At 48.9% G+C, this 68950-nt stretch overlaps 4 protein-coding genes and 2 non-coding genes across 10 annotated transcripts; 5 read left to right on the top strand and 1 right to left on the bottom strand.

Moving 5' to 3' along the window:
• Nucleotides 1-7224: 7224 nt before the first annotated feature.
• LOC136768342 (phospholipid scramblase 2) lies at nucleotides 7225-16672 on the top strand. Its single transcript, XM_066722513.1, has 8 exons — nucleotides 7225-7554; nucleotides 12553-12639; nucleotides 13841-14208; nucleotides 14304-14346; nucleotides 14758-14978; nucleotides 15109-15270; nucleotides 15362-15523; nucleotides 15640-16672. The coding sequence occupies exons 2-8, from the start codon at nucleotides 12627-12629 to the stop codon at nucleotides 15697-15699; spliced, it is 1029 nt and encodes a 342-aa protein (XP_066578610.1). The 5' UTR covers nucleotides 7225-7554; nucleotides 12553-12626; the 3' UTR covers nucleotides 15700-16672.
• An 851-nt stretch (nucleotides 16673-17523) lies between these two features.
• Nucleotides 17524-30979, bottom strand: tnk1 (tyrosine kinase, non-receptor, 1). Of its 3 annotated transcripts, none has more exons than XM_066722512.1 (14): nucleotides 30237-30979; nucleotides 26311-26492; nucleotides 25957-26027; nucleotides 25438-25620; nucleotides 25144-25296; nucleotides 24768-25045; nucleotides 24159-24285; nucleotides 23752-23898; nucleotides 23516-23610; nucleotides 23096-23311; nucleotides 20960-21030; nucleotides 20361-20761; nucleotides 20089-20184; nucleotides 17524-18160 (listed from the first exon to the last, which is right to left on the bottom strand). In XM_066722512.1, the coding sequence occupies exons 2-14, from the start codon at nucleotides 26471-26473 to the stop codon at nucleotides 18038-18040; spliced, it is 2124 nt and encodes a 707-aa protein (XP_066578609.1). In that variant the 5' UTR covers nucleotides 26474-26492; nucleotides 30237-30979; the 3' UTR covers nucleotides 17524-18037. The 3 variants fall into 3 exon arrangements, with proteins under 3 accessions (XP_066578609.1, XP_066578608.1, XP_066578607.1); XM_066722511.1 differs by having other exon boundaries at nucleotides 25438-25623; nucleotides 26311-26495; nucleotides 30237-30978; XM_066722510.1 differs by having other exon boundaries at nucleotides 25438-25623; nucleotides 30237-30977.
• A 1720-nt stretch (nucleotides 30980-32699) lies between these two features.
• LOC136768339 (sentrin-specific protease 3) lies at nucleotides 32700-41507 on the top strand. 2 transcript variants are annotated; one of them, XM_066722505.1, is made up of 11 exons: nucleotides 32700-32857; nucleotides 33575-34276; nucleotides 35636-35860; nucleotides 35949-36060; nucleotides 36352-36499; nucleotides 36858-36905; nucleotides 37076-37153; nucleotides 37926-38063; nucleotides 38741-38824; nucleotides 38945-38995; nucleotides 40651-41507. In XM_066722505.1, the coding sequence occupies exons 2-11, from the start codon at nucleotides 33613-33615 to the stop codon at nucleotides 40759-40761; spliced, it is 1659 nt and encodes a 552-aa protein (XP_066578602.1). In that variant the 5' UTR covers nucleotides 32700-32857; nucleotides 33575-33612; the 3' UTR covers nucleotides 40762-41507. The 2 variants fall into 2 exon arrangements, with proteins under 2 accessions (XP_066578602.1, XP_066578603.1); XM_066722506.1 differs by lacking the exon at nucleotides 32700-32857 and adding an exon at nucleotides 32938-33102.
• A 1790-nt stretch (nucleotides 41508-43297) lies between these two features.
• Nucleotides 43298-50960, top strand: eif4a1a (eukaryotic translation initiation factor 4A1A). 2 transcript variants are annotated; one of them, XM_066722507.1, is made up of 12 exons: nucleotides 43298-43374; nucleotides 44924-45043; nucleotides 45349-45397; nucleotides 45875-46007; nucleotides 46193-46332; nucleotides 46590-46758; nucleotides 47480-47589; nucleotides 48087-48230; nucleotides 48731-48868; nucleotides 49319-49408; nucleotides 49678-49757; nucleotides 50006-50960. In XM_066722507.1, the coding sequence occupies exons 1-12, from the start codon at nucleotides 43352-43354 to the stop codon at nucleotides 50148-50150; spliced, it is 1341 nt and encodes a 446-aa protein (XP_066578604.1). In that variant the 5' UTR covers nucleotides 43298-43351; the 3' UTR covers nucleotides 50151-50960. The 2 variants fall into 2 exon arrangements, with proteins under 2 accessions (XP_066578604.1, XP_066578606.1); XM_066722509.1 differs by lacking the exon at nucleotides 44924-45043 and having other exon boundaries at nucleotides 43318-43374.
• LOC136769209 (small nucleolar RNA SNORD10) lies at nucleotides 47093-47235 on the top strand. Its single transcript, XR_010822167.1, has one exon. It is a non-coding gene; the product is annotated as a small nucleolar RNA SNORD10 (small nucleolar RNA).
• Nucleotides 48314-48460, top strand: LOC136769208 (small nucleolar RNA SNORD10). Its single transcript, XR_010822166.1, has one exon. It is a non-coding gene; the product is annotated as a small nucleolar RNA SNORD10 (small nucleolar RNA).
• Nucleotides 50961-68950: the final 17990 nt, after the last annotated feature.

The raw sequence follows: 68950 nt of genomic DNA, 5'->3' as shown, positions 1-68950 counted from the left end.
CTCTAGCTGCGGGACTCCAGCGAGGAGACGCCACACAGCAACACCAGGCAGCCATGACGATCTCTCCGATCCCTGTCCTGCTCTCTCCTTCCTCTGGGAGACTTCAACATCCACCTCTCCAACCCCTCCCACTCTGCTGGATTTCTTCCCCTCCTTCACTCCTTTAACTTCGCTCTCTCCCTGTCTCCCCCCACTCACAGGGCAGGCCACCAGCTAGGCCTCATCTTCTCTAAAGGCTGCTCCCTTTCGACACTCTCTGTGACACCCCCTGGACATTTTTGACCACCACTTAATCTCTTTCTCCCTTTCTCTCCCCTCCCTCCCAACGCCACCCACTCCCTGTGTCACCTTCCGCCATAATCTCCACTCTGTCTCCCCCTCCACCCTTGCCTCCACTGCCCTCACTCTCTTACCTTCCTTTGTTTTTTGATGCCCATCTATCTGTCAACTGTGCTACCTCCTCTTTGTTCTCCCTCACCTCCTCCCTTGATTCTCTCGGTCCTCTCACGTCTCGTCCTGTCTGTCCCTCCCCTCCTCAGCCTTGGATCTCTTCCGTTCTCCGCTCAACCCGATCCAGTCTGTGTGCCGCTGAACAGAAGTGGAAGAGGTCCAAACTCCCAGCTGCCCTCGAACTCTACCGCTCTCTACTGTCCACATTCTCCTCCTCACTCACCAACACTCTGTCAACAACCCCCGCAAACTCTACTCCACCTTCTCCTCCCTCTTCGCCCCCCCTCCCCCTCCTCCTCCCTCATCTCTCACTGCAGATGATTTCGCTTCCTTCTTCTCCTTCAAGATCACAGACATCCGCAAGCTCTTCAACAGCCCCCCCTCCTTTCCCATCACACCCAAACCTCCCACCGATCAAGCTTCCTTTTCTTCATTCTCACCTCTCTCAGTCTCTGAACTTTCCACTCTCCTCCTACGTCACAGACCTACAACGTGTGCCCTGGACCCTCTCCACACTCGCCTCCTCCAAGCGACTGCTCCTGATCTACTCCTCTTCATCTCCTCCCTCCTCAACTCCTCACTCCTCATAAGCTGCTGTCATCCCACTCCTCAAGAAACCTACCCTTGACCCCACCTCTCCTCAGAACTACTGCCCTGTCTCCCTACTCCCCTTCCTCTCAAAGACCCTCAAGCGGGCGGTCCACCGTCAGCTCTCTGCCTTTCTATCCCATAACTCACTCCCGGATCCTCTGCAATCTGGCTTCCGCACAGCTCACTCCACTGAGACGGCTCTCCTGGCTGTCACTGACTCCCTCAACTCTGGTCGGGCGGCCTCCCTCTCCTGAATCCTCCTCCTCCTTGATCTCTCCGCAGCATTTGACATCATTGATCACTCCATCCTCCTCTCCTGCCTCGCTGACCTTGGAATCTCTGGGACTGCTCTCACCTGGTTCTCCTACTACCTACAGCGACCTGTTCTATCTCTACACTCGCTCCCTGGGCCCCCTCCTCGCATCCCATGGTTTCTCTTATAATTTTTAAACAGATGATGCCCAGATCTTCCTGTCTTTTCCCTCATCCGACACCCTCATCCCCTATCGAATCTCTTCCTGCTTATCTGCTATCTCTGCCTGGATGCACTCGCACCACCTCAAACTCAACCTCTCCAAATCGGATCTCCTCTTTCCACCCCTCTTCCTCACCTTCTGATGACCTCTCCATCTCAATCTCCTTGGGATCTACGACACTCTTTCTCTTCTTACGCTAAGAACCTAGGAGTCACCCTCGATCCTGCGCTCTCCTACACCCAGCACATCACCACGCTGACACGTACCTGTAGATTCTTCCTGAGCAACATACATCCATCCCTTCCTCACCGACTCAGCTGCTCGTCCAGTCCCTGGTCCTCTCCCGCCTGCACTACTGCAACTCCCTCCCGGCCAGCCTGCCTGCATCCACTACCCGCCGCTCCAGCTCATCCAGAACTCTGCGGCTCGTCTGGTGTCTCTCTGCCCGATTCACACGCTACTCCACTGCTCCACTCCCTCCACTGGCTCCCGATAGCGGCACGCATTCAGTTCAAGACACTGACCCTCACCTACCGCTGTCTCAACCACACCGCACCAAGATACCTTCAGACCCTCGTCTCTCCATACATCCCCTCCAGACCACTGCGCTCCTCCAGTGCCAGAAGACTAACTCTGCCTCCTCTCCACTCCCCTTCCTCCAGAGCCGCTCCTTCTCATCCCTGAACCCTAAGTGGTGGAACGACCTGCCCACCGAAGTCAAAACAGCAGAGTCCCTGACCTCATTCCGGTGCAAGACACATCTTTTCAGACAGTACTTGTAATTTAGTCTCTCATTCTCCTGTAAGATAGCACTTCTACAGCGTTTTGTCATACTCTTGCCTTTGCATTACTTTATTACTTTATTTTGATTTCCCCGTTGCTCCTTCTCCCTTAGCTCTTAACTGTGACTCAACATCTTGTCTGCACTTATCAGCTTTTACAATCTAGGATGTAAGACCTTATATATTGTTTTCTGTATATCTCATATACACTTGTGTAAATTGTGAATTTGTAAAATGTATTATGCCTTGAATTGCACTTTGTATTGTTCTTATATTTTGTAAGTCGCCCTGGACAAGGGTGTCTGCTAAGAAATAAATAATAATAATAATAATAATAATAATAATAATAATAATAATAATTGTGTTAAAACACAGTGTGTTCAATTTAACACATTTAAAAGTGTGTGTGCATTGGCACGTGCCGCATTTCCATTGTTCACATTTTTTTGTCAAAACTGTGGAGAAACATTGCAGTAAATATGATTTCTCTTACCTGAGCCCTCGCCACTTCAGATGCACTATGCAATTTAGCGACCCTTAATCGGCGCATGCGCGTAATCGAGTCTGTAGCTGGAGCCCACAGTGTTTAGCTGCGCGTTTTGCGCACATCACACTGAGCAGATCGTATTATTACAGCAGGCTCTTCACAATTCACTTAAGGAATATACCTGGTGAAATGGTAAAGCTATTGCATGTCATTGTGTAACTGGGGTGTAAATTGTTGTCAATCATTTTACTTTTGGTACTCTATTATTATTTAAGTGTTCAGGTGCTTTCCTACATTTCAATCACCTTTATAGCAGTGAATAGTAATACTACTAATTACATGCCTCCAGAATTATTCCCACCCTTCATAGACTACAGCGTTTTTTGTTCGACATAAATGCAAGTTTACATTCAGTATGTGTTGCACAAATGAATGACAGCAGTGCCATTTTCAGACATTCAATATTGGATAACACATTTGCATATTTGTTCAAAAACGTATTTCAAATTATTCATACCCTAAACATTCAAATCCAATAAACTTTGGACCGAAATGTTTTTTGCGATATCTAGCAAACGTGTATTAAATGTATGTATAAACAACTAAACATTAAAAATACTACACTTTGCTAAAACCAACGTTTTGTCACATTGCATCGGCTATCAATACATCTGGAGGCACTGGACATTTACAGTCAGTACAATGTGATCTGCTACTGTGTGGAGATGCAGAAATACATGTAGCTGTGACTGAACTTTATTAGTATTGATTGCTTTAGATCCTTTCCTAATAAAAAGAAAATGTGTATATTGAGCAAGGAGCATATTCAATTTAATTTAAAAGTGAGGGTCAGACAGGCAGGAGGTGCTGTTAAGAGTGATTACTGTTTAGGGTGAAATGGTTAAAACAGAAATAGTTCAACAAGATCAAATAAATGCAATCATATTAGTGATGCGCTAAGATCGCTGCAATATTTATTTCCCCGATTGTTCTAATAGTCTGTGAAATACAGTACGTTTTAATGACTTATTTTATTTGTGTATGATATCGGCGACTGTCAGTAGATGAATATATAAGAATGGGTCCCACTCCACCAGTGTTAGATGCCAACCCTCCCACTTTGATTGGAACCAAGAGAAGATGTTTTAACAGGAGGCTAACGTGCATCAGGACAGCAACACAAACAGCGGAGCAATACTATTGACACGAACAAGACAAATGGAGTAGCTGCGGGTGACCTGGTGCTCAGTCCTGGTCCGGACTCAATTAGTCGCAGTGTCCAGCTGTGGACTGAAATGCGCGCACAGCTGCCCCCTAGCGGTGCCTGAGAGAGCGGACAACATTAACCCAGCAAATCAACGGGTTTATATACAGAGGGTGACAAATTAAAAGAGAAACCTGAATAAATGAGTTGAGGAACATAAGGAATGCAGATGCGCCCAGACAGGTGTACTGCATGATACAATTAAGCAATTAACATCCTATCCTGCTCTGTGGCATGTATACAAAAGCTGAGCAGGCCCAGCTGACCTCGATTTTGGATCAAGATGGCAAGAGGAAAGGATCTAAGGGACTTTAAAAGAGGGGTCATTATTGGGGCACAAATATCAGGAGCTTCAGTCACACAGACGCTCAACTGGCTAGTGTTTCAATAGGAACAGTGACTAAAGTTACATCTGCATTTAGATCTATGGGAAAGACATCAGTCAATAGGCCTGGACATTGTGGTGGAAAGCGCACATTTGATGACCGCGATGCTCGTGCATTACTGCGATATGTAAGGAAAAACAGAAGAGAGACTCTTTCCCAGGTGACTGAGAGTGTCAATGCAGGACGTGATCAGACTGTGTCAGCAAGAACAGTCTGTCCAGAACTACACATAGGATATTATAGTAGGGCTGCAGTGCATAAAGCCCTCATTACAAAGACAAATGCACATACGGTTCAGTGGTGCACAAACCATAGACAATGGTCTACAGAGATGTGGGAAAAAGTGATCTGGTCAGATGAGTCATCCTTCATCATATTCTGGACAAGTGGGTGAGTGCATGTGTGGGACACCAAGAGAACGGGACAGGCCTGACTGCTGGACCCCTACAGTGAGGAGGTCCGGAGGCTCTGTTATGCTGTGGGGGGCATTTTCCTGGGTCCACTTGTCCCGTTAGAGGGAAGGGTCGCTGCAAATAATTACAGTTATTCTGAGTGATCACCTTTATTGTATGGTGAAACTTTTCTATCCTGATGGGAGTGGTCTGTTCTAGATCCTGATCTAGTTTGTGGCCAGGGGGGTCTTCTGCATACTTTCATACTTGAAACTACCCTCAGAGGACCCCTCAATGCAATTTAAGACACTAAATTGTGGCATAGGGGACAACAATTTGGGTGTGAAATCAAATAGTTCCCCAGCATAACACTATCTTACTTTAGAAGGGGAGCCTTTCCACTATCAATTGGACCTAAAATGGTTCTGGGGACTTTCTTTTCAGTATTAGAAAGCAACCCTTGGAAAGCTAACAACCCAAGCTAAAACAAACTTGTGGCATGGGGGACACCAGTTTTGGGGTCTATTCCCAGTTCCACAAAAACTGCCCCAGCGTGAAACTACTGTAGCACTATACCTTATTGCCACTGTTACTACAAATTCTGTTCAGTTTAACAAATTGTAGAAAATGTGTATAGATTATTATTATTATTATGGTTGTTGTTGTTGTTAGTAGTATTATTAAAGTTCATTATTAATATTATTTACACTATGTGATACAATATTTTAAATTAAAACACGTTTCTGAAATCCCAGAATAAGTATTTTTCTGTTTTGGACGTCTTTGTAAATCTTTCCCCTGTTCCGGGTGTTACCCAGTCCCTGTGAGGTGACTGTGTGACGTGGTTGTGTGACGTGTTTACTGGCGGTGGTCACTGTTCGCTAGCAGACGGCTCTCTATTACATTTCTTTACCAAAAACTCTTCCTGCCTAAAAGAAAACAATGATTAGAGTTTGTATTGTAACAATTGCCTTGATGTTGCACACATTTCTAGAATAAAGTTCGGGTGAATGGATTTGTTACACCATTTTAAATTTCAAAGCGCAGGACTGTGACGTCACACCACAGGACACTATACTTAAAGGTGATGATATAATAACGATTTGTGATGCAACAACGCACAACGTTTTTATAGGTTTAGGTTTTAAAATAAACTTTATTGACACATACAAAAAAATCAACATATTATAAACTTATAACTCAACAAGATATGTTAACAATTAAACATTTCAGATAGATAGATAGTCTGGTTGATACGCTAAAGATCGTCAGTCTGAGTTAATTCCATATTCAGTAAATCTTGGGCGCTATGAGCAGTGGTAGTTTACTCTTATCAGGGTACAGATTATTATGTTTTTATAAATAAATGTATTTTTTTTTATAAAAACATCATAATCTATACACTGATAGGAGTAAACTAAAACTAGGACAATATATATTTATACAATATTTATACTGATATTTACACTGATACTGTACCCCTGATTGTGTGCAAAGAGAAAGATAACCCCAGAACCGGATTCATGCCAAAGCCCTGGATGGAGACCGGAGACAAACACACGCCTGGGCTGGAAAAGCCTCGCCAACTGCGCCCCCTTGCGGAAGCACTGCGTTACTGGCACTACCATGACTGTGGCGTCACTTTTAATTCCACGCAGCTCGGCTGTTTCCGTTCAGACCCTTAATATCAAACGTATTATTAATCAAACGAATCCTTTTAATCCACTGTATCCTTGCGGAGCGGGGCTCACCACGGACCCGCAGCTGGCTGAGCTGAGTGGGAGCTGGTGGGAGGTGTGTGCGTTTAAACCTTGCACTGCCACTCCCACGCATGTGCGGTCTTTTTACACGCAGCCTGTGCGGTGGACGTGTGGTTTGCGCTGTGGGGTCCGTGCGGTGACAGCTCTCCACGCAGACCCCTCGGCGCAGAAAGTGGAAGTGAACTCAAAATGCACCCGTGGGCGGAAACCACGGCAGAGAAATAGCAGAAGCGTCTTAAACACACTAAGAAGTGTGTAGTGTTGTTGTATGTAGTGTTGCACATGCGTGTGCGCCCACCCGCTGCTTATTTCAATTAAAGCACCTCCAATATCAATGCACACGTGTGTGTCGTGATATCGTGCTTGCAGAGGACACGTCGCACATAGTTTTAGGTGTGAGAAGTTCGGTTGCGATGCGTGGGGTGGGACGTCAAAGTCCTCAGAACCGCAGCCGCAAACTGAGTGGAAGGCCATTTTGTGCAGCAGCAGTTCTTTTTCGTTTTGCATCACATCTGCAGTTTGTCATCTGTCGCAAATGCAAATTAAAATACAGATCCGGTGGAGATGCTGAGCAGCGCACTCCCATTGTGAACGTGAAGGCGCAGCAACACGACGCAAGTGCGGCATCCGCGCAACAATGTGCTAATAGCGGGATCTGTGCACACAACACCAGGGCAGCGCGCCTGTTGCTGCAATCGGAAAATTAAAACCGTGTGACAGGCATCACGTCAAACTGGAGGGGGCGGAGGAGGACGCCCAAGAGGCGGTCACACTAAAGAGGAAAAGAAAGCAGAGAAAGAAATAAGAAAAGAAAAAAGGAAAGCAGCGCAGCTCGGAGTCAGAGGGAGAAGGGGCGAGTTTCCTCTCGGAGGCTGAAACCCACCCGTCCGTCCTCGTTGTTCGTGAAGAGAGATCGAGAGCCGAACCGAGCCGAGCCGAGCCGAGCCGAGCCGAGCGCGCCTGCAGGTAAGAGCGCGAGCTGTGCGGGGCAGCGCGCGGGTCCGGGTTGTGTTTGTGCGGGAAAGGAAGGAGGGAAGGAAGGAGGGAAGGAGGGAGGCAGGGAGGATGGGGTGAGCTGAGCTGAGCTGAGCGGTTGCGGGAAGCGAAACCCCTGTGCGCCTCTTTCGAGAAGTGCAGCCCCGCAACATCCGTGCAGAAGTTGGAGCCGCGGGACTGCGCTGCAGAAAACACGCATGAAGTCGCATCGAGGGAGGGGGCTGCTGGAGAGACAGTGTGTGTGTGTGTGTGTGTGTGTATATATATATATATATATATATATATATTATAATGTGTGCGTGTGTGTGTTTGTGTTTGTGGACAAACAAAAGCTGGGTCTGTACTCGAATCTAATTACACCGAAGAAGGAGTGGCTCCGAATCATCACAAAAGATTATATATATATATATATATATATATATATATATATATATATATATATAATGTGTGTGTGTTTTTTCCACCACCCACTGGATACAGACAGTGATTTCTAAAACACTGTATCCCGTGTGTATTTCGCGTACCTATACATGTTTACATGTGTGTGCAAGTGCGTACACATAATACAACCCTGTAACTTCAATAACGGAGACATTTGGCACTTTTCCCTTTGCCGACCATGTATTTGATATAGCATTTTACATACCTTTTAAAACTTAAAACCTGTGCCTTACCCTTACCTAACTTTACTTAAGCCCTGTTTATGTACGTAATAGACAAATGACAGGACCTGTGGACTGGCTTTCTGTTGCATTATTATTGCTCCGATTAAAGTCAGAAACCAACCCATCACTAGAAATGGATGCACTTTATTAGTATCAGTATTATTAATAATAACAACAACAGTACACTAGCAGCCCTCTGCACATCCTTGGCCAGTACCGTGGCTGGTTTAGACCACAGTGTAAAACTTGGTGCTGCGGAAATGGTGTTTAGAGAGGAGCTTGTTGTCTTGTATCGACATGGCCGCCCCTCCATCCCATCCCATCCCATCAAGGCAATGAGCCCTCCCTCCTCCTCGGTGGTCACTGTAATGGATCAAACCACAGCCAGCTGTAATTTCTCTAGAAAAGATAGAAAGATGGATGTGTCCTTCAAAGATTACATATCTGATATGAAGCTCATCCCAGTTGGACAATTAGTCTCGTATAATAATAATATTATTATTATTATTATTATTTATTAGCAGACGCACTTGTCCAGTGCGAATAGAATATACAGGCCTGTATGTATTTTATTTTAATGTACATTTAATCACTCTAGTTTTAGTCCTGTATTATTATTGTAGTGGTTTTCGCCACACAATTCGGTACACTACAGTGTCTCAGTTATGACTAATTAGTTTAACGAGCAATATTGGGTTCTATGTATGGCTGCTTTTATATTACAGTTACAGCCAATAATAACCGGTTAAAGCAGCCTGTCTTTTATCCCAGACTACCTGTCCAAAGAGCGAGTTTGTTGCCGTGCCCTTAGCGTGTGTTTGTCTGACCCCTGTTCAGGCCCAATCCAGCCAGCCAGCCTGGGAGTGACCGAGTGACCCGTTAGAACGAGGGGGAATATTCACAAAATAAGAGATGAAAATCGTGTAATCGCATCAGACACACGATGTACTCATGTCCAAATTGAGGCCGTCCAGTTTTGTTTCAGTATACAAGGTACGGCAGCCCAATAACCGTCTGTTTCTATGATTTTGACGCAAGTGTTTTGAAGCGGTTGGACAGGGCCGTTAGTTTCGCGCCTTTCTTCTCCGCGACGGAATCCACAACAAGGTAAACGTGCCGTTATTTTTTCCCACCACTGTCCCCTCACTAACGATTAGAATAGCGGTGCCGTCTGTTAACTGTGAACCCTTAACTGTCTTCAATTCACAGTTTACATTTCATTGCTCGTGTATTTAAATCTCCAGCCCCCTTCCTCTGTCGGAGTTTACGGTTCTGTGCGTGACCCCAGCGCAGCGCCGCGGTCGGTTTGTCCAGCACCGGTCACAAGCCTCCATTTCCTCTTTTATCGATCAAAAACGCAGCACAGTTTTCTTTACTGTGCACAGTGTCTGTTAATTATTAGACATGCCAATAATTCTGTGGCCGCTGCGAGATAAAGCTATCGTGCTTTAACTGGTGTAATTAAAGACGGTTATTTGGGTTATTTATGATCGTTTCTTGAAATAAATGTAAGTCCTCCATGAAACTACAGTAATGAGGACAGAAGGGACTTTGTTGGTTGCCCGGGTTTGAAATGTAATTCCAAGCGTGCCGTTGCTTTTTTTGTTCCTTTTTAATTGCTGCCACCCAGTAGGAAGCCAGAGTCTGACCTCCGGTGATCGGTGCAGCGGCAGGAATGCGTCTCAATTGTCTCTTGCTGGAGCGGCAGGTAGGATGACTAACCCGGGGCCGGGCCCTCTGAGCTGGCCGGAACCACACCCTCGAATTCCAAACACTCCCTTCTCTTACCAAAAAAAACCAAGACAAAAAAACCCCCACAGACAACGCAAAAAACACTTTTCAACAAAAGCCTGAACTTTGGTCGCATTGTTGTGTATTTTGTTATTATTCTTGTGCATATCTGAGGCTTATCGCTGTGTGTTCAGCCCGTGTCCCTGCGCCGAGTGCAATCCCTCCACCATAAAACATGCAACTGCCTCATAAAGTCACCTGAATCATTTTGTCATGTATCCTTTTTCGTAACATCCTTTTTTTTGGTAATATAGGCCTATATACTTTTTGTAACCCATCCAAACAATATGGGGAAGCAATAAAAAAGGCAAACAGGATGTTAGGGTATATTGTCAAAAGTGTAGAATTGAGCACAAGGGCAGTGATGTTCAGACTGTACAATGCACTAGTTAGAGCTCATCTGGATACTGTGGACAGTTCTGGGCTCCACACTTCAAGAAAGATATCGCTGCTCTAGAGGCAGTTCAGAGGAGAGCAACCAGACTTATTCCAGGTCTGAAGGGAATGTCCTACTGAGAGACTGAGGACCTGAACCTCTTCACCCTGGAACAGAGGAGACTACGTGGGGACTTGATCCAAGTCTTCAAAATCATGAAAGGCATCGACCAAATCAACCAGAGGAGCTTTTCCAGATCAGCAGGGACACTCGCACCCGGGACACAAATGGAAATTGGGCTTCAAGGCATTCAAGGCAGAAAACAGGAGACACTTCTTCACACAGAGAGGCGTCACAATCTGAACAAACTCCCCAGCGATGTGGTTGAAGCTGAAAATTTGGGAACATTTAAAAACAGACTGGATAGGATCCTTGATCACTTAGTTATTAATGGACACCAAACGAGCACGATGGGGCGAATGGCCTCCTCTCGTTTTAAACTTTATTATGTTTTACTTCCATTTCCCTACTCGGTCCCCGCTGTCCTTGGTGTTTCCACACACCCTACAGAGACACTCCTGTACAGAGTTTGTTGTAGAGATTCTGCACAATTATTTTGATTGTGTTCTTTGTTCTGGGACTTGGTTTGGTTCGCCCAGTAAAACTCCCCCCGGTCTGGGAGGAGTGTGCGGTTGTGTGCCGGTTTTGACTATGCAAATGTGCAACAATTACACGGCGAGAGATTTCATTCTTGACCTGACCTCCACCAGTGTGTATGCTCTCTCTCTCTCTCTCTCACACCCTCTCTCACTCTTCCCCTATTTCTCCCCCATCTTTTCTCACTATTCATTTCCTTTTTTTGACAGTTCAGTGGTGTCAAACCCCAGCGCACAAACTGTCCCTTGTTTTTCGAATCAAACCCTCAAAGTTGAGTGAGGGGAAGTGACAGGGGGACGCATTTAACCGCCGCACAGCACAGGAAGCCTGGCAGTTTCCTTCCCCTTGCCCTGGACTCTGCAGCAGGTCTGCGGAGCTCACCCTGTGCAACAACCCTAGCGTCTCATTCTCCATGGCTTAAGCGCCCTCTTCCCTGTGTCCTCAGCGTTGTAAAAGTAATTTCTCAGCAGCGGCTGACTTTGACCCCATGTGCCGAAGCTCAGGGTCCCCGGTTGCGATTAGAGATTGCCGTTAACGAGCGGAAAGTATGTTGATAAATGTAATTATCCCAGGAGAACAATTGAGACTCCCTGAGTGAGCTGTGGAATCAACAACGTATGATGAATATTGGTTTATTGGCAGATGCCCTTACCCAGGGTGGCTCACAGCATTACAGATGTGCGGTAATATCAATCAATACAGGATTCAATTTAAGCATTACAGTTGTGCGGTAGTACAATTTAATATCAAATACAAAGCGTGCCTCCGAGTCCAGGGGGGATGGAGTGCGGACACGATGCTGGTGAAGTCCTAGTTATGGAGAATATTGCGTCCTGTGGCACAGATGGCACAACCAGCACCAGCCAGCGTCCTGTGGCGCCCCCATCACTTCCCGTTGTTCTCGTGTTGCCTCCTGCTGTCGTGCCACAGAGTCACGCTTCCTGCCTCGCGATCCTCCGTGATACGGTTCCTGCCGCTCCGTGGCATCCAGATGCCCGCAGTCTCCACCACACGTGGCGAAGAGGCTCCCTCGCGTGCTCGTATGGTCACATTCAACCAGACGTGGTAACTTGTTTCCCAGGCCGAAGTCTCGTTGTCCAAAGTCAGTCCGGAGTTCGTCGCACACCGTTGGTTCCTCGGCCAGACGATAAACAAAATGCCAGCAGTCGGGGTCAGGGCCGAGGTCACGGTGGAAATAAAGGACCCAGATGCTTCCTGGGAAATGTAGTTTTCTAGCAATGGTCATTTTGAGAATGTGTGGCCCGGTTGTGGTCTGCCGACGTACAGTTTTCCACAGTGTGAGTGTGAGTGTCTGTGTCCGTGCTGTCTCTCTCTCCCTGTTGACAAAGCATTGAAGCAACACAAATGTTACATATTTATGCACTTCGATATTAATAATAAACACACAATGACACACACCCTAATATAATCTCTCCCTCTCTCTCCTCCTTCCCTCCCTTACCCCCTCCCATCTCATAGCAACCCCTCCTGAGCGACAGAGCGAGAGAGAGAGAGAGAGAGAGAGGAGGGACGCCGATTTTCTCTCTTGCAACATGTCCGCACCAGGTGAGGGGGGGCCTCGAGACCACTGCCGCGAAAGGCGCTATATCTGCTATCCAAGTGTGTGGACCTCTGTGTCTGCTGTGTTTTGTTTGTTTCACCTGGGTCCCTCTATGTGTGACTGTGCCCTGGCCCCCCCCCTTTGGATCAGCCCGTTTGTTCCAGTGTGTGTGCATTGTGTGCGCCTGGGTCTTTGTGTGTGTTGATGCATTTTCTTGTATTATTGATGTATGACTACTCCCATGGGTGTGTATATGTGTATCTCTCTTTCTTTCTTTCTATTTTTTCCCATGATGCCAGTGGGCGTCAGGGTGGGGGCAGCTTGCCTGTCTCCTCTGTGGCTGTCGGTAACTCCCAGGAAACAATTGGTCTGGCCCAGTCTTCTGCTGTGTCTGCGTGTGTGTGTGTGTGTGTCTCTCTCTCTCTCTGTTTGTCTCTGTGCGTGTCTCTCTGTCTTGTTATTGCCTGCATTTTGACACCAGCAATTTTCCACCTCGGGTCCCAGTCTAAATGCCAGTAATTTTTTGGCAACGGGTCTTTGTGAAAGGAGCAGGAAAACAAATGCTGGAAAATGAAAATGAAGCGTCACGTCTTTGCATTGTCGACGCAGTACGCTACTAACTGACATAACCAGCAGAGCAGAGGCGCATTTGTGCGTTTTGACCACAACACAACAAGGTTAAGCCTCCTTTGAACGAGAACTTGTGACCGTAACGAAAAACAGACCAGGTCGTTAGAAATGGCGGAGGTTTGAGTGTTACTGATGAACCAACAGGTTGGTGATGTATGTAATGGTAACTATTGTCACGCATATGTCAGGAGTTGTATATCAATAAACCATGCAAAATATAATATTTCTATACAGACTGCATTACAGTGACACTGACGGTAGTGTGTGTGTGTGTGTGTGTGTGTGTGTGTGTGTGTGTGTGTGTGTGTGTGTGTGTGTGTGTGTGTGTGTGTGTGCGTGCGCGCGCGCGCGTTTGTAACCAGGTGGAATATACCTGTTGCTGAAAATCTGGCCGGACCGGTTAGACCAGCTCATGTGAATGAGGAGCGGGAGCCGAGGAGGGGGTGGACAAAGGAAAAGAGGGAAAAAAGAAGTGTTAACATGCACGTGAATCAAGCCTGTCACTGATTTACATCTCTGTGTGTGTATTAGGTGTTTTAATCTCTCTGCCTGGTCTCTCTCTCTCCGGCTCTCCAGGCTACCCGTCTCCACACCAGCCCCCTTACCCCATGCCCCAGCAGGGGGGCTACGCCATGCCCCCCTACCCCGTCCCGCAGGGGGGCTACGGAGACCCCAGCCAGGCCGCCCCCCCCCCCGGCTTCGCCATGGGGTACCAACCTGCCCCCGGCGGACCCCCTATGCCGCAGGGCCCCCCCATGCACCCGGGCCCCCCGATGCCGCAGGGTCCCCCCATGCAGCAGGGCCCCGTGATCTACCAGCCTGGTGCGGTCAGCCCCGGCCCGCCTGCCGCCTCCGTGCCTGAGTACGAGGGAGGGCGCTCGGGGGCGGGGTACACCCCCGTGTCGCCCGTTGGGGTCCCTCCAGGCCTGGAGTATCTCGCCCAGGTAAGGTCTCCTTGTGTCGTGTCTCATGTCTCGTGTCTCCGATGAAGTGGCCGGTGGGCCGTTTTGCTGACTGGGCGTCTGTGCTTCCTCCTCAGATCGATCAGATTCTCATCCACCAGAAAGTGGAGCTTCTGGAAGGTAAGTGCCTGGGTCAGGGTCCTGTCATGTCATATTTGTATTAGTTGTGTGTCTTTCTCAGACAGTTGACTGACTCTCTCTCTCTTCAAATTCAAAATGAGCTTTATTGACATGACAAGTTTACGCAATTGTTGCCAAAGTCTTTACAGACACAGTCAAGAGAACAGAATCAATAACAGTAAGACGTTAAGCAGCTCTACAGACTGTGTTGTGGTGAGGAGACGTGTTTGTGTTGTTGTTGTCGTTGGGGGTGAGGAGATGTGTTTGGGTTGTCCTCCGGCCCGGTGGCAGGCTGAGCCGAACTCTGCTGCGATCACAGCGCGCTCTTTGTGCTTCGGGGGCTGAGCTGCACATCTGGGGAAGGAGGCGTCTCTGACCTCTCTCTCTCTCTTTCTCCCCTTCTCCCTCCAGTCTTCATTGGCTTTGAGACCAACAACCAGTACGAGATCAAGAACAGCCTGGGCCAGAAGATCTACAAGGCCAAGGAGAAGAACGACTGCTGCACCCGCAACTGCTGCGGCTCGCTGCGCAGCTTTGACATGAAGATCAAGGACATAACCGACCGTGAGGTCATCCGCCTGGTGCGCCCCTTCCGCTGCGCCACCTGCTGGTGCCCCTGCTGCCTGCAAGAGGTACGGCATGAGCGGGTGGGAGAGAGGGAGCAGGAAGGAGCGGGAGGGAGAGGGAGAGGGAGAGGGAAGTGTGGCAAGTCTGACTCAAAATGACTCTTTCTCTGTATGTGTCTCTCTCTCTGTGTCCCAGATGGAGGTGCAGGCCCCCCCCGGCACCACGATTGGCTACGTGCAGCAGGACTGGCACCCCTTCCTGCCCAAGTTCTCCATCCAGAACGCCAACAAGGAGACGCTGCTGCGGCTGCAGGGGCCCTGCTTCGCCTGCAACTGCTGCGGGGACGTCAACTTCGAGGTGGGAGGGGGAGGAGTGCGGAGAGGGGGCGGATCACCCAGAAATGATTCTTTCACTCTTCCCTCACTTTCTCCCTCCCTCTCTCTCTCAGCTGAAGGGCCGTGACGGGGACGCGTCCATCGGCCGCATCAGTAAGCAGTGGAGCGGGCTGCTCAAGGAGGTCTTCACGGACACCGACAACTTCGGCATTCAGTTCCCCATGGACTTGGACGTCAAGATGAAGGCCGTGCTCATGGGGGCCTGCTTCCTCATCGTGAGTGCGGCGCGGGGGCCTGGGGACACGCACACTGCAACACTGTTTTTGTTTATTGTGGGCCTTGGACTGATCTTCCTGTATCCTACCCTCCCTCCTTCTCTCTCTCTCTCCAGGACTTCATGTTCTTTGAGAAAGTCGGGGACACGAACCAGCGCAGCACTGTCTTCTCCTGAGCTGGAGAGCGAGAGAATCAAGGAGAGAGAGAGAGGGGGAGAGAGAGAGGAAGGAATGCGGGGAGAGAGAGCTGCAGGAGAACCCCAGTCCTGTCCCCCCAATCCCCAAGCAGACAAGAACACGTCTCCTGCCCTCCCTCTCCCCCCTCTCTTTCTCTCTCTATCTTCCTCCCCACTCTGCTATCACTCCACTCCTCCAGCAGCCATCGTATTGCCTTAAAGGCCTCCTCCACCCTCCCCTACACTGCCCTGATCAAAACCTCAGACTAGTCAGGATCTGCCAGATGATGGAGAGAACAAAGCGCCCCCTGTCTTTTCTGTAGCTCTTCCCACGGCCTCCCCCTGCTCCCTCCATCTCTCTCTCCTGACCGCTGCCAAATCCAGGGCGAACCACCGAGATACCCCCCACCTCCCCGAGATGCCTCTTCTTTTCACACGTGACTTTGTTCAATAGATTCTCTCTTACGTTAACCCCCCCACACGTTATTCAGTTGGTGTGCTCTGTCATCCCCCCGGTGGCAGAGCTCCCAGTTTCGCTCTGTTCTTCCGAGTGAGGACCAAACAAAACAACCGCCAGGGAGGGAGAGTCGCAGCGAATGCCAAAAAAAAAAAAGAAGCCAAGACCACTATGCAGGAATCCACTTGGCAGAAGCGGGTAGGACCACCGGACAGCATCGAACACACCGGCATGGACGCCATATAGGAGAGAGAAATTATAATCCTAAAACATGTATGCAGACGTAGGTATAGAAAGAAACGTTTTAATGTAGAATTAATGTACACTACAAGTTGTTGTTCTCGCTTGTGCCTCTACAGCTACAGGTGTGTCGTCGATACGTCCTGTTTGAGCTGCTGTTAGTCTGTGTTCAATTCTCTTGTCTGTTTTTTGCTTTCGTTAGCTGTTGTTCGTTTGTTTCGGTCAGTCTGCATTTTGTTAATTATCTGTTCACAACAATAAACAATCTTTTACGCATCTCTGGGTTGGTTTGTTTCGCTCTGTTCCCAGAGGGAGAGTTCGTACAGGTGTCCGTCTGAGCACGGGTCCCCAACCCCGGTCCTGGAGCAGCCCTTACCTTGCTGTTTTTTGGTTCCCACTGAGCTCTCAATTACTTAATTGAAGTAACGATCTGCTCAGATTTGACTTTTTAAATTGTGTACTAAAAGAGTCTTATAAAGAACTAAAGAACAGAACCAATTCTAAACTCAACTCTCTACTCTTTAAAAGGCTGATTTAGGAAAGTATTAGTTCAATTAAAGGTTCAATTAAGTGAGGGCTTGGCTGGTGTCCGTCTCTCCGAGTCCCTCCACCGCTGCTCTGACCCTGTGTGAGCACGGCCCTCCCAAGATGCAATTCAGAGCATATTAGGATGTGAGAGAGCGAGCAGGAGGGAGAAGGGAGTGTATGGTTGTGGGAGGGAGGGAGAGGGGAATGTTTGTGTGTGTGAGAGAGATCGAGAGAGAGAGAGGGGAATATGTGTTGGAGAGAATTGCAGAAGTCAACGCAGAACAGTTGGAATCTATTGGAAAATCTGACTGTTGCCACAGCCCTGCCTTCCCTCGGAGGAACCGCAGCATTGATTCCACGATGTCTTTATTTCTGTTTTTGTTGTTTTCTTTGTGGGGGGGGGGTCATGAATATTACACATAGGCTCCCCCTGGTGGTGACTTGCTGACTTGCTTCCACTGTAGAGGAGACGGTGAATAAAAGCAGAGCCGGCCCCACCCATCTCTCTCACTCTCTCGCTCTCTGTGCTTCCCTCTCCCTGGAGGGTCCCCACCTAGTCAGGCAGTGTATCTGTATACAGTAAACCCACTACAGACAAATATACTTCATTTCTTTATTTAGAAGTGAATCACATGACCCCTCCCTGCAGACCACCAGTTTAATAACACATTTTACTGGGAAGACACAGATTCTGTATAGATTCTGACACACATTCTGTATTTACAGTCAACTTAGACTTAAAAAAATTAATTCAGTGAAAAGGATATGCAATGAATAATACTAATAAAAGTTATTAATAAAACAGCTTTTATAAAATAAATACCTAAAACAGAGTATATAATACTCCGACACCCTCCCTGCCCCTTCTCCTGCGGGGACGTCCTATCCTATGTGCTCTGCTCTCATTGGCTGGCTGCACCTCTGTGGCCGTAGGAACGGACCAATTGTACGAGCCAGGCCAGGAACTGATGCCCACCTCCCCCCCAGCCCTGTTCTCCAGGACTCCATTAGGACTGTAATTGAACTAATCACTTTAAACCCTAACAAATGTCCTCTCTCTCCTTCGCTTGCCTGCCTACTCTCCAACCCCCCACCCCCCTCTTTCTCTCTCTCTCACAGGCCCTGTCTGTCTCGCAGCATGTAGCGGCTGGCGGCCTGCAGGTCCCAGTGGTATTTGTTCAGGATGCGCTGGCAGTCTTCTCTGGAGCGCCGGCTCATGAAGTACAGGTGCTCTGTCTGAGAGAGTGGGAGAGAGAGAGAGAGAGAGTGAGAGGGCAGGGAGGGGGTGGAGAGGGAGGAAGGGGAAAGAAAGAGAGAGAGATCTTGTGAGATTGTGATGATGAAAGTTGTGTGTGCGTGTGCGTGTCAGTAAGCAAGACAAACTGTCATTAGAGAGATCTCGAAATGACCATTTGGCGTGCTATAGGACAGACGCACACAGATACACACACAGATAGACAGAGACAGACAGACGCACACAGACAGACAGACCCACACAGACAGACAGACAGACAGACAGACGCACACAGATACAGTGAGGGAAAAAAGTATTTGATCCCCTGCTGATTTTGTACGTTTGCCCACTGACAAAGAAATGATCAGTCTATAATTTTAATGGTAGGTGTATTAACAGTGAGAGACAGAATAACAACAAAAAAATCCAGAAAAACGCATTTCAAAAAAGTTATAAATTGATTTGCATGTTAATGAGGGAAATAAGTATTTGATCCCCTATCAATCAGCAAGATTTCTGGCTCCCAGGTGTCTTTTATACAGGTAACGAGCTGAGATTAGGAGCACTCTCTTAAAGGGACTCTCCTAATCTCAGCTCGTTACCTGTATAAAAGACACCTGTCCACAGAAGCAATCAATCAATCAGATTCCAAACTCTCCACCATGGCCAAGACCAAAGAGCTGTCCAAGGATGTCAGGGACAAGATTGTAGACCTACACAAGGCTGGAATGGGCTACAAGACCATCGCCAAGCAGCTTGGTGAGAAGGTGACAACAGTTGGTGCGATTATTCGCAAATGGAAGAAACACAAATAACTGTCAGTCTCCCTCGGTCTGGGGCTCCATGCAAGATCTCACCTTGTGGAGTTTCAATGATCATGAGAACGGTGAGGAATCAGCCCAGAACTACACGGGAGGATCTTGTTAATGATCTCAAGGCAGCTGGGACCATAGTCACCAAGAAAACAATTGGTAACACACTACGCCGTGAAGGACTGAAATCCTGCAGCGCCCACAAGGTCCCCCTGGTCAAGAAAGCACATGTACAGGCCCGTCTGAAGTTTGCCAATGAACATCTGAATGATTCAGAGGAGAACTGGGTGAAAGTGTTGTGGTCAGATGAGACCAAAATCGAGCTCTTTGGCATCAACTCAACTCGCCGTTTGGAGGAGGAGGAATGACCCCAAGAACACCATCCCCACCGTCAAACATGGAGGTGGAAACATTATGCTTTGGTGGTGTTTTTCTGCTAAGGGGACAGGACAACTGCACCGCATCAAAGGGACGATGGACGGGGCCATGTACCGTCAAATCTTGGGTGAGAACCTCCTTCCCTCAGCCAGGGCATTGAAAATGGGTCGTGGATGGGTATTCCAGCATGACAATGACCCAAAACACACAGCCAAGGCAACAAAGGAGTGGCTCAAGAAGAAGCACATTCAGGTCCTGGAGTGGCCTAGCCAGTCTCCAGACCTTAATCCCATAGAAAATCTGTGGAGGGATCTGAAGGTTCGAGTTGCCAAACGTCAGCCTCGAAACCTTAATGACTTGGAGAGGATCTGCAAAGAGGAGTGGGACAAAATCCCTCCTGAGATGTGTGCAAACCTGGTGGCCAACTACAAGAAACGTCTGACCTCTGTGATTGCCAACAAGGGTTTTGCCACCAAGTACTAAGTCGAAGGGGTCAAATACTTATTTCCCTCATTAACATGCAAATCAATTTATAACTTTTTTGAAATGCGTTTTTCTGGATTATTTTGCTGTTATTATGTCTCTCACTGTTAAAATACACCTACCATTAAAATTATAGACTGATCATTTCTTTGTCAGTGGGCAAACGTACAAAATCAGCAGGGGATCAAATACTTTTTTTCCCCCAATGTACACACAGATAGACAGACGCAGACGGACAGACGGACAGACACGGGCACCTTGAGGTACTGCACGGCTCGGACGGGATTCCAGTCATGCATGCACAGGGCATCCCGGCACTCCTCAATGGTCACCCCGTGCACCGCTTCCTGGACCTGGCCAATCACAGAGCAGTGGGCGTGCTGATTACAGACCAATCACAGAGCATGATTCGCCCTCCATTCCTCAACAACTCCGCCCCCCAGCGCTATAAATAACAATTCAGTGCAATGTAGACGCATACACATACACACCCACACCCACCCACACCCACCCACACCCACACACTCACCTGGGCGATGACGGATCCGCGATTGTTCATTGCGGCCGGGTATCTCTTTGCCGGCTCGTCCAGCTGGGGGTTGGACCGTGCCAGGTTGGCCATCTTGGTCAGATTAATCCCGGACCCCCCCCCCTCGGCAGAACCCGCCCACAAGCCTGGGACCTGGTTGAGTGCGGGCCGCCGGTCTCGACTCTGGGCCGGGGATGGTTTGACCCGCCGGACGTTGTTGGGGGGAGGCGGGCGGGGTGGGGCGGCGTCACTCAGCCGGCGCATGTCCGTGGAAGGAGGCGGGGGGCAGGGGTTGGCAGCGGCGGCGGTGGCGGTGGGGCGGCGGGGCTCGGTGGGACGTGCTCTCCCCTGGGGCCTCCCCCGAGACGTGTTCAGGACTGACTCCAGACTCAGGGACAAGCCTGGAGGAGAGAAAGAAAGAGACACATGTACCATACTATATATTAGTGTCTGTGAGGTCATGCGTCACCCTGGATAGAGGAATCTAATTCAGAGAGAGGGGGAGACAGAAAGAGAGAGGCTACAGTGGAAGGAATTTCAAGTCAACGAGAGGAATGTTCTAGAATGTCTGTGCCCTTAGAACTCAGCGGCTCCCTCACCTGCCATTCGCTGCAGGTTAGATGGTTCCCTCTCCCGGTCCTTTTTGGTCCCCGCCTGCCTGCCGTAGTTCCTGTACAGCAAAACAACAGGCCTGTGAATTGTGGTGGCCAGTTGGGAGGCGGTATCCCGCCCCCTGCGCCCTGCCCGAGACTGACACTGCCCACCCCACACTGCTCTACGAGACACACACAAGCACATGTACACACACACGTACGTACATATAGACACATAGACAAACACGGATACACAGACAGACACGCTCACATGCTTAGGAATGCATCACAGCAATAGAGCAGGGAGAGTGTACCACAGAGACAGTGTAACTCAGTGGCAGTGTAGCTCAGTGCTGGGACAGTGTAGCTCAGTTTCAGTGTAGCTCAGTGCTGGGACAGTGTAGCACAGTGCTGGGATAGTGTAACACAGTGACAGTATAGCACAGTGCTGGGACAGTGTAGCACAGTGACAGTATAGCACAGTGCTGGGATAGTGTAACACAGTGACAGTATAGCACAGTGCTGGGAGAGTGTAGCACAGTGACAGTGTAGCACAGTGACAGTGTAGCTCATTTCTGGGACAGTGTAGCACAGTGACAGTGTAGCACAATGCTGGGATAGTGTAACACAGTGACAGTATAGCACAGTGCTGGGATAGTGTAACACAGTGACAGTATAGCACAGTGCTGGGAGAGTGTAGCACAGTGACAGTGTAGCTCAGTGACAGTGTAGCTCATTTCTGGGACAGTGTAGCACAGTGACAGTGTAGCACAGTGCTGGGATAGTGTAACACAGTGACAGTATAGCACAGTGCTGGGACAGTGTAGCACAGTGACAGTGTAGCTCAGTGACAGTGTAACTCATTTCTGGGACAGTGTAGCACAGTGACAGTGTAGCTCAGTGACAGTGTAACTCATTTCTGGGACAGTGTAGCACAGTGACAGTGTAGCACAGTGCTGGGATAGTGTAACACAGTGACAGTATAGCACAGTGCTGGGATAGTGTAACAGTGACAGTATAGCACAGTGCTGGGATAGTGTAACACAGTGACAGTATAGCACAGTGCTGGGACAGTGTAGCACAGTGACAGTGTAGCTCAGTGACAGTGTAACTCATTTCTGGGACAGTGTAGCACAGTGACAGTGTAGCACAGTGCTGGGATAGTGTAACACAGTGACAGTATAGCACAGTGCTGGGAGAGTGTAGCACAGTGACAGTGTAGCTCAGTGACAGTGTAGCTCATTTCTGGGACAGTGTAGCACAGTGACAGTGTAGCACAGTGCTGGGATAGTGTAACACAGTGACAGTATAGCACAGTGCTGGGAGAGTGTAGCACAGTGACAGTGTAGCTCAGTGACAGTGTAGCTCATTTCTGGGACAGTGTAGCACAGTGACAGTGTAGCACAGTGCTGGGATAGTGTAACACAGTGACAGTATAGCACAGTGCTGGGAGAGTGTAGCACAGTGACAGTATAGCACAGTGCTGGGAGAGTGTAGCTCAGTGACAGTGTAGCTCATTTCTGGGACAGTGTAGCACAGTGACAGTGTAGCACAGTGCTGGGATAGTGTAACACAGTGACAGTATAGCACAGTGCTGGGACAGTGTAGCACAGTGACAGTGTAGCTCAGTGACAGTGTAACTCATTTCTGGGACAGTGTAACACAGTGACAGTATAGCACAGTGCTGGGAGAGTGTAGCACAGTGACAGTGTAGCTCAGTGACAGTGTAGCTCATTTCTGGGACAGTGTAGCACAGTGACAGTGTAGCACAATGCTGGGATAGTGTAACACAGTGACAGTATAGCACAGTGCTGGGAGAGTGTAGCACAGTGACAGTGTAGCTCAGTGACAGTGTAGCTCATTTCTGGGACAGTGTAGCACAGTGACAGTGTAGCACAGTGCTGGGATAGTGTAACACAGTGACAGTATAGCACAGTGCTGGGATAGTGTAACACAGTGACAGTATAGCACAGTGCTGGGACAGTGTAGCACAGTGACAGTGTAGCACAGTGACAGTGTAGCACAGTGCTGGGATAGTGTAACACAGTGACAGTATAGCACAGTGCTGGGAGAGTGTAGCACAGTGACAGTGTAGCTCAGTGTTGGGACAGCACAACGTCAGTGCGTTACAGACACACTCACTCCTCCAGCCGGTCGGGGGTGCCCCAGCTGCGCTCGGGGTGTGTGTCCCCGTGGCCCGCATGCACCAGGCTGTTCCTCAGGGGGGCGCTGATGATGGCTGAGCCCTGGGCTGAGCCTGAGGAGGTTCCGGGGGCCACAGAGGCCACCAGGCCGGGAGGAAACCAGCCCACGCTGAGAGTCTGCTGGTTCTGTCCTCGCCATTCCACCAGGTCCATCCTGCCAGGGACACACGGAAACGACACAGGAGTGACACAGCAAGTCAGCAGGAGTGACCTTGATCCTCCCTCTCCTTCCCATTCCCTCCCTCCCTCTCTCTCCTTCTCTCCTTCCCCCTCCCTCTCTGTCTCTCTTTCCCTCTCTCTCAAGAGACAGATATAACATGAGGCAAGTAATACAGTGACAGCCCCTGCCCTCTCTCACCCATGGTTGATGACAGTGATGATATCATTGATCTGCAGGGTAAGTTTGCGGGGGCTGTTGAAGTCTCTGAGAGCGCGGACTTCCATGGGCTGGGCCTGGAAAATACGCTGCCTGTTAATACCCACAACACACACACACTGCCTATTAATACCCCAAACACACACACACACTCAGACACACACACAGCCTCAGGGACATGCAGGTGAGGGAGTGAGGCGGAGGAGGGCAGTCTGTACCTCGCCCACCATGGCGGTTAGAGAGCTGAAGGTGGGCCGCTCCTGGGGGTTGCAGGCCCAGCACTGACGCATCACGGCATACAGCTCCTGGGGACAGTCCAGCGGACGCTCCAGCCTCTCGCCCTCCCTCTCCACCTTCCACAGGATCTGAGAGAGAGGGAGAGAGGGAGAGATGCATGTCAATGCTTTGGCGAAACTGATTTAATGTGGTCATGCTAATAAAATGTATTTTGAATTGAACTGAGAGAGCGAGGGAGAGAGGTGGCCAGGCTCATGGACAGTTTGAGATTTGTGGCTGGAGAAGGAAGGAGAAAAAGAGAGGGGCAGGATGTTACAGTGTCAGAATGTCACAGTGTCAGGGTGACAGGCTGTCAGTGTGTCAGGGTGCCAGAGTGACAGTGTATCACCTGTCTCCCTGACAGCCCCAGCCAGGGCTCCTGGCAGTAGGTGAACATCTCCCACAGAGTCACTCCGAACATCCACACGTCCGAGGCGTGAGAGAAGGTGCCCATCTTCAGACTCTCGGGAGCACACCTGAGTAGGAGGGGGAGATTAAATAATTTCATTTAATCGTCATGTTTTTCTTTCTCTGACATGTCATGACATGTTCATGACAGGCACTATATAAAATATTATTACTCTAGTATTACTAGTAGTAGCAGTATCAGCAGCAGTATTGGTAGTAGCAGTTTCAGTAGTATCAGTATCAATATCAGTATCAGTAGTATCTGTATCAGTAGTATCAGTATCAGTATAAGTAGTATCAGTATCAGTAGTATCAATTGTATCAGTATCAATAGTATCAGTGGTATCGGTATCAGTAGTATCAATAGTACCAGTATTGGAATCAGTACCAATAGTATCAGTATCAGTGGTATCGGTATCAGTAGTATCAATAGTACCAGTATTGGAATCAGTATCAATAGTATCAGTATCAGTGGTATCAGTATCAGTAGTATCAGAATCAATATCAGTATCAATAGTATCATTATGAGTGGTATCAGAGTCTTCCTCACCAGGCGAAGGGGATGCGGCGGTGCGTGTTCATGACGTAGTGGTCGTGGCCCTGGCCCAGGCCCTTGGTCAGGCCGAAGTCGCCGATCTTCACCAGTTCACGGGCGGCCAGCAGCACGTTGCGGGCGGCCAGGTCCCGGTGCAGCAGGCGCTGTGCCTCCAGGTAGGCCATGCCTGAGGCCAGCTGCGTGGAGAAGAGCCAGAGGCGCTGCAGGGGGAACTCGCCATAGCGGGCGCGCAGCGTGTCGTACAGCGAGCCCAGCGGGGCCAGCTCCGTCACCTGGGGGGTAGGGGGTCACATCAGTACACGCGTGTGTCGGAGTGTTAGTGCGGTACAGTGTAACAGTGCGTCAGTGTGTCGGTGCGTCTGTGCATTACCATCTTGAGCGGCTGCGTGAGCACCACCCCGTACAGGCGCACGAGGTTGGGGTGGTCCACCGCCTGCATGTTGGTCACCTCCTGCAGGAAGTCTGTCAGTGTGTCCGTCTGTCTGGACAGGTCCGTCCGCAACGACTTCACTGCCACCTGGAGCTGATGGAGGGGGCGTGACAGATGGGGTGAGAGAAGGATGGGGAGAAGGAGGGGGAGGAGAGAGAAAGAGGGACACAGGTGGGGTATGAGAATGTGGAATAGTGACAGAAATAGAGAGTTGGGCCAGACTTTTCCACTCACTACTTTTCCAGTGGGGGTCCTCCACTCCCCCCTCCGCACCACCCCGAACGAGCCGCTCCCCAGCTTCTCCAACAGCGTCAGCTCGCTGTCCTGGATCAGGCACGTCAGGCTGCGCCCCGCCTCCGGCTGCCCCGCCCCGCTGCCGCCGCTCGATTGGTCCCACTGCTCCGACCCCTTGAAGACCTGCTGAGGTGAGTAGAGCAAGGACCTCAGCGAGTGGACAGCTGACTCCTCCTGCTTCCGGAGGGCTGCTGCCGATTATTCAAGGGGAGGGGCAACATGACTCACACACACAGAGACAGAAAGAGAGCGAGATGGGGAGAAAGGGAGATTTATAGACAGCGCGCTGGAGAGCAGCAGAGAGAGAGAGAGAGAGAGAGGGTGGCCTTTCTATAGACTCCCACTATAGGTGTACACCTAGAGGCATGTGTGTTGCATTGTGTAAATATACAGCCACAAAAGCAACGATGCGAGAGCGGGGCGGTGGGCGGTCCCGGCTCGTCCTCTGTCTAGCTGTACCTTGGGAATCCAGGAGCGCGGGCGCATGACCGTCTTGTGTTTCTTCAAGGCATCCCAGAGCCGTCTCTGACCTGGACATCACACACAGGGACACACACACACACACAGACAGGAACATGGAGACACACACACACACAGGGACACACACACAGGGACAGAGAGAGACACATAAACACAGAGCGAGAGAGAGACACAAACACACGCACACACACAGGGAAACAAAGAGAGACACACCATCAGCAAAGCTCTTCAGTAAAGTTTAATTGGGATCTGTCAAACTTGTCAGTATATTCTGGTGACCAAATCCAAGGACAGAGGCCGGCATGAGGTTGGCGCTGCGTTGGCCGGACTCACCGGGTTTGCCGATGCCAATTTGCTCGAGGTCGCACTCCTTGACGTAGGAGAAGTGCTCGATCCGCGAGATATTCAGGTTGTCACGCAGACGCAGATAGAATCTCTCCAGCTGGACCTCAGCCAGGAGCTGGTACAGCCACTGCGTGTCCTGATCCATGACCATGACACTGTCACACGCTGCACTGCTGAGACAGACGCACACTGTCACACACTGCACTGCTGAGACAGACGCACACTGTCACACGCTGCACTGTGGAGACAGACACACACTGTCACACGCTGCACTGCTGAGAGGGACACACACTGTCACACGCTACACTGCTGAGACAGACACACACTGTCACACAATGCACTGCTGAGACAGACACACACTGTCACACAATGCACTGCTGAGACAGACACACACTGTCACACACTGCACTGCTGAGACAGACACACACTGTCACACACTGCACTGCTGAGACAGACACACACTGTCACACACTGCACTGCTGAGACAGACACACACTGTCACACACTGCACTGCTGAGACAGACACACACTGTCACACAATGCACTGCTGAGACAGACACACACTGTCACACACTGCACTGCTGAGACAGACACACACTGTCACACAATGCACTGCTGAGACAGACGCACACTGTCACACAATGCACACTGCACTGCGGAGACGGACACACACTGTCACACACTACACTGCTGAGACAGACACACACTGTCACACAATGCACTGCTGAGACGGACACACACTGTCACATTCTGCACTGCTGAGGGAGACACACACTGTCACGCTGCACTGTTGAGAGAAATAGACACTGTCACACACTGCACCGCTGAGACAGACACACACTGTCACATGCTGCACCGCTGAGACAGACACACACTGTCACACGCTACACTGTGGAGACATACACACACACGCTGCACTGCTGAGACATACACACACACGCTGCACTGCTGAGAGGGACACACACTGTCACACACTGCACTGCTGAGATGGACACACACTGTCACACAATGCACTGCTGAGACAGACACACACACGCTGCACTGCTGAGACAGACACACACTGTCACGCACTGCACTGCTGAGAGGGACACACACTGTCACACATTGCACTGCTGAGAGAGAGACACACTGTCACACACTGCACTGCTGAGAGACACACACTGCACTGCTGAGAAACACACACTCACTGCATAGCTGAGGGAGTGAGAGAGAAGCAGTCTATAGAAATATGTCTATCTGTTAAATGTACAAATGTGTAATTACTGTACGTTATTAATTGTTCCCCATCGCCCTGTTCCTGAGCTCTGGGGCTTTCTGCCAGGGCGTTTACTCCACTGATGAAACTTAATCCTGCCAAAAAGGCTTTTTAAGACTCTGAGTGAGAGAGAGAAAGAGGGGAGGAGGAGGAGGAGGAAGGGAGAGAGAATGTAAATCACAATTAATTGTGACCGTGTTCCTGTATGAGAAAACTACAATGCACTCATAGACACTCAGACACTGATGGGAGGTGTGTGGTGTCTAGGTCAATTAACTGCTAAACTCGAGTCGGGGGTGTCTCTGATGATTGGTGATGTGTGACAACCACACACACACACACACACACACATAAAAGCAGCTAGAAACCCTCTAACATTAAACTGTCTGTAGGCACCAGCTTCCTGATGAGAACTGGCTGCTCCCGCCCGCTGCCCGACCTGGTTCCCCGCGCATCGCTCGCAGCACAGGCACGCATTCATCACCGAGGGATTATCGGCACTGACGCAGTTGTGACTCATTCCGATGCGGTGGTTGTTTTTGTGTCGGGTGCGTACACCCTCGGTGCCCGACGCCTGTCAGTCTTTCGGGAAACGGGATTGTCCCTGTGAGCTTCAGCGTTCGGTCCCGTGTTAGTATCGGTGTCTCAGTTTGTCAGAGTCTAGGTTAATATCGGCATCAGTGTGTCAGTGTCAGTGTCTCATGTGTCAGTGCCTCAGTGTGTATGTTAGAGTCTCAGGGTGCCAGAGTCTCAGTATCTCAGTGCGTCAGAGTCTCAGTGTGTCAAAGTCTCAGTGTGTGAGTGCCTCAGTGTGTGAGTGCCGCAGTGTCTCAGTGTGTCAGAGTCTCAGTGTGTCGGTGTGTCAGAGTCTCAGTGTCTCTGAGTCTCAGTATCTCAGTGTGTCAGTCTCAGTGTCTCAGTATCCCAGTGTCTCAGAGTCTGTATCAGTGTGTCTGCCTCTGTGTCTCAGTGTCTCAGTATCTCAGTGTCTCAGTGTCTGTAGCAGTGTGTCAGTCTTAGTGTCTCAGTCAGAGTCTCAGAGTCTGTATCAGTGTGTCTGTCTCTGTGTCTCAGTGTCTCAGAGTCTGTGTCAGTGTGTCTGTCTCAGTGTCTCGATGTCTCAAGAGTCTCAGTTTCTGTATCAGTGTGTCTGTCTCTGTCTCAGTGTCTCAGCCCTGGAAAAACAGAACGCTCCACCACTGAGAAACAGCACTGTGTGACAGTGTCTCTCAGCCCTGCTCCTGGGGGCCCCTCTCACCTGGGGACCTCTGTCCCAGTGGAACTTTCTGGCACTGAAACCGAACCCTCAGGGACTCTCAGTCATTCCCTCATTGGACTATTTATGGTTGAGCTTACTCAAAGTCTGAGAATTCAAGTGCCTTAGGTCACAAGGTGTTTAAAAAAAATAAAAAGGCTCAGATTGGCCAAATCATTGTCTCAGATAAGCCAACAGCATTTATTTAATAATTGGGAGCTCCTGTTGGCACAAAAGCCAACCCCCCCACACCCCACAGGGACTGGCGTTTGACCCCCTCTAAGTTACAGGTTCAAACGGGCTGGAAAGCCGACAAACAGGACAGAGGGGCTGGAGACAGACTCTCACATTAACGACATGCTGCTCAGGGTTTGTTTGCAGGTTTTTGTCTGCAGAGCTTCTCCCACCCTCCCACATCCAGGATACCCCCCTGGAACAATACGCTCTTATTGTGCACAGAGCCCTGTCCGCACAGACCCACATCCTACCCTTGTTGACCTGTGATTGTATAATTGCTTTCCCGTTTTTGTTGGTTGTCACCCCCCCCCCCCCCCCGTCTGAGCAAACACAGCGGCGTCAAATAGCCTGCATTCCTAGAAAGAGCTGCCTGGGCCAAGGCTTAGTTGTCAGGTTGAACAGTACAGCCGGTCAAAACGCTTTGAGATGGAAACACACAGGGAGACGGAACCTAATTTACTACTCCTGCTGATATTAAGGGTATATATTAGGGTGGCAGTGTGGAGTAGCGGTCTCTGGATGCTGGATTGGAGGGTGGTGGGTTCAATCTCAGGTGGGGGGCACTGCTGTGAGCAAGGTACCTTACCTAGATTGCTCCAATAAATTCCCAGCTGTATACATGGATATACATGTAAAAATAATGCAATATGTTGTAACAATTGTGAGTCACCCTGGATAAGGGTGTCTGCTAAGAAATCAGATGATGATGATGATGATGATGATGATAATAATGATTTCTAATGTGTCAGGACTTTTCAAACATGAAGTGTCCTCGTTTCCAGACAGCCTATCGCTCATGCGCACAACTAAACACGTCCCGTCGGGTCTTAATTGACCCATCCTGCCCTAAATGATTCCCAGGTAATCTTTTTCCTAATTTCTGTCATGGCAATAGCGAATTACCCAAGTCAAGAACAGGTCACATCCACGGGCAATAAAATGCCACTAATAATAATAATAATAATAATAATAATAATAATAATAATAATAATAATAATATAGACAATACAAATGTTTATCTGCAATTACTTTGCTTTATATTTCAAAACCTCAACTTGAACACTTTATTAATATTAAAAGTACAATGTCTGTCACTGCCATGTTTTAAAAGGTATAATATTGACGGTACTTGTGGCCGCAGGGTTTCCGCAGGACTGTGTCTCTTACCTGGGGGAACCCGCCGCCCGGAGCCGCTCGTACGGGCCGCCCTGTCAGCGACCAACCGCCCTCTTCACCACAGACCGGAGGACAGGGACGGCAATCCGCTGATTCCCATACAAAGCAGGTGGTTGGATTTGTTCTTCCTTCCTTCTTAAAAGAGACGTTGTTCTCCAAATCAGCGCGTTTCCCCCCGGGGTTTTTGCTGACATCTATCACCCCCTCGCTGGGTGAAGATCAGTCATGTTTGGGTGCCAAGTGTTTATTTCTTATTGATGTGTTTTATTGTCTTGTCTTTATTTCTTCCCGGATTGGCTTTCCTTCTTTCGTGTTTGTCTTTCTTTCACTCTCACACGTTCTGCACTTTTCTCAGCAGGCTACCATGAAAACTATGTCTCTCTCTCTCTCTCTCTCTCTCTCTCTCTCTCTCTCTCTCTCTCTCTCTCTCTCTCTCTCTCTCTCACACCCACACAACTTTGATCAGGTACAGTACTCTGTTTTAAGGTGTGTTTGCTCTGTGGGCCTCTTTTGGCTCTGCTCTGCTGACAGGTAAGCCGGTCCTCTTCTCCTTCCCCGAATCAGCTATCCAAATGTCAGATGTCACCTTTTGGTGGTGGAGTACAGAGACATTCTTAGCTTGTCAAAAACATGAAATTCTCTCTCTTTCTTTCTCTCTCTCTCTCTCTCTTTCCCTCTCCTACTTGCACTCACTCATGGGTGAGTTCCCTCCTCCTCCTCCTCCTCTTCAACCAATCAAAACCCTTTCCCTCGGCTGTTCACCCACCGAGACACCGAGAGGGGACTGGTCCGTCCTGTGCCGGGACACCCAGGTGTGAACGGGGATTGGCTGCACAATACAGTACAGCGGGAAAGCTGATTGGCTGATGCAGTGTCACAGTTTAGAGAGCCCTGTTTACAGGTGACAGGTGAGACTATGACAGTTCAACTTCTACCTATATCTCACCTTCTCTACACCCCAGCTTCCCAATTTACACTGTCTTCACACCTCTCGCCTATATAGCACCTATATAGCATCTATATAGCCTCGTGGGTTGATCAGAGTATTGACTGCTGGTTTCCAGGTGTTCAGGCCATTAAGAAGTTTGATGTTGAAACTAAATTAAAGTCCTCATTATAAATAAAAATTTGACTGATTGAATTAACTCATCTGTAACAGAGCCCCTCCCCCACTTTCTCCTCAAGGGCAAGAACAAGTGATTTTCCTGGTTGTCTGGTTCCACCGATAGGGTGACCATGTGCCGGTGATTGGGGGAGGGGGAACGGAGAGCATGGGGTGAGAGGATGGGAGGCAAAAACCTAAAATCAGTATAAATGTAAATATATACACAACCCGTGTGAATACAGGCTATCGGAGCTGTCTGCAGAATCTTAGCTAATGTCTGCCTGTCTCTGTGTATGTGTGTTTGTGTGCTGGTGTGTTTTAGTGTGTGTGCGTCTGTATGCGTCTGTGTGTGTGTGTTGGTGTGTATCTCTGTCTGTGTGTGAGTGAGTGTTTGTGTGTGAGTGTGTCTTCAGTGTTTCGCTGCGACTGAACTATCCACGCCGGCCGCCCCACCCTCATTCCTCTGCCTATCCTGACAAACCGGATTTTTTTAATAAACACATATAAGGAAACGGGTGTGAATTCAACGAGAGAGAGAGAGAGAGGAGACAAAACACAATGACGCAACGTAGAAGCGCCAAACACTCCCGGCCTGACTATTAATGGGGTGAGTGTTTGTTGGGGCGGGGGGGTGTCCCTCAGGCCTATACTCATGAAACTGTAATGTCACGTTCAATCACAAACCTTGCTACATAAAAGGGGAAACACAAGCACCCACATGTTTTCTTTTTCTTCATTCAGAAAAAGTGGGGTTACATTTTTAAAGACCTAAGTTATTAATCAATTAAGCAATTACTGAACAGCTCAATCGACACATTTATTGAAATGAACTCGGGTCCCTGGATGGGGATGATGGCAACAGAGCTGCCGGACGTTAGCTCCTGCTCCCAGTCCCCTCTTCAGGGTCACCTGCCCGGACCTGGTGGGAAGCCACCTGGCGCCCCCTAACGATTGGGTGTGAGCAGTCCAGCATACCTCGTCTCCCGCACTGCTAACCACAGAGACGCACGCCGGGGCCACAATAACAGTGAGGCTGCTGGGAGGCGAAGACAAAACACTTACTGTGCCAAACAAATACAATGTAAAATAGTGTGCATGTTAATAATAAAAAGAGTTGAAACATGGGGCGCCTTGAGATGCCAGGGATGGGTGAGAGCTAAGAAAACACTTGCTGTACCTTAATAAAATGTATTGTAGTAAAACAGTGTGCATTTTAATAAGAAAACCAGAGCTGGAAAATGTCTACATCCACTTCTGAGGTGGGGCGCCTTGAGAGGTCTTTTCCTTTATTGTGGAGCGCGGTTTTAAGGCTCCCCTGTGACGTCAATGCCCGGCGACGGAAGCGGCTTTGCCTGCCTGCTGCGCAGTCAAGAAGCGACGGCGTTCATTGAATGAGGCGGAATTAAAGTCTCCTTGTTAAAAATCTAATCCCCGCTTGCGCTGGATGTTTCACCCGTAGAAACCGGGCGCGAAAGACACCTTTGATCGGTTGGGCTTCGATCTGGCGGTGAGTGGCGCCGCCTCGGCCGGGGCGGGAGGGCCGGGGAGCGGGCGGCGGGCCGCGGCGGGGCTCTGTTGTTGTGCTGCCTCTGCAACACGGGTGGCACGGCGTGTTTTTCTCCGCGTCCGCGGCGCCAGTCGACACAGCCCGGGGATAGATGTGCTGCACTGCAGACACATAGCAGGAGGCGTGCGTGTCTCCGGTCAGGGCCATCCAGGGACACACTGTGGGCCAATGGCGTGTTTGGAGGGGTAATATCGGCATAGAAAGACACGAAGATACTCAATCTGGGTCTGCCGTGTATGATTGCGACGACACGATACCGGGGGCAGGAACAAAGCCGCCGCTGTTTGCGTGTTGGGCGGCTTATTAGTGTGTTTGTATGTATTATGCATGCATAATTAGTTAATTATAATGTGTAGCGGGAGCCCTTGTGCACTGGTTTGCGTGTTGTTGTTGGGAGATTGAAGAAGTTTGTGTTTGTGGACAGTTTGGGTCTGGGTGGCATTTTAAGGACACACGTGTTTCTAAGCTCAGTCCCCCCCCCGTGGCTCAACCTCAGCTGTGTCATGTGACTTCATGTTGACTTCTTACTGAGTTGCTCTCTCTCTTGCAGACGGGGGTCTCATCAGTTTGTTTATATTATAAGTCATTCAACTCCTCCATTAAAAAAAACAACTTATTTCTCTCTCTCTCTGTGTCTTCCCTCTCTACCTGTGCCAGTGGGCAGTCTGGCGCAGGCAGTGTTGTGCCCGTGGACGATGAGAGACGGCGGGGCGACCTTGGCACAGAGCCGTTGGCAGACCGAGCTGGCACCAGGGCAGGGTGGCCGGCAGCTCCTGGACCCGGCCTTGGCCAACCCACCCAGGACCGCTAGTCTGGGGCACCTGAAACGGGGTCGGCGGCGGGGGGACGGCTGCTGGGGGATGGGAGAGGAAGAGGAGGAAGTGGTGGAAGAAGAAGAAGAGGTGGAGGAGGAGGAGGACAACCCATGCATGGACCAGGAGGAGGAGGAGGAGGAGGAGGAGGATGAGGAAGGAGGAGGAGACTGGGGCAGGGAGGCGGCCATGGAGTGGGGCCTGCAGGCCAGGGATTGTAGCGGGAGGGCTGCGGCCCCACCCCGGCTGAATGGCCTGCGGGCGCGGAGGGTGCGGCGGTGGCGCTGGCGCTGGGGGGGCACCCGCACCCCGCTGGCCTGCCACTGGAGGGCGTGGCGTCACAGGGCCCAGCGCTCCGGCCTTCTGGGGCTCCGGAGACCCCTGAGGTGGAGGCACGCAGGGGCCCCCTCCCAGCAGCAGGACGAGGAGGAGGCACGGGCACCCGGCTCTCTGCCCAACGGCGGGGCGGCCTCCCAGCTGCAGCTGCCCGAGCTGGGCCTGTACCCCTCCATCGCAGAGCCCAGACTGGAGCGAGGAGCGGAGAGAGGTTAGTGACGGAGGGGAGGAAGAGAGAGATGGGTTAGTGTCGAGTTGTTTAGGAGGGTGGGTTAGGGTTAGTGAGTGAGAGGTGTGTCTTTGTTCAGTCAGAAAATGTTTGTCTGTTCAGTCGGAGTGTGTGTGAATGTCAAAAGTTTTAGCACACCCCCAATTTTCCAGTTTGTATTGAAATGTAAGCAGTTCAAGTCCAGTGAATAACCTGAAATGGTACAAAGGTAAGCGGTAAACTGCCAGACGTTACAATAAAAAAAAGTTTAGGTTACCAAATACTGAAAAATAATGTACATTTCAGAGATATATACTGTTACTACACCCTCTTAAGCATTATTTGGCAGCGTTACACGCAGCTGCTGTGCATACAAGTGACATTGTATTCCTGCAATGCACACATCGTTTGAAAGCTTATTCTCTTTGCTACCAGCACGTTTCATTCTCAAACACATCTGATTTACAGTTTCTGTGTCGCCCGCCATCATTCAGAGCCCGGGGGGTAAATGCGCAGTCTGCGGTGGTGGGGTCTCATTCAGACGGTCACACATCACTCGGTTTAAATCGGATTTCTTTGCAAATAGGCTTGCTTTGTTCAGAACAACCTAATGATTAATCCAGTATATATTATTTGATGTTCTATCAAACAGAGAACACAGATCCAGTGATGTAAAATTGTTGTGTATTAGTACACTGTAAACAGTTTTCTATCTTGACATTGTGATACTTCTACCAAAATGTGGATGGTCTTGTTTTGATCAGTAGACTGTCTGGTTCCAGAAAAAACAGCAGAACACAGCAACAGAACGTATTAAACAAGTATAATGCTGTTTTTCCAAAGTTTTCAAGGAAGTACAAAGCTTATTTCTGGCACATACTCTCAAGGGGTTTGACATTTTACAAACAGTGTCTGATTGGTCATTGAAATAACTATGACAGTAATTTCACTGGCATTCTAAAGTAAGCCGACCCATCTAATCAATATTACCATTATTACTCATGAATAATAATTATCCTGTAAATTGCCAGCTACGTTTGGAAGGTCATTTGCTGATAACAAAGATAGGTTTGAAACGATTAAACTCTAATAAGAAACAAGTAGAAAATGTAAGTTGCTGATAAATTAAAAGGAGTCACTGAGAAGTTAGAAAATAACAGGTTCTCATAATTCATTGGAAAGAATGCAGGGAAATGAATAGTTACTGTGAGAAAACTACAGGGTCACAGCACACAGCACACAGCACAGAGGCACAACATTATTTATATTTTCCTCCACAGTGTGTGTCTGTGTTCAGCCGGTGTGTATCTGTGTGTCTGTGTCTGTGCCTGACTCCTATGACGAACTCCCTCTCTGCCCCAGAGCCCCTGTCCCGCGGGCTGAACGGTTTCCCCGCGTCCCGCCTGGGCGTGCCCCCCTCCACCCTGGAGCCGGGCCAGATCCAGATCAGCCAGGTGGTCAGCATGGGGGGTCCGCCCGGCCAGGAGCCCCCCCCCCCGCCCGACGCCGCCCCCCAGGCCGGCCGCGACAAAGGCTCCCCCGGCCTGCAGGGCGCCGTCACGGACGAGCACATGACCTGCGTGCAAGGTGAGCCGCCGCCACGGGCACCGGGGTGAGGTGGGTATCCTGCCGAGGATGACAAGCGTTTGACCGCCCCTGTCCCCCCGTCCTGCAGGCATCCTGGACGAGTTCCTGCAGCAGTACGGCAGCCTGATCCCCATCCACGTCGATGAGGTGGTGGAGAAGCTGCAGGACATCTTCAACGAGAACTTCTCCACACCCAGCAGGTCAGATCAGGGGGACGTGTGTGTGTGTGAGAGACTGAGAGAGTTTGTGTCTGTGTGTGTGGACGTCTGATGCTCTCTCTGTCTTTCTATTTCTGTGTGGACGTCTGATTCTGTCTCTCTCTTTGTGTGGACGGTGGAGTCTCTCTCTGTCTCTCTTTTTGTGTGGACGGTGGAGTCTCTCTCTGTCTCTGTACTGTGAATGCATATTTGGGGTCCATGCCCTGAATCGTCTGCTCACACGAGGCCTAGCATCCCTGTCTTAACTCCCCGACTCCCCTCCTCTCAATGCAGGAAGGCCGTGGTGCAGCACCTCATCCAGTCCTACCAGCGTCTGTCGGGCAGCGCCATGGTGCGCGGCTTCCGGGTCAACTACAAACGCCACGTGCTGACCATGGACGACCTCAGCACCCTGTACGGGCAGAACTGGCTGAACGACCAGGTGTGTTCAGTCAGTGTCCGTGTGCGTGTGCCAGTGTATGAGAGAGTTGGTTTGCGCCCCCGTGTGTGCGTGTGTGGCAGAGTTTGTCTGCGTCCCAATGCGTGTCCGTGTACGTGTGTGGCAGAGTTTGTCTGCATCCCAGTGTGTGTCCGTGTGCGTGTGGCAGAGTTTGTCTGCGTCCCAATGCGTGTCCGTGTACGTGTGTGGCAGAGTTTGTCTGCGTCCGTGTGGCAGTTTAGTATGTGCGCGCATTCGTGTCCGTGTCCACGTCCCTGTGTGGCAGAGTTAGTTTGTGTCCATGTGTGAGAGTGGGTTGGCATTGGCCTGTTTGCTGGCTGACAGAGTCTCTTCTCCGCAGGTGATGAACATGTATGGGGACCTGGTGATGGACTCGGTGCCGGACAAGGTGAGAGCGCTGGACACGTGCTTGGACCCGGAGAGTCAGTCTGTCTGTCTCTCTCTCTCTGGGCTGACTGAAGAATTTGGGATGATTTTATTTTTACACCGCCTGTAGTTTTCCCCTTAACGCTGTCTCACTCGCCCCCTCTCTTCTCTCTCTCTCTCTCTCTCTCTCAGGTTCACTTCTTCAACAGTTTCTTCTACGACAAGCTGAGGACTAAAGGCTATGACGGGGTGAAGCGCTGGACAAAAAACGTATGTTGCGCTCTTGCCATGGGGGAGTGTGGGAGTGTGTGGGCAGGGGGGTAAAAGACGACGACGACGATGATGATGATGATGATTAGGGCCTGACAGATATATCGGAGCACTGAAATTGGCCTTTTACAGAAATATCTGTATCGGCACGTATTCAGAGATCAGAGATCAGAGACACGCGCCTGTCTTGCTTTGCGTGTGTATGATTGGTCGAGGAAGTACGAGTTGAGTTGACAAGGAAATGGGATAATGTTGCTGAAAACAAGTGTAAGCTAGTATTGGGATCTAATAATGAGCAAATTCACTAATTAGCATTGAGGTGAATTTAATTATTTTAAATGTATTTCTAAGTCCAACCACTTTGAATTGAACCGAATCGCATTGTATCGAATCGAACCGGAATCGTTCATTTTCCGAACTGTATCTTTCCTGTATCATATCGGTGATGGTGTATCTAGATGCGTGTCGAATCGTCAGATCAAATCATTTCAAGTCCTACGTTGGTTTTTGGCTGTGATTCGTTGTTGTGATTCAACATTTACAGGCTTCTCTACATCAAATGGCTTCAAGGGCAGCTCAGTACTCGACCATGGAGGTGGAATGAGACAATACGAGTATGCATAGTAGCGCAATATTTACATTTACAAGCACACTGGATGATGCATCTGATCTTCACGTGCGTTTAAGGGAGAAACAACAGGGATGACTTTTGCGTACCTTCTGTTGACTTACGGATCTGCTTGTGTCTCTCTCTGTGGGTCTGTCTCTCCAGGTGGACATCTTTAAGAAGCAGCTCCTGCTCATCCCCATCCACCTGGAGGTGCACTGGTCTCTGGTGTGTGTGGACGTGCCCGGCCGCTGCATCACCTACTTCGACTCGCAGCGCACCCTCAACCGTCGCTGCCCCAAGGTGCGGCCCGGTGCTTGCTCCGTCCATCTCATCAGAACCTAAAGTTTACAAACGAGAGGAAGCCATTCGCCCCATCGTGCTCGTTTGGTGTTCATTAATATCTAAGTGATCCAAGGATCCTATTCGGTCTATTTTTAAATGTTCCCAAATTTTCAGCTTCTACCACATCGCTGGGGAGTTTGTTCAGATTGTGACGCCTCTGTGTGAAGAAGTGTCTCCTGTTTTCTGTCTTGAATGCCTTGAAGCCCAATTTCCATTTGTGTCCCGGGTGCGTGTGTCCCTGCTGATCTGGAAAAGCTCCTCTGGTTTGATGTGGTCGATGCCTTTCATGATTTTGAAGACTTGAATCAAGTCCCCACGTAGTCTCCTCTAGAGCAGCGATATCTTTCTTGACGTGTGGAGCCCAGAACTGTCCACAGTATCCAGATGAGCTCTAACTAGTGCATTGTACAGTCTGAACATCACTGCCCTTGTTCTCAATTCTACACTTTTGACAATATACCCTAGCATTGTGTTTGCCTTTTTTATTGCTTCCCCACATTGTTTGGATGGAGAAAGTGAGGATTCCACATAGACTCCTAGGTCTTTCTCATGCGTTACTTCACCTTGTTCTCCCTCTGTCTGTCTGTCTCCCTCTCTCTCCCACTGCTGTCTCACTCACTCTCTCCCTTCCTCAGCACATCGCGAAGTACCTGCAGGCGGAGGCTGTCAAAAAGGACCAGGCGGACTTCTTCTCCGGTTGGAAGGGCTTCTTCAAAATGGTAGGCGTCCCTCTCTGCACCCGGGGTGGGACAGACTGTAAAGATGCAAGCGCGGTAGTAGTATTGGGGGGTGAGGGGGTGCAGGGGGTGCTGTCTCACCGCGCTGTCCCTGTGTTTTAGAACGTGGCACGCCAGAACAACGACAGCGACTGCGGGGCCTTCGTGTTGCAGGTAAGAGCCGAAACCCAACCCACCCATCAATCAATAACCATGCCGTCTCTCTCTCTCTGGCTGTCTCTATGTGTGTGTCTCTCTCTCTCTAACCCCATTCACACTGAAACCATTGCCGGCAATTTGCTGGCATTTTGTTGCTGGCAAGGTCTGTGTGAATGAAGCAGGAAAATGATTGCCGGCAAATTCATTGTCAAGTCCTTGCGTGTCCACGCAGTAAGCGTGAAAAAAATCAGAATAGGGGCGCATTTTTGCGACCACAACACCACAAGGTTAAGCAACCTGTGAACAAGAACGAGAACCGGACCGGGTCGTTAGAAATGGCGGAGGTTGAAAATAACATAATCGCAGCAATTCTGAGTGTTATTGATGAACAAACAGGTTGGTGTATGTAATGCTAACTACTGTCACACATGTCAGAAGTTATGTACCAATAAATCATACAAAATATATTATCTCTATACAGGCAACCGTGTTACCCCTCACAGTGGGTTAGTTTCAAACAACATCGGTTCGGTTCGTTTGCTGTGAAACAATGTATCAATCAGCACTGCTGCTCACTGTCTTGTGTACAAACTGCTCAGCTCGTAACTCGGGGTCGTTTTCATGATTCACTTCCGTGTTTTCTCAGGACTCGGATCATATTACAATAATCAAGTGAGCTCGTTTTTTTTTGTATTAATAAAACACAGGATATTTATATTTTACATGATTAATGCATATAAGAAATGCCAGCATAACGCATACAATAACAAATACATATGACTACATTGTATTGTTTAATCTTATACACGGGTGTAAATTGTAAATTGCTTTATGCTTTGAACTGTACTGTAGTTTTGCGCTCTGGATTGCTCTTATTAGTCGCCCTGGATAAGGGCGTCTGCCAATAAATAAATAATAATAAAGACGGAAATAAAGTTACTACGTGTAGTCTAACACATTTGACTACTTCTGATATAACCAAATACACGGGTGCATTCACGCTGTGCAGAATGTGCGACGATCTGACCAGCAAAGCGATTCATTTTCGTAATCGTATGACAACAGTCTGAATAGTGACGCATCCAGCTGTCTATTAAACACTGTATACAGTTATACAGACACAACAATAGGCTGCTATGTTTGTCAATATTATAATCAGCGTTGTGCTGCCGAATGGTGATTGTTTTGCCTGTATAAAAATATACAATAACACTGTAGCGTGATGTCTCCTAAATATCCATCTCAGAGTATTATATGGCAGTAGCAGTATCTTTAAACGGTAAATGATCGCACTTGTACAGACGCGTCCAGAGTGCCGGTCCATGTCTGCTCTCTGGATCCACAGGCTACTGTAGCGTCTCAGCCCCAGGGCCACAGCAGCGCTCTTGCCCGCAATCTTTGTTTTCTGTGTGCATGGACCCTTGCCGGCAGTTTTCCAGCATTCAAACCCATTGTGAATGGGGGGCAACAGGAAATAAGCAGGCAAACGTTGCCTGCAATTTGGCAGCATTTCAGTGTGAATGGGGCTTCTCTGGCTGTGTGTGTGTGTGTGTGTCTCTCTCTCTCTCTCTCTCTCTCTCTCTCTCTCTCTGTGTGTGTGTGTGGGTTGTAGGGTTGCTGTTGTTTTCCTCCTGGATGTGGTGATTTTAAGTCCGTCTGTGTCATTCCAGTACTGCAAGTGTCTGGCCCTGGGACAGCCCTTCAGCTTCACACAGCAGGACATGCCCAAACTGCGCCGACAGATGTACCGAGAACTGTGCCACTGCAAGCTTTCGCTGTGAGGGAGGGAGGGAGAGAGAGAGAGAGAGAGAGAGAGAGAGAGAGGAGGAGTGTGGCGGGAGACCAGCCCAACCCCCACCCCCCCGGAGACACGACACAGGACTGGGATTCGCATAACTGTTTCGTTCCCGTTCTTTTGTATTTTATTTTAATTTGTGGTTGAGAGCGGCCAACTGTACACTAACCCAGAGTTCCCATCGCCGCAGTGACTTTCACAGGACTGAGGAGCTGCACCCTGGGGTGGCCACACTAAACTTTCCCTTGATTTTTTTTTTTTTTTATATATATATATATGTGTGTATATGTATATATATGTATGTATGTATATGTGTGTGTGTATGTGTATATATATATATATATATATATATATATATATAATTATACGCATACATGTGCAGCATCAGGGGGCATCTGTCTGGGAGAGGAGAGGAGGATGATCGTTTGTTCACACTCTGAAGGAACCCATCTGGACTCATGTTCGCTTTTTTTTTTTTCTTTCCCAATTTTCTGGGGGTTTGTTCTGTCTTTTTTCACTTTTTTTTTTCTTTTTTTTTCTGTTGTGTACTGACTTTACCGCCATGCTTTAATTTAAAATGTTGCTGGATAGTGTCCGAAATGGCAGTTGGAAAAAAAAAAAAAAAAAGCAAACAAAAAGAGCAAAAAAAAAAAAAAAAAAAAAACTAAAATGTGTTTTATATATAAAACATTGTGGGATGAATATGAATAATAAAAAGAAGGAAAAAATATATATATACTGGCAACATGGCTTTTCTCCCAGCATACACTTGGTGTTAGAGAAATGAAGCGGGACAGTTCCTCGCAGGGCTGTGATTGGCCGAGATGAGTCCCCTACTAGCGTCCATCTTCCACGCCAGCAGCCAATCACAGCGGCCTTTGCTGCACGGACCAGTTTTGGGTGGTAGTGACACCTTGGTGGGGTCAGGATTGTGTTCTTCACAATCAAAGCATGGTTACCCACACACACACACTATCGAGGTCTTTTCAGATGTTTAATTACTAAGGTCTGTTTACATCTGGGTGGGCTTTGTTGGTGGGTGCTTTGCCACCAGGGATCTGGTTAAATCCAGTTAAACGGTTTATGTGCCTCATTTCTATTATTCCAACAGTAAGAAATAAAGCGTTGGACATCTTTATGGGGGCCAGGCCCGTCCGCCAGCCGATGCCAGTGCAGGCTGACCCAGAAACCATTACACTGTTTATACCTGAATTCAGATTTTGTAATTAAATATCAGAGGTACAATAAGTGCCCTGAATGATTGAAAGCAATATGTTCTAGCTGAATGATCAGGGTTACAAACAATGATGGGATAAGAAATGTGTTATTGTTCCAGAGTCTTGACTTGGGCTGAGCCTTTTTCTTCCAATATCTGAACTTGAATTCTTCACACTTTGAAATATGAAACATTATAGCAAATTAAATGGTTCAGTAAACAGTACAATGAGGTGGCTGGGAGCTCAGCTGGAGTGGACCGCCCCCAGGTACAGGTGCAGGGAAGCATTGTTAAGTTGCTAAGGAGCTACACCTGGCAATTGAGCACCAATGTCAACCTATCAGAGCTTTAAAACGCCCTGCCCACGCTGGAGTTCAACTTCCAAACCGTGTCCTGTGCATGAGTGGGCGCCCTCTTTACACACAGAGTGGCCGGGGGCGTTAACACACATTACTGCGGTGGCTGCCGATTCCAAACCTGAAATAAATGAATTAATAAAAAGGCAAACAGGCTCATTCCGTCTTCTAACTGCTTTGGCAAGGCGCCACTAAAAAGTCTTTTCACGGGCTGCAGCAACCAGCAAACAATGGACAGCCGCACTGACCACTAAACACGCACACTGGCCCATTATGTGCGTGTTATTAAATAGGGAGCATCCATAGATAGACACGCAAACCCTGTGAATTTAAAAGGGTACCATTTAAGCTCAATTGCATAAAGGAAACCCGACTGCGTTGTATTTATTATGTATGTGTGCATTAAAAAAAAACACATTTCACTGCTGGTCTTATTCTCGCTCCCCTCCTCAATGAAACGAGCCCACAGCAGCGCTCAGCTGGGAGGGACGCATTGTGTAGCGCTCGCCTTTATGACGGAGGTGTTGCGCAAGTTGCACAACAATGGTCATGTGTGAGTAGCTGCACACACGAAATAAACGCCTGCGTTAGCCCTGGCGCGTCGCCGACTCCCAACAGCGATGCCTATGTCATGAAATTACGCAACTGCCGCCATCCCGACTCCACACGCATCCCCCTGACTGAAGCACACACTGGCGTCCAGAGCCGGAATGGCCGCCGAGCGGGGCCCACTGCGCCGACCAATCACAGCCGAGTCCACGTCCCCACGTCGACCTATCACGGCGTCCGGTAGCAGAATCGCAGTTAAGCCCCACCCCTTTCGCCTAACAAGGACAGCAGGGGGCGGGGGAAGGTGTGGGAGTGACGTGCCGAGCCGCCTATCAGCTCTCACAGAGGGCGGTGCCCGGGCTGATGGATGGGCCGCTGCTGCAATCAAGAGGCCCGTTTCGCTCAGACGTGGAACTATATAAGGGATTTTCGCGGCGGGTTCGCTCTTTGTGAGAATGTCGGCGGAATATGAAGAGAGGTAAGCGGCTCCGCTCGGTGTCTTTATCATCACTTGTGCCTCGGCAAACGGGTGTTTTTGGCGCAGTGTGGCCCCGGGACGTGGGGAGATGCGCTGGCGTCGTGGCGGGGGTCGTGTCGGCGCGGTTTGAGTCCGGCGGAGTGCGGTGGTCGCCTGAATCGATGTCGTTTTCAGGGGGTTTTGAATCAAAATGGCTGATAATTCGGCCAGGCGGCGGCGGGTGGGGTGGGAACGACAGTGTGCGGGGGCCCGGGCCTGTAATGGCGGACCGGGGCGTCCACTGCGCCGCGACACGGGGGAAGGGGTGAGGGTGTCGGGGGGAGGCTTAAACTCCAGTATCGGGGTTTGATCTGGGGCTTGGGGGTGCGTAGGCCCCGGAACACGTGTCCGCCGTGACCTTAGCGGTCGTGCGCAGTCGGGGTGCGGGGTTTAAACGCAGCGTCGCCACGTGTTTTTACCGACCGAAACGGCACGGTCTTCATCCTCAACCGTCGCAGGCCGGCGTGGGGTCTGTGGGCCTGGCGGGTTTAAATGCGGCGCTTTGTTCTGGTGTCATCTGGGGCTGTTCCGATTTAAAACCCACGGAAAGGCAGTTTAAATCGGGGCTCTGCTTCAGCTGCTTATCCAAAATGGAGTCCGGGGGTTTCAGTAGAGACGCGGTCGAAACGGACGCATTTGCCACAGACCCGCATTGTGGCCCGGCGAGCACATGGCCTCCCTTACCGGCGAGACAAAGACGGGCCCAGATCGCGGCGGCCTGGGCTGGGGACAGCGGGACGCCCGGTCTGTGGAGGCAGTGTGGGTCTGTGTGGGAGAGATACAGCGGCCAGACACGTTTTTAATTGATTACCCGTAAAAATAAAAAAAGCCCGCAGACTTCAGGCCGAGAAACCCGAGACGGGGCCTAAACTGGGACGCACTTCCCTTTAATAGGTGTCGTGTCAAAAATGCACCGAAAATGGCCGGTTTCCCCCGCCGAGTTAACTCCCCCCGTCCTTTAAAAAGGCAGATCTGGTTCCCCTCGATAGGGATGCATCCTAAAGCCGTCCCCCCAACCCCGGTTAGGCCGCATACACGAGGAGGAGGGGGGCTGCCGGCTTTTTCAGCGTGAACCAGGAAAGCCTCCATCTTGAATGTCTGAAATGAAAAGATGGCGGCCTCCTCCTCCTCCCGCTGCCCCCGCCCGGCATGTCGTAAGCCCGATCACGCTGTCCCCCCGTGCTGTGCTTCCCGGCCTCCATTTTATGCGCGGCGGACCTGTAGGCCCCGACACGTCTCCCTGCGCGGTTTATAGCGTCTTTTCACAGCCTGGCATGTGGTGCGCCAGTCACTTTTACCCCCCAGGTGTAGGACGTGCATTGAAAGGGTGGTGGGCAATTTTTTTTTTTTCCCCGATCAATGTATTCACTTGCACGGACCCCCACCCCACCCCACCCCCCATGCCTTTTATGTCTCGCAACTGTTGCAATGTCTCCCATGCCTCTGCCCTGTGCTCGCGTTGTGCGGGAGGCGGCGGTGTTAACACGCACATTGTCTCGTTGGGTGCTAGAGGGATGAATGAGGGCCGGCGTGACGCATCCGCGGAGCGCGAGCGGGCCGACCCCCGGGCCGGGGGGCGGCGGCCGGAGGCCCCGGAAGTGACCGGTGCCCTGCGAGTCGATGACCGTTGGTAATTTGATTTTGCTTTTTCTGCACGGAAGGGGGTTGTAAGGAGAGGAGTGAAGCTGTTGGGTGTTGTCTAGAAACCTTTGTGTGCGAATGGGGTGTAAAAGTATATAAGGGGGGGGGGGGAATCGTGGGATCTTAAATGTGCCACAAAATGGTGGGTGTAATGGGGTTACCTGCTTCTATATCAGTCCCCCTTCCTTTATTACACGTGGGACTGGTTATGGTAATGAAGTCTTTATTTGTGCCGAGCAGTCGGTTTCAAATGGTCTATTGTCTTTGTTGTAAACAACCCTTTTTCTCTTTCAGGTCTAGAGACAATGGCCCAGAGGGCATGGAGCCCGATGGCATCATTGAGGTGAGTCACGCGGCCCGGGGCTGACGTTGTATAGGATTACGTGCGATAGTGAAGTCCGCATCGCTGGGGGTCTTTGCCCTGTATTGATAGAATAGTGCTTTTGCAGTAGTTTTAAAATCTCGGCAAAGTAACCATGCCAGAGCCCTGCTAGTCTGGGATTCAGGTAAACCTCACCAGCTTCCGATGGTGGTTTGACAGTCCTCAGCCTGGCTCCATTGTGGGCATGTGATTGACTTTAGAAGAGATGCAGTAATTGTAATCCCTCCCCTGCCACTGGGCGAGGCCGTGCCTGTGAGTGGCACTGACTTATATCTGGCAGGGGCAGAGCACAGACCCCCATTTTCATCCCAGCCCGCTCTGATCCCGTGGGCCAGGGCTGGTTCATGCTGCGGGCACAACGGCCTCCGTGACAAGCCCCCCAGCGGTTGAGTCTTCCCCCCCCAACCAGGCCTGCACTGACCCCCCCTTCCTCCACAGAGTAACTGGAATGAGATCGTGGACAGCTTTGATGAGATGAACCTGCGCGAGACTCTACTCCGTGGAATCTACGCCTATGGGTTTGAGAAGCCCTCTGCCATCCAGCAGCGCGCCATCCTCCCTTGTATCAAGGGTAAGCCCCCGCCTGCCGCCCGTCTGTCAGCCTGTGGAAGCTTTAGGACTGTCTCTTAGGGGACTTGAGAATGTGATATTTTTACAATTACCAATTTAAACTGCTGTGTACGGGATTGTTCTGGGTCAAGGTGCCCAGCTCTAGTGTCAGTCCTGTCCTGTGGTCTGACCCTCTCTCCCCCTCAGGTTACGATGTCATTGCACAGGCCCAGTCGGGCACAGGGAAGACGGCCACGTTTGCAATCTCCATCCTGCAGCAGATTGATGTGGAGCTCAAGGGCACCCAGGCACTGGTCCTTGCACCCACCAGAGAGTTGGCACAGCAGGTATGGCTTCCCCCAGGGGCAGAGCACAGACCCCTATTTTCATCCCAGCCCGCTCGGCTCCCGTGGGCCAGGGCTGGTTCATGCAGCAGGCACAACGTTGATGTTTAGAGACCCATCAATCATAGTGTAAATCAAACTGATGGTCAGGTTTAGAACTTGACATTTTTTTATTTAACAGTTGATTTAATTCAGTTAATTTTCTAAACGCATTTAATAACTGACATGGTTGTAACTGATGCACTCTCTCCTCCACTCAGATCCAGAAGGTGATCCTGGCTCTCGGGGACTACATGGGCGCAGGCTGCCATGCCTGCATCGGGGGGACCAACGTGCGTAATGAAGTGCAGAAGCTCCAGGCCGAGGCGCCACACATAGTGGTGGGCACTCCCGGCCGTGTGTTCGACATGTTGAACCGCAAGTTCCTCTGTGAGTAGCACCAGTGGACGCCGGGGGTGGGTGGTGGTGCGGATGGAAGTGGAGTGGTTGGGCATCTTGGAGGGAGTGTTGTGGCTGGCTCGGGGAGCTGTGGTCCTGGTGATTGGCTGAGACCGCAGAGGCTTGACGGTGCTCTGTGGTGTCTTTTGGTTCGCTAGGGGCTCACTGCGGCTGTGGCCCCGGGGATCGGCTCGGGACGCTCGGTCTCGATGGGCTCGTGAATCGGGTCGGGGCTCTCTGGACAGCCTCGGTGTCGCTGGTCAGTGTAGCCTGTCAGGGGTGGGTGGGGGTCTGTGTCGCTGGTCAGGGTAGGGGGTGGTGGAGCTGCTCGTGATGATCCCCATGCGTGTCAACTGAACCCAGAACCCCACCAGGCTCCCGGCCGCCACCGCAGGCGTTCTGCCCGCAGGCTGGCTGTGGCCCAGGGGGCTCTGGGGACGTGATCATACCCTGAGGTGTCTGAACGCAGCTCCCCCTGCACCCCCGGGGGCCACAAGGCACCAGTGCTTGGGGTTCCTCTGGGATTGGGGCTATATTTTAATGCTGTGGGTCTGTTGGACTAGTCTACAGCAGTGCAGATTCCCAATCTTTGCGATTTATATCCTGGACACTCGTCCCCTGCCTGGTGACTCCAGACTGCGCAGTGATGTAGCTCTTGGTTTTCTCAGAGGGCTGTCTAAACCAAATCCTCTCTCCCCCCTCCCTCCCACAGCCGCCAAGTTCATCAAGATGTTCGTGCTGGATGAGGCCGACGAGATGCTGAGTCGAGGCTTCAAGGACCAGATCTACGAGATCTTCCAGAAGCTCAGCTCCAACACACAGGTGACGCTCTAGTGTTTAAGGGCTGCTGTATGGAGGGGTTTCTGACCTGTGGAAATTGTGGCCCAGTTCTGCCACTCTGCCATTCTGTCCCTTTTTGGGCTCTGGCGTAGCAGGGGTCCGTCTGAATGTCGGGGCAACACTGACCCCCCCTCTCCCCCTGCCACTGGGCGAGGCCGTGCCTGTGAGTGGCACCGACTTATATCTGGCAGGGGCAGAGCACAGACCCCCAATTTCATCCCAGCCCGCTCTGCTCCTGTGGGCTGGAGCTGGTTCATGCTGTGGGCACAACGCTGATGTTCAGAGACTCTTCTGGGTCACTGTATACATCCAAAAATTGAGTCGCATTGTTTATAGACCTTCAGACATTTTGTTATGGACGTGTTCAGTTCATCCATTCGCTTTGGTGATCAGACGTATTAAATTTGGTCTGGGTTGGAACTGGGGTTCACGGTTTGCTGGTGCCAGGCGTGTGACCCTCTTCCCTCTCCCCCCCCCAGGTGGTGCTGCTGTCAGCCACCATGCCCGCAGATGTGCTGGAGGTCACCAAGAAGTTCATGCGTGACCCCATCCGCATCCTGGTGAAGAAGGAAGAGCTGACCCTGGAGGGTATCCGTCAGTTCTACATTAATGTGGAGAAAGAGGTGAGTGTGGGAACGAAGGATGAGAGAGGGGGAGTGGGGTTCAAGTCATGCTTGTTGGTCTCTGGTCAGGGTGGGCGGGTGGAGCTGCTAGTGATGATCCCCATGCGTGTCAACTGAACCCAGAACCCCACTGGGATCCCGGCTGCCACCGCAGGCGTACTGCCCGCAGGCTGTACGGGGCCCGGGGGGCTCTGGGGACGTGATCATACCCTGAGGTGTCTGAACACAGCTCCCCCTGACCCCCCGGGGGGCCACGAGTTACACAACCAGTAGGGACAGGCTGACCTGAAGGTGTCCACACTGTGGCAGGGAGTGACCGGTTGCCTGGAGAGGGGCTACAGACCCCAGCTTGGGGAAGATCAGATCGGGAATGTCTGGGTTGGAGGAACTGCCATCCTTTCCTCGTCCTCCTGTTGAGGTTGTGTGAGTGGGTTGGGTTGGGCCGGGCTCTCCAGGGCCACTTGGAGCGCAGTGCTGTAACCCTGTGTGTCTTGTTTCAGGAGTGGAAGCTGGACACTCTGTGCGATCTGTACGAGACACTGACCATCACACAGGCTGTCATCTTCATCAACACCCGCCGGAAGGTGGACTGGCTCACGGAGAAGATGCACGCCCGTGACTTCACCGTCTCTGCCCTGGTATGTCCGTCTTGGTTTGGAAGGCTGGGGGACACCTGTCTGTGGGCATCTCCCCGGATTTGAGAAGAAATCGTGTGCTGATGGCGTGTAGTGGGGTAGTTTTCTGATGTTCTGTGGTGCCCTGGGTTTGGTACTGTATTGTGGGTGTCCGGTGACTGAGTGGCAATGAGCTCATCTCCCCCTGCCACTGGGCGAGGCCGTGCCTGTGAGTGGCACTGACTTATATCTGGCAGGGGCAGAGCACAGACCCCCATTTTCATCCCAGCCCGCTCTGCTCCCGTGGGCCAGGGCTGGTTCATGCTGCGGGCACAACCGTCCACACTACTGGCTCGTGGGGTCCCCTCAATGTCAATTTGGCAGTTTGCCTAGTGAGGGGATCTGGGACTCGTCTCGAATGGGGCGCCGTGTGTTTAGGGTCGTCCCTTGTTCACTGTTCTCTCTCACCCGCAGCACGGCGACATGGACCAGAAGGAGCGCGATCTGATCATGCGCGAGTTCCGCTCCGGCTCCAGCCGTGTGCTCATCACCACTGATCTGCTGGTGAGTCCGTCCGTCTTCCCTCTCCCCGAGACCAGCCGACTGCGATTGTCCGGCCAAAGCACTTCCCTCTCCCCACACGCGGCGCGGTGCTGTGGAGGAACGTAGGGCTTTGGTAGAGAGAGTCAGCTGCTCTCCACAGTGCCTGGGGCCTCCTCCCCCCTCCGCACTACTAAATAGCAGCTCACACAAAAACACACACACCCCCCATCAACCCCTCTACTCATTCATCCGTTTTTTTCTTTCTAACCTTCCTCTGCTCTCCCCCTCAGGCCCGAGGCATTGACGTCCAGCAGGTCTCCCTGGTCATCAACTACGACCTCCCGACCAACCGCGAGAACTACATCCACAGGTGAGCCCCCCCGCCCCGCCAGGGACCCCGTCACCTCTTTCCACCGCAGCCAGGGTGGTTCCCCTCCTCTCCCCAGCGCCCCCCCCGTGCTGCTGGGGGACAGAACCCCCTGGCAGAGTAGGGGCTGCTCTCCACGGTGCCCGGGCGGTCTCGACGCACCACTTTACGGCAGCCGACACACCTCTGTCAGAGTCGGAGGCCCCCCATTGGTCCCCACTCAGTTTAACCCCGCCCTCTCCTTTCTCCAGGATTGGCCGAGGCGGCCGCTTTGGCAGAAAGGGTGTGGCCATCAACATGGTGACGGAGGATGACAAGCGCACGCTGCGTGACATCGAGACCTTCTACAACACCACGGTGGAGGAGATGCCCATGAACGTGGCTGACCTCATCTAGAGACCCCCGCCCGGCCAGGCAGCCCCCCACACATGTACACACAGCCCCCTCCCCTCCTCCTCTCTCACTGGGTGTCATCCCCTTCTCCTCCTCTCGGGCCCGCAGTCGCTCTCGTTCAGGACTCCTGTACAGACCCCACAGGGGGCGTCCTCTCCCAGTGGGCCGCCCCCCCCCCCCTCCCCTCAGTCTCCAGTGTTATTAAACCATTTTTCTGAATTTTGCTTTTTTTTTTTTTTTTCTTTTCTTTGGTAGTGTAAGGACCTTTATTTATTACCACAACCCTCCCCCTCCCCCCTGAATGGAGCTGGGCTGTGGGATGAGGGCAGTTAAGCTTTGTTGCTCTGTGCCGGTAGGGGCGGGGGTGGCCACACTTACCCCCGCTCTCCCGGTAGGATGTCGCAGACCTTTTATCGGTCAGTTTTTTTCCAAATTTAAATCGGCGGGGGGGTGACAGATGACTAAAGCATGAAATTGACTACAGCCTCTAATGTGTGTCTGTGTGGGCCTGTTTTTCTTCAGTATGGGGGGGGGGGTGTTATGGGGTTAATGTAAAACTGGTCACAATTAGTTAATTGATTGTTGTGGGGGAGGGGCTTAGGATAGGATACGCCCACTCAGATGAATGCATCAGTTCTCCATATAAGCCAATAAAATGACGGAGGGGGTTCGCAACAGGGAACGTGTTCTCGACACAAGGACACCCCTGTGGTTTTATTTTGTTTATTTTATATAAATATATATAATTTTTTTTTTTCTACGTGGTTCTTTGACGTAGGGGACGAGCTCAATAAAGGAGAGAATTCAATCATGGATTGGTTTCAGATGCTTGATTTACATCGTCCGTGGTTTTGTTTTCCCTATTTTTTTTGTATGGATTTTCTCCCTAAATCCTGATGTTTTTCTTCCTCTGTGTTAAAACTAGATTATTTTTTTGGGGGAGGGGGGTTGGGCTGACCCATGGCATTAACTATTCAATCTAATTCGGAGTTGGTACCGGTGGTTTCGTCCGGTCACAGCAGCGCCTCAAATTGTGCACTGTGCTCGTTTTCTGTCTTCTAGAACAGAAAGTGAGGTGGGAGACAATTTGAGGGTCGGGGGGGTGCCTTTAGTGCTCTATTCAGTTGAAGTTGGGGAGCGGTCACTTCTATGTATGTTATGTTTCAGTCTGAGAGATGGACCAAACCACACTATGACTTGAGTGTTTATGATAGAGAATATACATTTAACTTTGCTTGTTCCATTGCCTGTTTACTAGGGGGGGTGGAGAGGAGTGAGTGGGGTGGGGGGGGGGGGTTCAGTGCTATTTTTAAACAAATTCTATTAAATTGTGATGAAATTGTTCGGTTTTTTTTTTCTCCGTTGGAGACAGAAACAGTGTATTAAACTTTTCTACATTGGATCTGTAGAAGTATTTATTTAAACGTCTTGAATAAAGTTTGTTCTTTTTCTTTTCTTTTTTTTTAAGCCATCTGTGCTTCTGGCGCCTGTTTGCTTTGGGAGTAGTGTGGGGTGGTGGGCTGCAGGGTGATGTCTGCCAATACAGGACAGGGAAGCCACTACTTGCTTTGGGACTTAGGTTTTTGGAAGAGACTCCTCCCCCCCGGGATGTCAACTGCATGGTTTTTATCAATTGGGCCAATCAGGTATCGATTTATTGTCTAGGAAATGGTCCGCAATGGTTTTAATTCAGTCGGCTGTCTATACTGACGAGGTACCCTGTCTGAGCCGGAACCAGTGTGCGCATGCGCAGTTGAGAATTGCGCGTTAATTAGTTCTTGCCGGTCGGTGCATACTTTATTACATAAAAAGCAAGATTAGCCCTCATTTACAGGTATTTTAAATCATGCACATTTTACCAATTGAAAATAAATGCACATACATTGCGATATTCAAATACATGTTAGACTTCTCATTGCAGACTTTAAGACAAATGTCAAGCCAGTCGTAAATGAAGATAATTTAAGATTGTATTTTTGTTCGCAGTAGTTATATTACAATATTTGAAACTGCGCATGCGCATTCATCAGCAGACGCTGTTTTCCTTACACGGGGGGCGGTTCAAAGCCCCTCCACTCCCGCCGCATTGCTGAGCAGTGGATTGTGAACTAATGCTCGAGAAAACTATATCATTTGTGGTTCTAGTGTAGTTTTTGGCTTTTTCCTGTAAACTAACGCCGGTTAGCGAAGCTGCGACACACTGGGGGGCTTGAGTAGTTGGGCTAAGTGGGTAATTGGTGCGATTAACTCCCTCTGTCCCAGTCATATATATATTTATATATATATATGATTAATGAAATACAAAAAATGAACCAAAATGTGTTTTTCATTAACCCTTCATGCTCCCGTGTACTACAGATCCATGTTCGCTTTTGTAATAATAAAAACAATACACTAAAATGCAAAACAAACCGAAACAAAATACTGAAATACAAATAATACGCCATACACTGAAACTCATGAAAATTATAAACAATACGCTGAAACGCAGACAATGAACAGTAATTATCAACGAAAACAAACACCATCAAAACCTTTGCCAGCTTGTCTTGTGACATTTACTGTAATGTGCAAAACCATAAGCGTGGAAGGATGCGCTACACATGCGCCGCATTGTGACGGATCTGGCGCCGCAAACGCTGCTTCATTGCCGTCTGTTCAGCACTGATTTCTGAACGTCTCTCGCCACAGCACTGTATAGCTCTTACTAAAAACGAAATACAGCTAAACAAATACAACTAATAATAAAACTAGCAATTAGAATATACTGTATAAACTGTAATTATATACTTGTAAACGGTGAATGGGTTGTCGCATTGACACATTGTACAGTAAAGCCGCTAATAGAATATAATAAGCATCTTGACGTACGCAGATACGTCATGATCCTGTGTGAGGGGTTTCATTTGACGTCCGTGCTTACGTCATGGTGTTGACGTGGTTAAATATGAAATCAAGCGCGGTTGGATGAGAGAAAACATTTGAAGCCTATTTTAAACCCGGGACGTTTCTAATAAGGTAGCGCCCTGCTGTATCACCTGTGTCCACTGCGGGGCGCCGGAGGCAAGGAGCCAGCAAGTGTTGCGTCCTCCATCATAGATTGTGTTGGGCTGGACACCCTGCTGCACTGGACTGCACTGTGTCTCTCAGGACCAGGGCTGAGACCCTGCTGGACTGGACTATGTCTCTCAGAACCAGAGACCCTGCTGGACTGGACTGAGACCCCGCTGGACAGGACTGTGTCTCTGCAGGACCAGGACTGAGACCCTGCTGGACTGGACTGTGTTTCTCAGGACCAGGGCCGAGACCCCGCTGGACTGGACTGTGTCTCTCAGGACCAGGGCTGAGACCCTGCTGGACTGGACTGTGTCTCTCAGAACCAGAGACCCTGCTGGACTGGACTGAGACCCCGCTGGACAGGACTGTGTCTCTGCAGGACCAGTACTGAGACCCTGCTGGACTGGACTGTGTTTCTCAGGACCAGGACTGAGACCCTGCTGGACTGGACTGTGTTTCTCAGGACCAGGACTGAGACCCTGCTGGGCTGGACTTGACTTTAACCTTGATTTCTCTCTCTCTCGCTGGTTGTGTGTTTTTGTGATACGCACATATCTGGGTCCCACTAGGGTGGTACCTGTAGACGTGTTTGTAAGAAAGCCGGCGCTCGGTGGGTGGGGGTCAGGCAGGTGCGTCTCCAGGAAACAAATCCGTGTGATTGGAGGCCACGCTTGGGCAGCTATCGCGACTGACATCTCGGGCGCAGAGTCGCGGAACCGGAGGTGGAGGAACTTCAATCAGCTCTGGATCACACACACACAACACACACACACTGCTGTGGGAGGTCTGGTTGTTTGTACTCTTCCTAGATAGTAACGCCATGACTCATCACTTACAGTGACCGGAGAGAAACACCTGCACAAATGACAAACACTCATATAGTTGTATGTTACTGTTAGTATATCACCATCACCACCATCATCATCATCATCATCATTGGTCTGTATGGATCCCCTGCTGAATGAAGGCCTCCCCACTGGCTTCGACAGCCTGTTTATATATTAAGTATATATCAATTCATTAATTAGGAGTTGTTGTTTTTTTTTGGGGGGGGGGTGAACTTGCTGGTTGCTGTTGTTCTGTTGATATTGCAGTATCGCTACGTCATCCGGTCCGGCACGTTCAAACACCCCCTAAAGAAATGAAAAGAGTCAGAAACACAGACACTGTTTCTGTTCGGCCCGCTCGCCGAGATGCACATCGATGCGTGACCGGAATGGCGCAGCTGTGCGTCGGCGGCTCTTTCTCATTTTCGCTCCTGGCTGTCGGGGAGATGACAGCTCTCCAAACACCGTGATGGGTCTCTCTCTCCGCCACGCCTCCATTCCACTAATATTATTAATATTATTATTATAGTTGTTGTTGTTTTATTATTATTATTATTATTATTATTATTATTATTATTATTATTATTATTATTATTATTATTATTAACTTGTTTATTTTAAGGTTTATCTCCCAGAAAGTCTCTATATTATTCAGTAATAGTCCTTGTGCGCTCTGCAGTGTAGTGCTGGTAGGCGGCCACATGAGGGCGATAGTGTCCAGCCTGCCCCCGCAACACCACGCTGTCCGGAGACCTCAGACGCCCACTTGGGCTGCCAGGTCTGGAGATATCACAAGCTTTAGGAAACAGACACAGAACAGCACAGTACAGTAGAGTACAGTATAGAACAGCACAGAACAGTATAGAACAGCACAGTACAGTAGAGTATAGTATAGAACAGCACAGTACAGTAGAGTACAGTATAGAACAGCACAGAACAGCATAGAACAGCACTGTACAGTATAGTAGAGTATAGTATAGAACAGCACAGTACAGCATAGAACAGCACAGTACAGTAGAGTATAGTATAGAACAGCACAGTACAGTAGAGTTTAGTATAGAACAGCACAGTACAGCATAGAACAGCACAGTACAGTAGAGTATAGTATAGAACAGCACAGTACAGTAGAGTATAGTATAAAACAGCACAGAACAGTATAGAACAGTACAGTAGAGTATAGTATAGAACAGCACAGAACAGCACAGTACAGTAGAGTACAGTATAGAACAGCACAGAACAGTATAGAACAGCACAGTACAGTAGAGTATAGTATAGAACAGCACAGTACAGTAGAGTACAGTATAGAACAGCACAGAACAGCATAGAACAGCACAGTACAGTATAGTAGAGTATAGTATAGAACAGCACAGTACAGCATAGAACAGCACAGTACAGTAGAGTATAGTATAGAACAGCACAGTACAGTAGAGTATAGTATAGAACAGCACAGTACAGCATAGAACAGCACAGTACAGTAGAGTATAGTATAGAACAGCACAGTACAGTAGAGTATAGTATAAAACAGCACAGAACAGTATAGAACAGTACAGTAGAGTATAGTATAGAACAGCACAGAACAGCACAGTACAGTAGAGTACAGTATAGAACAGCACAGAACAGCATAGAACAGCACAGTACAGTACAGTATAGTAGAGTATAGTATAGAACAGCACAGTACAGCATAGAACAGCACAGAACAGCACAGTACAGTAGAGTACAGTATAGAACAGCACAGAACAGCATAGAACAGCACAGTACAGTATAGTAGAGTATAGTATAGAACAGCACAGTACAGCATAGAACAGCACAGTACAGTAGAGTATAGTATAGAACAGCACAGTACAGTAGAGTATAGTATAGAACAGCACAGTACAGCATAGAACAGCACAGTACAGTAGAGTATAGTATAGAACAGCACAGTACAGTAGAGTATAGTATAAAACAGCACAGAACAGTATAGAACAGTACAGTAGAGTATAGTATAGAACAGCACAGAACAGCACAGTACAGTAGAGTACAGTATAGAACAGCACAGAACAGCATAGAACAGCACAGTACAGTACAGTATAGTAGAGTATAGTATAGAACAGCACAGTACAGCATAGAACAGCACAGTACAGTAGAGTACAGTATAGAACAGCACAGAACAGCATAGAACAGCACAGTACAGTAGAGTACAGTATAGAACAGCACAGTACAGTACAGTACAGTATAGAACAGCACAGAACAGCATAGAACAGCACAGTACAGTACAGTATAGTATAGAACAGTACAGTATAGTATAGAACAGCACAGAACAGCACAGTACAGTAGAGTACAGTATAGAACAGTACAGTATAGTATAGAACAGCACAGTACAGTAGAGTATAGTATAGAACAGCACAGAACAGCACAGTACAGTAGAGTACAGTATAGAACAGCATAGAACAGCACAGTACAGTACAGTATAGTATAGAACAGCACAGCACAGTACAGTAGAGTATAGTATAGAACAGCACAGTACAGTAGAGTATAGTATAGAACAGCACAGTACAGTAGAGTATAGTATAGAACAGCACAGAACAGCACAGTACAGTAGAGTACAGTATAGAACAGCATAGAACAGCACAGTACAGTACAGTACATTATAGTATAGAACAGCACAGTACAGTAGAGTATAGTATAGAACAGCACAGTACAGTACAGTATAGTATAGAACAGCACAGAACAGTACAGTAGAGTATAGTATAGAACAGCACAGTACAGTAGAGTACAGTATAGAACAGCACAGAACAGCATAGAACAGCACAGTACAGTATAGTAGAGTATAGTATAGAACAGCACAGTACAGCATAGAACAGCACAGTACAGTAGAGTATAGTATAGAACAGCACAGTACAGTAGAGTATAGTATAGAACAGCACAGTACAGCATAGAACAGCACAGTACAGTAGAGTATAGTATAGAACAGCACAGTACAGTAGAGTATAGTATAAAACAGCACAGAACAGTATAGAACAGTACAGTAGAGTATAGTATAGAACAGCACAGAACAGCACAGTACAGTAGAGTACAGTATAGAACAGCACAGAACAGCATAGAACAGCACAGTACAGTACAGTATAGTAGAGTATAGTATAGAACAGCACAGTACAGCATAGAACAGCACAGAACAGCACAGTACAGTAGAGTACAGTATAGAACAGCACAGAACAGCATAGAACAGCACAGTACAGTATAGTAGAGTATAGTATAGAACAGCACAGTACAGCATAGAACAGCACAGTACAGTAGAGTATAGTATAGAACAGCACAGTACAGTAGAGTATAGTATAGAACAGCACAGTACAGTAGAGTATAGTATAGAACAGCACAGTACAGCATAGAACAGCACAGTACAGTAGAGTATAGTATAGAACAGCACAGTACAGTAGAGTATAGTATAAAACAGCACAGAACAGTATAGAACAGTACAGTAGAGTATAGTATAGAACAGCACAGAACAGCACAGTACAGTAGAGTACAGTATAGAACAGCACAGAACAGCATAGAACAGCACAGTACAGTACAGTATAGTAGAGTATAGTATAGAACAGCACAGTACAGCATAGAACAGCACAGTACAGTAGAGTACAGTATAGAACAGCACAGAACAGCATAGAACAGCACAGTACAGTAGAGTACAGTATAGAACAGCACAGTACAGTACAGTACAGTATAGAACAGCACAGAACAGCATAGAACAGCACAGTACAGTACAGTATAGTATAGAACAGTACAGTATAGTATAGAACAGCACAGAACAGCACAGTACAGTAGAGTACAGTATAGAACAGTACAGTATAGTATAGAACAGCACAGTACAGTAGAGTATAGTATAGAACAGCACAGAACAGCACAGTACAGTAGAGTACAGTATAGAACAGCATAGAACAGCACAGTACAGTACAGTATAGTATAGAACAGCACAGCACAGTACAGTAGAGTATAGTATAGAACAGCACAGTACAGTAGAGTATAGTATAGAACAGCACAGTACAGTAGAGTATAGTATAGAACAGTATAGAACAGCATAGAACAGCACAGTACAGTACAGTACATTATAGTATAGAACAGCACAGTACAGTAGAGTATAGTATAGAACAGCACAGTACAGTAGAGTATAGTATAGAACAGCACAGAACAGCATAGAACAGCACAGTACAGTACAGTATAGTATAGAACAGCACAGAACAGTACAGTAGAGTATAGTATAGAACAGCACAGAACAGCATAGAACAGCACAGTACAGTAGAGTATAGTATAGAACAGCACAGTACAGTAGAGTACAGTATAGAACAGCACAGAACAGCATAGAACAGCACAGTACAGTATAGTAGAGTATAGTATAGAACAGCACAGTACAGCATAGAACAGCACAGTACAGTAGAGTATAGTATAGAACAGCACAGTACAGTAGAGTATAGTATAGAACAGCACAGTACAGCATAGAACAGCACAGTACAGTAGAGTATAGTATAGAACAGCACAGTACAGTAGAGTATAGTATAAAACAGCACAGAACAGTATAGAACAGTACAGTAGAGTATAGTATAGAACAGCACAGAACAGCACAGTACAGTAGAGTACAGTATAGAACAGCACAGAACAGCATAGAACAGCACAGTACAGTACAGTATAGTAGAGTATAGTATAGAACAGCACAGTACAGCATAGAACAGCACAGTACAGTAGAGTACAGTATAGAACAGCACAGAACAGCATAGAACAGCACAGTACAGTAGAGTACAGTATAGAACAGCACAGTACAGTACAGTACAGTATAGAACAGCACAGAACAGCATAGAACAGCACAGTACAGTACAGTATAGTATAGAACAGTACAGTATAGTATAGAACAGCACAGAACAGCACAGTACAGTAGAGTACAGTATAGAACAGTACAGTATAGTATAGAACAGCACAGTACAGTAGAGTATAGTATAGAACAGCACAGAACAGTACAGAACAGCACAGAACAGCACAGTACAGTAGAGTATAGTATAGATCAGCACAGAACAGTATAGAACAGCACAGTACAGTAGAGTATAGTATAGAACAGCACAGAACAGCACAGTACAGTAGAGTATAGTATAGAACAGCACAGTACAGTAGAGTATAGTATAGAACAGCACAGAACAGCACAGTACAGTAGAGTATAGTATAGAACAGCACAGTACAGTAGAGTATAGTATAGAACAGCACAGAACAGCACAGTACAGTAGAGTATAGTATAGAACAGCACAGTACAGCATAGAACAGCACAGTACAGTAGAGTATAGTATAGAACAGCACAGAACAGCATAGAACAGCACAGTACAGTAGAGTACAGTATAGAACAGCACAGAACAGCACAGTACAGTACAGTATAGAACAGCACAGTACAGTACAGTACAGTATAGAACAGCACAGAACAGCACAGAACAGCACAGTACAGTAGAGTATAGTATAGAACAGCACAGAACAGCATAGAACAGCACAGTACAGTAGAGTATAGTATAGAACAGCACAGTACAGTAGAGTATAGTATAGAACAGCACAGAACAGTATAGAACAGCACAGAACAGTAGAGTACAGTATAGAACTTCTGGCTCATAATTTATGTTTGTTAAAATGAGTAGCAGTACAGAGGGCACCAAGGCCCCCAGACTCTTACTGCCAGTATTTACAGAGCAGTCAGCAATGGCTCACTGTACAGCACAGAACAGTATAGAACAGCACAGAACAGCACAGTACAGTAGAGTATAGTATAGAACAGCACAGGACAGCATAGGACAGCACAGTACAGTAGAGTATAGTATAGAACAGCACAGGACAGCACATAACAGGCCATTTGCCCCATCGTGCTCGTTTGGTGTCCATTAATAACTGAGTGATCCAAGGATCCTATCTAGTCTGTTTTTAAATGTTTCCAAATTGTCTCTTCTACCACATCACTGGGAAGTTTGTTCAGATTGTGACGCCTCTCTGTGTGAAGAAGTGTCTCCTGTTTTCTGTCTTGAATGCCTTGAAGCCCAATTTCCATTTGTGTCCCGGGTGTGTGTGTCCCTGCTGATCTGGAAAAGCTCCTCTGGTTTGATGTGGTCGATGCCTTTCATGATTTTGAAGACTTGGATCAAGTCCCCACGTAGTCTCCTCTGTTCCAGGGTGAAAAGGTTCAGGTCCTCAGTCTCTCAGTAGGACTTTCCCTTCAGACCTGGAATAAGTCTGGTTGCTCTCCTCTGAACTGCCTCTAGAGCAGCGATATCTTTCTTGAAGTGTGGAGCCCAGAACTGTACACAGTATCCAGACGAGCTCTAACTAGTGCATTGTACAGTCTGAACATCACTGCCCTTGTTCTCAATTCTACACTTTTGACAATATATCCTAGCATTGTGTTTGCCTTTTTTATTGCTTCCCCACATTGTCTGGATGGAGAAAGTGAGGAGTCCACATAGACTCCTAGGTCTTTCTCATGCGATACTTCATCTAGTTCTGTTCCTCCCATAGTGTAATTATAGTGGAAATTATTGTTACCTGCATGTATTACCTTGCACTTGTCCACATTGAATTTCATCTGCCAGGTGTCGCCCACAACTGAATATTATCCAAGTCCCTTATGAATAGCCTGTGCTGCCGAGATTGTATCTGCTGAGCTGCCTATTTTAGTATCATCTGCAAATTTGACAAGTTTGCTAACTATCCCAGAGTCCAGATCATTAATATAGATTAGAAAAAGCACAGGCCCTAGTACTGATCCCTGTGGAACTCCACTAACAACCTCACTCCAGTTAGAAGCGACTCCTCTAATCGACACCCTCTGTTTCCTAGACATCAACCAGTTCATAATCCATCTACTTACATTACCCTGAATGCCTACAGCTTCCAATTTGAGGATCAGTCTTTGGTGTGGAACCTTATCAAAAGCTTTTTGGAAATCTAAGTATATCATATCATATGCTTTCACGGGATCTACAGCTGAAGTTGCATGTTCAAAGAACTCCAATAAATTAGTAAGACATGATCTGCCTCGTCTAAACCCATGTTGACTATCTCCAAGAATATGGTTTTCATTGAGATGCTCCTCTATTTTCTGTCTAATCATTTTTTCCAACATTTTTCAGGTGATGCAGGTGAGACTGATTGGTCTGTAATTTCCTGGCTCAGTTTTGTCCTCTTTCTTGTGGATTGGTATGACATTTGCTGTCCTCCAGTCAGTTGGCACATCCCCTGTTCTAAGTATCATTTGGAATATTTGAGTTAGTGGCCTATAAATAATTTCCCTCATTTCTTTAAGTACTGTTGGAAATATCCCATCTGGCTATAGAACAGTATAGTGCAGCACAACACAGTAATCAGCCTGTTGATTGTGACTGGGTTATCTGTTTGTTTATTTATTATTTTTCTTTTCTGGTGAGGGCAGTGCGGAGATTATTCCCTGAGTGAGAGACACACTGCGGACACAGACACACATTGCGGACACACACTGCAGATACACACCGCAGACACCGCAGTGCCGGACTGGGGACATGCTGCACGCCCAACTTGCTAAGGGCCTGTAGCCATGAGAACAGCCAGTGAGTGTGAGAAAGAGAGAGAGAGAGAGGGAGAAGGAAGGAAAGAGAAAGGAAGCAAGGGCATTGTTTCTTGGGGGGCAGGGGAGAACTTTAGCAGAACTTTCTAGAACTTCGAGAACTTGCGGCTCAGTCGAAGTGGGGAATCCAGCTCCGTTCCGGGGCTGGGGTTGTCTCTGAGGGGTTGTTTTTGTGTGGGGGTGGGAAGGGGAGAGGGAGAAGGGGTTATGAGAGCCCCCCCCCACCCCCAAACCTCTCCCCACCGTGCTTTCCTCCAGATGTCACTGACAAAAAGTAGATGTGCGCAATTCTGTCTTTCAGTGTCTCCACAGGAGAGCTCGGATACTCTTTTGTTATGGAAGCCTACTCCTTTAATGAGCCACAGCAGCTAACTCTCTCCCCCTCTCTCCCTCTCTCTCTCCCCCTCTCCCTCCCTCCCTCTCCTCGCTCCATTTCTTTGGCTGGCAGGAAGAATCCTGTTGAAATGCAAGGTGCGCCTCATTTTCCTCCCCCCCCCCCCCCTCTCTCTCTCTCTCTCTCTCTCTCTCTCTCTCTTCTCTCACCCAGTTTAACCTCCCTGCACCCCAACTACACTACGGTGGACTGGACCAGTACTGGACACATTCCCTGTCTTCTGGCTGTGACATCAGACCCAGGCCACGCTGTCAGTGGCTCCACAGCAGTCCGGTCCAGTCCAGCGACTCTGATCCTCGGCCCAATCTGCCTCCCTCCCTCTCTCTCTCCCTCTCTCCCTCCCTCTCTTTCTGTAATGCGCAGTGTTGGTGGCCCGCTCGCCCCCCGTCCCTGCCCCCCTGTCCCCCCCGCTGGCGCTGTGATTGTGGGCCGGGGGATTATGCGAGCGGGCGGCTCATCCGGTGAATGGCGGGGCCCCTGTCTCCGCGGTGACGGATGGCACTCGGGCTGAAGCCCCATTTGCATGAGAAGGGCAGAGAATAGTGGCCCATTGAAGCCTGCTTGACAAGAAAGCTGGGATCACTTTCTCATTGCCTCTCTCTCTCCCTCTCTCCCTCTCTCTCTCTCTCACTCCCCCTCTCTCCCCTCTCTCACCCTCTTACTCTCCCTGTTTCCCCATTCTCCTCTCTCTCCCTCCTCCTTCACTCTCACATTTCTGGCTCTTCGCTTCTCCTCCACTTTGCTCTGATTCTCTGTCTTTCTAATTCCCCTGGTTTCTTTGATTCTCCCTCCTCTCTCTCGTTTCTCAGACCCCCCCCGCCCCTCTCTCTCTCTCCCTCTCTCTCTCTCAGCCCCAAACACACAACCTGTCCAGAAATTCCCAGCCAAATTTGAGCTTGTTTACTTCTTTTCAGAGATTTTCATTTTCACGAGTTAGTAATGTCGTTACATTTGCTGTGGCGTAACCAGACACTGCCAGTGCGTTGGAGGGTGGGTCAAGTGTAGTCTGTAGTGTAGTGAATTGTAGTGTAGTGTAGTTTAATTTAGTGTAGTATCCTTTAGTAAAATGTAGTACTTCAGTGCAGTGTAATATAGTATAGTAACCTACAGCACAGCATAGTGTAGTGCAGTGCAGTGTGTGGTATCTGTAGTGTAGTGCAGTGCAGTGTGTGGTTTCTGTAGTGTAGTGCAGTGCAGTGCAGTGTGTGGTTTTTGTAGTGTTGTGTAGTGTAGTGTAGTGTAGTGTGTGGTTTCTGTAGTGTAGTGTAGTGCAGTGCAGTGTGTGGTTTCTATAGTGTAGTGTAGTGCAGTGTGTGGTTTCTGTAGTGTAGTGCAGTGCAGTGCAGTGTATGGTTTCTGTAGTGTAGTGTAGTGTAGTGCAGTGCAGTGTGTGGTTTCTGTAGTGTAGTGTAGTGTAGTGTAGTGTAGTGCAGTGTGTGGTTTCTGTAGTGTAGTGAAGTGTAGTGCAGTGCAGTGTGTGGTTTCTGAAGAGTAGTGTAGTGCAGTGCAGTGTGTGGTTTCTATAGTGTAGTGCAGTGCAGTGCAGTGTGTGGTTTCTGTAGTGTAGTGTAGTGCAGTGCAGTGTGTGGTTTCTGAAGAGTAGTGTAGTGCAGTGCAGTGTGTGGTTTCTATAGTGTAGTGCAGTGCAGTGTGTGGTTTCTGTAGTGTAGTGTAGTGTAGTGTGTGGTTTCTGTAGTGTAGTGCAGTGCAGTGCAGTGTGTGGTTTCTGTAGTGTAATGTAGTGTATTGCAGTGCAGTGTGTGGTTTCTGTAGTGTAGTGTAGTGTAGTGCAGTGCAGTGTGTGGTTTCTGTAGTGCAGTGCAGTGTGTGGTTTCTGTAGTGTAGTGCAGTGCAGTGCAGTGCAGTGTGTGGTTTCTGTAGTGTAGTGTAGTGCAGTGCAGTGTGTGGTTTCTGTAGTGTAGTGTAGTGTAGTGTAGTGCAGTGCAGTGTGTGGTTTCTGTAGTGTAGTGTATTGCAGTGCAGTGTGTGGTTTCTGTAGTGTAGTGTATTGCAGTGCAGTGTGTGGTTTCTGTAGTGTAGTGTAGTGTAGTGCAGTGTGTGGTTTCTGTAGTGTAGTGCAGTGCAGTGCAGTGTTTGGTTTCTGTAGTGTAGTGCAGTGCAGTGCAGTGTGTGGTTTCTGTAGTGTAGTGTAGTGCAGTGCAGTGTGTGGTTTCTGAAGAGTAGTGTAGTGCAGTGCAGTGTGTGGTTTCTATAGTGTAGTGCAGTGCAGTGCAGTGTGTGGTTTCTGTAGTGTAGTGCAGTGCAGTGCAGTGTGTGGTTTCTGTAGTGTAGTACAGTGCAGTACAGTGCAGTGCTGTGTGTGGTTTCTGTAGTGTAGTGCATTGCAGTGCAGTGTGTGGTTTCTGTAGTGTAATGTAGTGTATTGCAGTGTGTGGTTTCTATAGTGTAGTGTATTGCAGAGCAGTGCAGTGTGTGGTTTGTGTAGTGCAGTGCAGTGTGTGGTTTCTGTAGTGTAGTGTATTGCAGTGCAGTGTGTGGTTTCTGTAGTGTAGTGTAGTGCAGTGCAGTGTGTGGTTTCTGTAGTGTAGTGTAGTGCAGTGCAGTGTTTGATTTCTGTTGTGTAGTGCAGTGCAGTGCAGTGTGTGGTTTCTGTAGTGTAGTGCAGTGCAGTGTGTGGTTTCTATAGTGTAGTGCAGTGCAGTGTTTGGTTTCTGGAGTGTAGTGCAGTGCAGTGCAGTGTGTGGTTTCTGTAGTGTAGTGTAGTGCAGTGCAGTGCAGTGTGTGGTTTCTGTAGTGTAGTGCAGTGTAGTGTATTGCAGTGCAGTGTGTGGTTTCTGTAGTGTAGTGTAGTGTAGTGTGTGGTTTCTGTATTGTAGTGTAGTGTAGTGTAGTGCAGTGCAGTGCAGTGTGTGGTTTCTGTAGTGTAGTGTAGTGTAGTGCAGTGTGTGGTTTCTATAGTGTAGTGTAGTGCAGTGCAGTGTGTGGTTTCTGTAGTGTAGTGTATTGCAGTGCAGTGTGTGGTTTCTGTAGTGTAGTGTAGTGTAGTGTAGTGTAGTGCAGTGCAGTGTGTGGTTTCTGTAGTGTAATGTAGTGTATTGCAGTGCAGTGTGTGGTTTCTGTAATGTAGTGCAGTGTAGTGCAGTGCAGTGTGTGGTTTCTGTAGTGTAGTGCAGTGTAGTGCAGTGCAGTGTGTGGTTTCTGTAGTGTAGTGTAGTGTAGTGTGTGGTTTCAATAGTGTAGTGTAGTGTAGTGTAGTGTGTGGTTTCTGTAGTGTAGTGCAGTGCAGTGCAGTGTGTGGTTTCTGTAGTGTAGTGTAGTGTAGTGCAGTGCAGTGCGTGGTTTCTGTAGTGTAGTGCAGTGCAGTGCAGTGTTTGGTTTCTGTAGTGTAGTGCAGTGCAGTGCAGTGCAGTGTGTGGTTTCTGTAGTGTAGTGTAGTGCAGTGCAGTGTGTGGTTTCTATAGTGTAGTGTAGTGTAGTGCAGTGCAGTGTGTGGTTTCTGTAGTGTAGTGTAGTGCAGTGCAGTGTGTGGTTTCTATAGTGTAGTGCAGTGCAGTGTTTGGTTTCTGTAGTGTAGTGCAGTGCAGTGCAGTGTGTGGTTTCTGTAGTGTAGTGTAGTGTAGTGCAGTGCAGTGCAGTGTGTGGTTTCTGTAGTGTAGTGCAGTGCAGTGTTTGGTTTCTGTAGTGTAGTGCAGTGCAGTGCAGTGTGTGGTTTCTGTAGTGTAGTGAAGTGTAGTGCAGTGCAGTGCAGTGTGTGGTTTCTGTAGTGTAGTGCAGTGTAGTGTATTGCAGTGCAGTGTGTGGTTTCTGTAGTGCAGTGCAGTGCAGTGTGTGGTTTCTGTAGTGTAGTGTAGTGTAGTGCAGTGTGTGGTTTCTATAGTGTAGTGTAGTGCAGTGCAGTGTGTGGTTTCTGTAGTGTAGTGTAGTGCAGTGCAGTGTGTGGTTTCTGTAGTGTAGTGTAGTGCAGTGTGTGGTTTCTGTAGTGTAGTGTAGTGCAGTGCAGTGTGTGGTTTCTATAGTGTAGTGCAGTGCAGTGTTTGGTTTCTGTTGTGTAGTGCAGTGCAGTGCAGTGTGTGGTTTCTGTAGTGTAGTGCAGTGCAGTGTGTGGTTTCTATAGTGTAGTGCAGTGCAGTGTTTGGTTTCTGTAGTGTAGTGCAGTGCAGTGCAGTGTGTGGTTTCTGTAGTGTAGTGCAGTGCAGTACAGTGCAGTGCTGTGTGTGGTTTCTGTAGTGTAGTGCATTGCAGTGCAGTGTGTGGTTTCTGTAGTGTAATGTAGTGTATTGCAGTGTGTGGTTTCTATAGTGTAGTGTATTGCAGAGCAGTGCAGTGTGTGGTTTGTGTAGTGCAGTGCAGTGTGTGGTTTCTGTAGTGTAGTGTAGTGCAGTGCAGTGTGTGGTTTCTGTAGTGTAGTGTAGTGCAGTGCAGTGTGTGGTTTCTGTAATGTAGTGTATTGCAGTGCAGTGTGTGGTTTGTGTAGTGCAGTGCAGTGTGTGGTTTCTATAGTGTAGTGCAGTGCAGTGTTTGGTTTCTGTAGTGTAGTGCAGTGCAGTGCAGTGTGTGGTTTCTGTAGTGTAGTGTAGTGTAGTGCAGTGCAGTGCAGTGTGTGGTTTCTGTAGTGTAGTGCAGTGTAGTGTATTGCAGTGCAGTGTGTGGTTTCTGTAGTGTAGTGTAGTGTAGTGTGTAGTTTCTGTATTGTAGTGTAGTGTAGTGTAGTGTAGTGCAGTGCAGTGCAGTGTGTGGTTTCTGTAGTGTAGTGTAGTGTAGTGCAGTGTGTGGTTTCTATAGTGTAGTGTAGTGCAGTGCAGTGTGTGGTTTCTGTAGTGTAGTGTATTGCAGTGCAGTGTGTGGTTTCTATAGTGTAGTGTAGTGTAGTGTAGTGCAGTGCAGTGTGTGGTTTCTGTAGTGTAATGTAGTGTATTGCAGTGCAGTGTGTGGTTTCTGTAATGTAGTGCAGTGTAGTGCAGTGCAGTGTGTGGTTTCTGTAGTGTAGTGCAGTGTAGTGTAGTGCAGTGCAGTGTGTGGTTTCTGTAGTGTAGTGTAGTGTAGTGTGTGGTTTCAATAGTGTAGTGTAGTGTAGTGTAGTGTGTGGTTTCTGTAGTGTAGTGCAGTGCAGTGCAGTGTGTGGTTTCTGTAGTGTAGTGTAGTGTAGTGCAGTGCAGTGTGTGGTTTCTGTAGTGTAGTGCAGTGCAGTGCAGTGTTTGGTTTCTGTAGTGTAGTGCAGTGCAGTGCAGTGTGTGGTTTCTGTAGTGTAGTGCAGTGCAGTGTGTGGTTTCTATAGTGTAGTGTATTGCAGAGCAGTGCAGTGTGTGGTTTGTGCAGTGCAGTGCAGTGTGTGGTTTCTGTAGTGTAGTGTAGTGCAGTGTGTGGTTTATGTAGTGTAGTGTAGTGCAGTGCAGTGTGTGGTTTCTGTAGTGTAGTGCAGTGCAGTGTGTGGTTTCTGTAATGTAGTGTATTGCAGTGCAGTGTGTGGTTTGTGTAGTGCAGTGCAGTGTGTGGTTTCTGTAGTGTAGTGTATTGCAGTGCAAAATGTGGTTTCTGTAGTGTAGTGCAGTGCAGTGCAGTGTGTGGTTTCTGTAGTGCAGTGCAGTGCAGTGTGTGGTTTCTGTAATGTGGTGTAGTGTACTGCAGTGCAGTGTGTGGTTTCTGTAGTGTAGTGCAGTGTAGTGCAGTGCAGTGCATTGTGTGGTTTCTGTAGTGCAGTGCAGTGTGTGGTTTCTGTAGTGTAGTGCAGTGCAGTGTGTGGTTTCTGTAGTGTAGTGTAGTGCAGTGTGTGGTTTCTGTAGTGTAGTGTAGTATAGTGCAGTGTGTGGGTTCTGTAGTGTAGTGCAGTGTGTGGTTTCTGTAGTGTAGTGCAGTGCAGTGCAGTGTGTGGTTTCTGTAGTGTAGTGTAGTGTAGTGCAGTGCAGTGCAGTGTGTGGTTTCTGTAGTGTAGTGCAGTGTAGTGTATTGCAGTGCAGTGTGTGGTTTCTGTAGTGTAGTGTAGTGTAGTGTGTGGTTTCTGTATTGTAGTGTAGTGTAGTGTAGTGCAGTGCAGTGCAGTGTGTGGTTTCTGTAGTGTAGTGTAGTGCAGTGTGTGGTTTCTATAGTGTAGTGTAGTGCAGTGCAGTGTGTGGTTTCTGTAGTGTAGTGTATTGCAGTGCAGTGTGTGGTTTCTGTAGTGTAGTGTAGTGTAGTGTAGTGTAGTGCAGTGCAGTGTGTGGTTTCTGTAGTGTAGTGCAGTGTAGTGCAGTGCAGTGTGTGGTTTCTGTAGTGTAGTGCAGTGTAGTGCAGTGCAGTGTGTGGTTTCTGTAGTGTAGTGTAGTGTAGTGTGTGGTTTCAATAGTGTAGTGTAGTGTAGTGTAGTGTGTGGTTTCTGTAGTGTAGTGCAGTGCAGTGCAGTGTGTGGTTTCTGTAGTGTAGTGTAGTGTAGTGCAGTGCAGTGCGTGGTTTCTGTAGTGTAGTGCAGTGCAGTGCAGTGTTTGGTTTCTGTAGTGTAGTGCAGTGCATTGCAGTGCAGTGTGTGGTTTCTGTAGTGTAGTGTAGTGCAGTGCAGTGTGTGGTTTCTATAGTGTAGTGTAGTGTAGTGCAGTGCAGTGTGTGGTTTCTGTAGTGTAGTGTAGTGCAGTGCAGTGTGTGGTTTCTATAGTGTAGTGCAGTGCAGTGTTTGGTTTCTGTAGTGTAGTGCAGTGCAGTGCAGTGTGTGGTTTCTGTAGTGTAGTGTAGTGTAGTGCAGTGCAGTGCAGTGTGTGGTTTCTGTAGTGTAGTGCAGTGCAGTGTTTGGTTTCTGTAGTGTAGTGCAGTGCAGTGCAGTGTGTGGTTTCTGTAGTGTAGTGAAGTGTAGTGCAGTGCAGTGCAGTGCAGTGTGTGGTTTCTGTAGTGTAGTGCAGTGTAGTGTATTGCAGTGCAGTGTGTGGTTTCTGTAGTGCAGTGCAGTGCAGTGTGTGGTTTCTGTAGTGTAGTGTAGTGTAGTGCAGTGTGTGGTTTCTATAGTGTAGTG

Source organism: Amia ocellicauda, chromosome 14, assembly GCF_036373705.1.
Source record: "Amia ocellicauda isolate fAmiCal2 chromosome 14, fAmiCal2.hap1, whole genome shotgun sequence".
NCBI lineage: Eukaryota > Metazoa > Chordata > Actinopteri > Amiiformes > Amiidae > Amia > Amia ocellicauda.
Note: the sequence above shows the minus strand (reverse complement) of the source record. Positions and strands in the feature narration are given on the sequence as shown.

Bases quoted from the DNA above. Each gene is read 5' to 3' on its own strand.
- LOC136768342 (XM_066722513.1), top strand. The intron at 14,347-14,757 runs GTAAGTGCCTGG...TTCTCCCTCCAG, and splicing joins GAAAGTGGAGCTTCTGGAAG to TCTTCATTGGCTTTGAGACC. The intron at 15,271-15,361 runs GTGGGAGGGGGA...TCTCTCTCTCAG, and splicing joins GCGGGGACGTCAACTTCGAG to CTGAAGGGCCGTGACGGGGA.
- tnk1 (XM_066722511.1), bottom strand. From the start codon at position 26,473: ATGGTCATGGATCAGGACACGCAGTGGCTGTACCAGCTCCTGGCTGAG. The intron at 20,762-20,959 runs GTGAGGGAGCCG...TCTCTCCTCCAG, and splicing joins TAACCTGCAGCGAATGGCAG to GCTTGTCCCTGAGTCTGGAG. The intron at 20,185-20,360 runs GTGAGTGTGTGG...GTGATTGGCCAG, and splicing joins GCGGATCCGTCATCGCCCAG to GTCCAGGAAGCGGTGCACGG.
- LOC136768339 (XM_066722505.1), top strand. From the start codon at position 33,613: ATGAGAGACGGCGGGGCGACCTTGGCACAGAGCCGTTGGCAGACCGAG. The intron at 35,861-35,948 runs GTGAGCCGCCGC...CCCGTCCTGCAG, and splicing joins GCACATGACCTGCGTGCAAG to GCATCCTGGACGAGTTCCTG. The intron at 38,064-38,740 runs GTGCGGCCCGGT...TCCCTTCCTCAG, and splicing joins TCAACCGTCGCTGCCCCAAG to CACATCGCGAAGTACCTGCA.
- eif4a1a (XM_066722507.1), top strand. From the start codon at position 43,352: ATGTCGGCGGAATATGAAGAGAG. The intron at 46,759-47,479 runs GTGAGTAGCACC...TCCCTCCCACAG, and splicing joins GTTGAACCGCAAGTTCCTCT to CCGCCAAGTTCATCAAGATG. The intron at 49,409-49,677 runs GTGAGTCCGTCC...TCTCCCCCTCAG, and splicing joins TCATCACCACTGATCTGCTG to GCCCGAGGCATTGACGTCCA.